Raw genomic sequence first — 72,089 nt, 5'->3', positions numbered from 1 at the left:
GATCTCAGCAAAAGGGGGTCGGGCCGGGCCGCTGATGGCCCCACACCTCCATCTCCCTCCGTTCTATCAACGTATGTGCAGATTGGATGGAGTGTGGAAAATTCCTGAGCTGTAAGCTAGCTGAACTCCTGGGCTCCCTCCCTCCCAAATTAAAGGCATGTGTGGAATCTCGAGCAGAGGCTCTGACAGCAAGGAAAGAGGGGAATGGGGAAAGGCAAAAGGGAATCAAATGATCCTCGAAAGTGTGGATGACCAAAAAAAGCGATACATAAAAAATAGGAGTTAAAAGAAGATGAGAGTGCGCAGTGTGCGATTTTCTCTAAGGATATAACATACAGACGATGAAAGAGAATAGCAGAGATGGTTTGAAGAACGAGAGAAAGGGGAGAGTGAAGGGTGGAGTCGCTCCCTGGGGATGCAGCACATGTGCTTCCTATCCAGTGCTCCAAGCGTATCTCTCCTTTGCTCATTTGTACCCCCCCCCCGCCCCACCCGCTCTCTGAGCTCCTGGAGTGGGTGGAAGAAAGGGTGTTCTTTAGCACAGATGTGAATAGCCCAAATGCCAGTTTAATAAAAAGAAAACAAACTCTGTCCTGCTTAACCTGACTCACCAGAGGGGGAATTAAAACAGGGGGTCATGCAAGATAGTCCCACCCAATCCCACCCTCTTCCTTGCCCTTCCCCCCTTAGATAAATACAGACGAGGAGAGAGATACATCTTATTTAGGCTTCTCACTGAACCTACTCTGGAGACAAATTGCTATATTAGTAAAGTACAAACCCAATTTAAAAAAAGTTGGGACACTGTACAAATTGTGAAGTAAAACAGAATGAAATGTGGAATTTTCAAATTTCAATAATTTATTCAGAAAACAACATACATGATTTTTTGTCTAATACAGGCTTCTAGTTGCTTAACTATCTTAGGTCTTCTTTGTCGCATCTTCCTCTTTATGATGCGCCAAATGTTTTCTATGGGTGAAAGATCTGGACTGCAGGCTGGCCATTTCAGTACCCGGATCCTTCTTCCACGCAGGCATAATGTTACAATTGATGCAGTATATGGTCTGGCATTTTAATGCTGAAAAATGCAAGGTCTTCCCTGAAAGAGACGAGGTCTGGATGGAAGCATATGTTGTTCTAGAACTTGGACAACCTTTCAGCTTTGATGATGCCTTTCCAGATGTGTAAGCTGCCCATGCCACACATGCTCATGCAACCCCATACCATCAGAGATACAGGCTTCTAAACTGAGCACTGATAACAACTTGGGTTGTTCTTGTCCTCTTTAGTCCGGATGACATGGCGTCCCAGTTTTCCATAAAGAAATTCAAATTTTGATTTGTTTGACCACAGGACAATTTTCCACTTTACCATAGTCAATTTTAAAGTAGCCTTGGCCCAGAGTAAATGCCTTCTGGATCATGTCTAGATATAGCTTATTTTTTGACCTATAGATTTTTAGCCAGCAGCGATGAATGACACAGTGGATTGTGTTCACCAACAATGTTTTCTGGAAGTATTCCTGAGCACATGTTGTGATTTCCATTACAGAAGCATTCCTGTATGTGATGATGTAGCATCTAAGGGCCCGAAGATAACGGGCATCCAGTATGGTTTTCCTGCCATGACCCTTAAGCACAGAGACTGTTCTAGATTTTTTAAATCTTTGGATGATATGCACTGTAGATGATGATAACTTCAAACTCTTTGCAATTTTTCTCTGAGACTCCTTTGGGACATTGCTCCACTATTGTTCGCTGCAGCATTGGGGGAATTGGTGATCCTCTGCCCATCTTGACATCTGAGAGACACTGCGACTCTGAGAGGCTCTTTTTATACCAATCATGTTGACAATTGAACTAATAAGTTGCAAATTGTTCCTCCAGCTGTTCCTTATATGCACATTTAACTTTTCCGGCCTATTGCTACTGTCCCGGCCTATTGCTACTTTTTTGGAATGTGTAGCTCTCATAAAGTCCAAAATGAGCCAATATTTGGCATGATATTTCAAAATGTCTTACTTTCAACATTTGATATGTTATCTATATGCTATTGTGAATAAAATATAAGTTTATGAGATCTGTAAATTATTGCATTCTTTTTTTATTCACAATATTTACAGTGTCACAACTTTTTTGGAATCAGGTATTGTAGTAGCAGAACTTCACAAAGGAATGTATGTATAGTAGGGGTCCAAAAGTAATGTGAAAATATTTTGCATTATTTTCTTATTAAAACATTTTATTAGGGCTGCTTGATTATGGCAAAAATTATAATCATAATTATATTGGTTAATATTGAGATCATAATTATTTAAAGGATTAGTTAACCTAAAAAATTAAATTAGATTCATTGCCCATGATTTACTCACCCTTAAGCCATCCTAGGTATATATGACATTCTTCTTTCAGACAAATACAATCAGAGTTATATTAAAAATGTCCCGGCACTTCCAAGCTTTATAATGGGAGTGATTGTTGCCTCGTTTTTAAAGTCCATAAAAGTGCATCTGTCTGTCATAAAAGGCTCTGAGGGGGTTAATAAAGTCCTTCTGAAGTGAATCATTGTGCTGTTTTTTGCTCCTCAAACTATTTGAGAATAGAAAGGTGTCAGAGGATAGAAAGGTGTCAAAATACACAGTGCATTGCAGTCTGTTGCGTATGGGGCTGCATATCAACAGATCAGTCAGGGTGCCCATGCTGACCCCTGTCCACCGCCAAAAGCGCCAACAGTGGCCACGTGAGCTTCAGAACTAGATCACAGAGACAATTCAAGGTGGCCTGGTCTGATGAATCACGTTTTCTTTTACATCACGTGGATGGCCGGGTGCGTGTGTGTCGCTTGCCTGGGGTGAACATGGCACCAGGATGCACTATGGGAAGAAGGCAAGCCGGCGGAGGCAGTGTGATGCTTTGGGCAATACTCTGCTGGGAAACCTTGGGTCCTACCATCCATGTGGATGTTACTTTGACACGTACCATCTACCAAAGCATTGTTGAGGACCATGTACACCCTTTCATGGAAACGGTATTTCCTAGTGGCTGTGGCCTCTTTTAGCAGGATAATGCATCCTGCAAAAGCAAAATTGGTTCAGGAATGGTAAGAGGAGCACAACAACGACTTTGAGGTGTTGTATTGGCTTAAAAATTCCCCAGATCTCAATACAAACTAAAAACTGTGGGATGTGCTGAACAAACAAGTCCGATCCATGGAGGCCCCACCTCGCCACTAACAGGACTTAAAGGATCTGCTGCTAACATCTTGGCACCAGTTACCACAGCACACATTTAGGGGTCTAGTGGAGTTCATGCCTCGACGACATGATATATAATACATGATACACACACACACACAAACCACTGTAAAGAAAAGGGGGTGGGTGGAATTTATAATAACAAACTAAATAAAAGCATCATTGCAAAACCAAATGTGCAGCAATATTCATTTTATCTTTATTTTGTTTTCATAATCATTAATGCCAAAATTGTGATTAACAAATAAAGTATGATTAAATGCCAGCCCCTTTTTTTCAAGTGACATTATTTTCAGTGGACATTTTAAATTAAATATTTACATGCATAAGAGTTTCTTAATATAGCATGTCCTCCTTTCACTTTAACGACAGCAGCACTCGAGCTGACATGGACTGATGATCATGTTATCCAGCATGATTTGAGAACGTTCGCATCCTGTGCTGGAAGCAACAACATCTGACCTTTGTATAGTAACAACATTGTATAGAGAAAGTCACATGGTTGACGTCACAAATTTCTTTACATTTAATTAGTAACCTATAAATAGTGCAGACTCGTATTTATTTTTAATGATTCATTTTCCACTATAATGTTTCTTTTTTAAATTAAATTAAAAACATTAAAAACATATGATATCAGATTTTTGGGCTATACTGTATAAGAGCTGTTCTAACAAATTGTGCATGCGCACATACACACACTCTTGCATGCGAGCTTCTTAATGCGCTCTGAGATGACAATTCAGTACGTTTAATGAATTATCCATGATATCCTGGCCCTGGACTGGACACCCTGAGGAACCGGACGAAAGGAGTAACACTACTAATGCTCTTTATTTGTGGCACCTTATGAACCTTTTTAAGAATCTTCTCGACAACAAGTGAGCTTTAGTCAACTATAAATGTCACTACCACAAGGCACTGAGAAGGAACACCAGTAATTAATGAGTTTAGCTCCAGGTTCACAAACAAGATGAACATCACAAGAGCCCAGAGAAATCAGAAACCTTTAAATGACAACATCATCATGCAGACTCAACGGTTCTGGCCCCATGGCTGCTTATTTATGCTATCACTGCGATTATCTCTTATCTAACAATAAAAATAGCACGCTTGCTTCAGTGGAGTTATTTCTAAGGAACTGTTAATAATTCTGTTAGTTTTGCTCCAATGAATGATAGAGGAGGAATTTAGGACACATCACTCTACGAATTTCCCTACCATTTCCTTGGACAGGTGACCTCTGTTAGAGGTGAACTAAAAACGGCCTGAGGGAAAGGACGCAGAGACCAGCTCATCACCACAAAACTAATGCCAGACGCCAGGATGCACGTGTAGAGCATGTGCCGTGTGACCTTGCACAGGTCAGCAACATAGCCTTAAAAAGGCGACCTTTGAACTTTGATCTTTAAAAGCCATAAAGTTTTGACATTAGAGTGTTTGTTTACCTAATCAGGTCACTGAACATTCTTGTAGTTGTCAAGACCTCTCAATGGACTCTTGGATTCTGAGCTCATTTCCTTTCGCTTTTTTTTTTCCTAAACTGAAAATAAAACGGGAATGAATGTGTTTTCACTTACTGCTCCTTATGTTGGTCTTTCTATTTTAGTTTTATGCTGACAGCATCAAAGATGTTACTGTCCATATGACATCAGCAGATGGGGTTTTCATTGCCGTGCCAGACATCATTACCCCATAACAACCTCTTATTAAAAATGAATTGACCCGTCTACATGCGTGCATTGGTCTGTATGTAGATTAAGGCTGAATCAGGATCTAATACTCATTCAAGGTTCATCTGAATGCTAATATAACTGGTAATTAAGCACAAAAACATAAAAACCTCCAAGCTGGACAGTATTTGTTTTTACCGAGGACAGTGTGAACTGTGATGTGCACAGAAAGGCCAAACAACCCCACGCACAAACAGTTTTTGAGCACAAAGAGAATGCTGGATCTTTACAAGGGGCTGGTGGGATAATGGGGAGAATCCCTAACAAAGGCCATTTTGACAGAGCGTGCTTTGTTTGAATCAGCCCACAAATTCATCCACTCCAAATGAACTCGGCAGAAATAATGGGACTTTAAAGAGTGCTGGCCCTTTAAAAAAACTAAGCTGTTCAGCACATGATGTTGACCTTTTGTTATTTATCCCAGACAACTTTAATCCCACCCCGTAACAAATATAAAGTTTATAATGTACTGAAATATATACTTACAAAGCTTGTGTATTATATTTAGCTTTTCATTCTAGGTTTGTTGTTGTCAATTTATAGAACATATGAAGGAGAAATGTTTATTTGTACTAAAGTACATTCCTATCTTAAATACATTTTAGATGTGTGTCGTGTTCAAATTCACATTCATGCAAACAGTCATTCAAACAATCTAATAAAGGAACATTTACAGAAAGCATTCCATTGCACTGCTTTTCCATAGTTTTTAATGTAAACACAAGATGTTCTTAAAGGGGGGGGCACTCAGTTTCAGTCAATCTCATGTCAATCTTGAGTACCTATAGAGTAGTATTGCATCCTTCAAATCTCCGAAAGGTCTTTAGTTTTATTATATTTATAAAAGACATATGGGCTGTACTGAGTCTTTCCGGAAAAAAAACGAGCGCCTGGAGGCGTATCGTGTGGGCGGAGCTAAAGAATGACGAATCCGCAAAGCGGTGACGTCCTCAAGCGTGGAGAAGCCCATCGCTATCGATCTCAGCTAATAGATATGATCCAGAATCTAATTCGGAGGCTGAAATAGAAACAGCAACAGCAGGACGTCCGTCTCTGTGGTATGTACTGTATTTAGTGGCCTGTCAACATTTGTGTGTGTTTACTCGCAGTTTATGAGGACATGATTCGGTTTATGGACTATTGTATGCAACTAAACCTTAGCAGTAGCAAGCAAAATGGTTTTGCACGTCAGACTAGTGTAACGTTATACATAGAACAGCAATGAAGTCCGTTAGCGCATTTGAATGACGAAGCACGCGATCGTGTCGTTTACTGATGTTTACTCACACGACAATAAGCAACAGCACAGACATTTGAAGCAGTTTTACTCAACGCCTGCTTCCAAAGCAGGACCGAACCTTTATCGCTGGGACCGCTCCGTCAAAAACACACTTCTTGGAGTGTGGAGATCCACTTTGCGATGTGACTGAAGCGATGTTGTGAAGCTTCCCGTCATTTCTTTGTTCTAATCCGTTCAAATGCAGCGCTGCCTTCCCAGAATGCTGTGCTGAAGCGTTGAAGTCGCTTAATGTCAAAGTGGAGGAATGAAGTGGAGCGCGGCGCGGACTATAACTGACATAAGTGTTCACGGACGACTGGATCTGCAGCCTGAGAGCAGTGTTTATGGGCGTGCATTTCCTCTCTCGCTCTAGTCGCTCGCGCGCGCGCACCCTACCGGGAGAAGAGCCCGTATGGCCCATACAAGGACCTTCCGCTCTATTAACGTCAAGCCGATCCATACTCTAAAAAAACTCTCCGAAACTTGTGAGAAACCGGAAGGACTATTTTTAACACAGAAATACTCCATCAAACGTCCAACATTAGTTTTTGAAACTTTGTCTATGTTTAGGATGGGAATCCAAGTCTTTAACAGTGTAAAAAGCTCAGTATGCATTAAACAGCATTTCACCCCCCCCCCTTTAAAAAGCAAAAAAAAAGAAAGAAAAAGAAAACAATCTATCAACCAATTACAAAGTCAGTAGTGTTTCGGCATCCGGGTTGCCAGCTCTGCTCTAGTTACCACAGCTGCAGCTACAAACGTTCCTGCTGAATCCTGCAGCCTATATGGAAACCTCAAGTCAGGGGGAGGGGGAGAGGGGATACACCACTCTACAGTCATTTGAAAGTGATTGCAGTAGCAGTTTTGGCCACAATCTTACACGCTTCCTTTAAGTGCTGTATAGCACAAAAAATGTTGCTTCAGGGGTTCTTCAGCGGTTCTTTGGGTTGTTTAAAGTGCTATATAGCACCACTGCCGTATAAAGAACCTGTTAAGCCCCTTTTAAAGGTTCTTTACCAGCCTCTTTACTAGTTCTTTACTTTAAAACACTGCTGGTTACTGTTTAGCACCATCGTTGTTGAATAAATAAAATGCGATATGGCTATGGCAAGCCATTTTTACTATAATTAAATCACAGGATATGAATTGTTGATATCAACCATTTAATTTTCGTTAGTTGAACTGTTAATTCTTCATGTCAACGATTGCAATTTCACTAGTTAATATACTAATTCTTTATATATCAACCATTGAATTTCAACTAGTAAAAAATCTAATTCTTGTTATCAGCAATTATATTTTCACTTGTGAAATGTCACCATATTGTCACATAGGCATTTCTGATATCAATAATTGAATTGTTTATATTAAGAACTTAAATCCTTTGAATGAAGAAAAGTCAAAACGACTTGGCATAATATGGCACCTCTTATGGGTTCCATTAGCCTAACGTGGTCATACTCAATTCTAGTCAGAATATGAGTCTGAAACTGCTCCATTGGGCTGTGATTATGGGGTATGTTTTAACCCAAACCAGGAAAGACGTGATTACGTTACTGTTGATCATCTGTCCGTCAAAGTCTAAAGCCCGCCCTGATGATTTCATTGGTCCGAACAGTTTCTGTTCAGGGATAATCACTCCTCTATGGAGCAAGGCCAGACCGAACTGCCCGACCTAAAAATGTTGAGGGCGGGGCTAAGTTCGGCTGGCATCCAGGCTAGGGTTCCATAACACCATTTGACAAAGGTGCAGAGAACCTTTAAAGATATGGTACTATATAGCACCAAAAGTGGTTCCCCTTTGGTTATGAGCCATTAACCACTTTAAGTGCTATATATAGCACCATTTTTTAGTTTTTAGTTTATTTTTCAAGTTTCAGTTGTTTTTAATAAAAATCTGTCTATGCTGTGTGTGTTTTCTGTTTAATGTTATAATTGAGATTGTTTTTTTTTGTGGAAGAGAAATATTCTAACAGAATTGTTTTGTTAACATTTTAAAGTATCTTAAAAGAGTCTGGTATTGTAGTAACGATTTTCACATCTGGCTGTTTTTTACATTAACTGTTTTCTAATCAGTAGTCCAGTCAGAATTAGTGTGGCGCTGGAAACCATGTACTCTACTGACCTTAACTTTTCAGTTCTGTGAGGTCATCTCATCTTCTTTCACTCCAAGCTATCCACCACTCACCTAAATCACATTAACAGAGAACCCAGTTACTGCAGTGCCAAATATAGACTAATTCAGAGTCTCTCTTAAGACTGAAATTTAATTTCAAACTGACATCAGTTCATTTACAAGCACACACAGCTACTCCTGTTCTATCTGTATGGCAGGATGTGCTTTAAAGGGTTCATGAATTGAGAAATCAAATTGTCCTTGATTTTTTGACCTGCAAGAGGTCATTATAGGCTACTATAAAACATCCTGTAAGTTTCAGAACACAAATCTTCATCGTTAGTCCAACAAAACGACTTGAATCGGGTTGTCACATGGGCCAAAGACCCAGGTGAAGGCTGAATGCTTGCGATCGGCGAGAGTAGCCGAGTGCGGGCGGAGAGGAGCTGCAAATGGAGACGAGAGGTCGGAGACACTTTCTGCTTCCCGTGGTGACGCTCGTGCTATGTTTGCAAACTTTATCACAGTTTAAGTTAAATAAATGCAATATTTCTGAAATATACAGATGTTTCAAATTACATTTTCGTTCAAAACATTATGTACTGCTTAGTAAAGTGTCTATTTGGACAAGAATATAGTTCAACATATAAACCTACACTATCAATGAAGTGTTGTCAATGGTTTTTATCAGTTTTAGTTTAATAAACATGAGAATTTAACATTGCGACTACATGAAAAGGGGTTTTACTGTTATAAATAAATGATTTGTGAGCATTAGCGTAACATAAGGTTTTAGAATAAACACGAAATGCATGTGATCACTGTCATGCTGTGACTCCGGCCAATCGTGGATCAGCTGTATCGTCATCAGAGGTCGTGCAGCCACTTGCAGCCACCCTTGAGAATCTGCACCGGCTGCATCAGCCGGCTGATCTCGAATCGCTCTCGCGGTACTTTGTTGACATACGTCAGAGTCACGTGTCGTCGGCGCTGCCTCAAGTCGGACAAAATTTCTAACCGGCATGCACTACTTCAAGTCAGCCGCCGATTGGTCTGCACATCGCTGGGTAAAGTCGAACAAGCCTCCTCTCTGCAGAGTTAGATCAACGCCTACTTCTATATCATCGCATCTTTGGCCCCTCCCACCGGTGTGTTAGTGACATGAGAAAGAGAGAAGAGAGATACAGAATCACTAGCCTGAATGCCAGCCGAATTTAGCCCCACCCACAAATTTTTTAGGTCAGGCAGTTCGGTCTGGCCTTGCTCCATAGAGGAGTGATTATCCCCGAACAGAAACTGTTCGGACCAATGAAATCATCAGGGCGGGCTTTAGACGATGATGGAAAGATGATCAACAGTAACGTAATCATGCACGTCATCAAAGGGGCTTGGATTATATTTGTTTAAATCCTTAACAGAGAGCTTGTTTGTATATGCATTCACCTTCACAATTTCTCTCAGGAATGATGATCATGTTGGGTAAGTACTCTGTGTATCATTACATTATTTTACAACACCGGCAAAGATCATGTATTCCAGCCTGATTCCAGCGCATGTGCAGACGGCCGGTTGCCAAGCTTTTACAACAAAACCCACCAACTACTAGCCCTAAACAATAGCTTCTCGGGGGGTTCTCCGGGGGGAGAATGCTGTTTGGGGGGTAAAATGTGTGTTATTTTGGCAAGGTTGCCTGCTAAAATTCGCACTCATGGGTCTATATATCACATAATAGTCGCTTCAACCCGCGGACATAGAAAACAACCCGCGGGAAAAAAAACGCGGACTTGGCAACACAGTGCAGTTGCAGTGCAGAACTCTGTTGACATTTGACAATGCGTCGCTTCGTTGCTCTGATTGGTTGTAGGTCTATCCAATTGAGGTCTTTCCTGGTTCGATTGAAACACGCCTCATAATCTCAGCCCAATGGAGCAGTTTCAGACTCATATTCTGACTAGAATTGAGTATGACCACGTCAGGCAACAGAATCACTGGATTCACTCAAATTTATTTTGAGTGACAGAATCACTAAAAATAACCTTACAAAGGATGCTAATGCTAAGATAGTGCTTATTTATTTTCAACTATGTGAATGTCTCCGTAGAGCAATATTTGTTTGTTCGATACATTTTATTTTGGATTCTTTAGTAAATCAGTCGCAATTTCGTTGCAGACTTTGTAAAAAGAATTTTACTGTAAGATATAGATAATAAAAAGTTATGCCACAACATGCAAGTAACTGTGTTGATGCTAAAGCCTAATCTTTGATTTCTGTATGTTATATAATAGTTTTGTCTAGTTAAAAGTTACACATTTATTGCCGTTTATGCGGCAGTAAATCATCTAAGTGACTAAACATACATCTTCACATTGTATCATAAATAATCTGTTATTTAAATTGATTAATAGTGATTAAATTATATATAGAAAGTGTTACATTTTTTTAACAATTGTTACTAGTGTTGTAAATCCTTTCCCTGTGTCAAAATGACCCAAAGCCCTAAATGTATACTTTGTTTTGTCCAGCTTATTTAATGTAATTTAAATATTTGTTTTCTATCTATTTTTGAAGTTTATTTTGGTTTTAAGGCTAATTTTGCCCTTCATGACAACTGTGAGGGGGGTGATTTTTTAAAATAACTTATTAGTTTACATTAGATTAAGCCTTAAAATTCCAATATCATCGAAATGCTACCAAAAATAAGCGTTATCGTGCTGGTGGTGGTTACCGTTTTCGCAGACTGGAACACCCCCTTCTTCTTCTTCGCCTCTTCGTCTGAACTGCTAGCTGTCAACATCTGGATTAATATGTTCAACATTTTCTAGTTAGTTTTTCTCAAACAGAAGCTTCAAAATCTAAAGATCTAGCATCTTGCAACGACATCATGACTTTGCATAAACATACACGCCACTTTCTAAAGCCAAGTTTTGAGCTTATTGAGCATTTTGAGCTTATCCGCGTGTATGTCCACGCGTGTGATTCCGCATGAAACAGACCATTATATGTGTGTGTGATTCCAAGTGTATGTCTACGCCGAAATGAACCATTATGTGTCTGTCCACAATGTAAATGGATTTATAAACATACTAAACTACGTTTTTTTGAAAATGTAAAAATGCAGAATGTTTCTTGAGATGGGTAGGTTTAGAGATTAGGGTTGGGTGTAGGCAATCGTTATTGTGAATGGCATGGCAAATGAAGAAGAATCGGTTGCAGGGCATTTCCGCTGAACTGGTTTGGGGGGAAAAATAACGCATATGACATCATACCCATGCGCCTTAAGAAACTCATCACGATTGGTCGATGAGACGCTACCAGGAACGCCCAATAGGCGTTCTTGTTTGATGACGGGAAAGCTGCAGCTGGACCCTTCTCTAAAATTCTGCATAATTAAGGCCGTGGCCACTTTGAGTGACAGGTGGATAGCCATTTATCCGCTGTCTGTTAGTCATTGCATCCTCTCAGCTCCACCCACATCCTGCCTCTTTGCCCATTTTCTGTTATCCGGGCGTGAAATTAGATAATGCTTTGCCGAGACGGCAACAGCCAGCTCGTCTCTACTTTACGCTTCAAAACTGCTCTGCAGAATCCTATGGGTGACGTTACGGACACTACGTCCATATTGTTTTACAGTCTATGATTCAGATACACATGTAGACATAATTATTAATTTTTGGTAAAGTTTTAGCATTTTTAGTTTGAATTTTGCATTCCTCGCATTCAAATTATCCTGCAAGGGAAGGATTTGTTACTTTTTAAAATTTCAAACACAAAACTCAAAAAAAAAAATTGTGTGTTTACGTGTGACAAAAGACCTAGTGTCTCGGACGACTCTGATGAACACTTTTCAGGTCAAAATGACCAGAGGGAAGTGTTAACCATTGGAGCTGACAGTCACACAGAGCGAGTTTATTAGTGGCTGAGTTCTGGATTCTCTCTAAAACTCCCGTTATAATCAATGACGCTGTCTACATTGCACAATGAATCTCTTATTTACATTGTGTTCGCATGATGAAAGCATTCGTGTGAGTGCAGAAAGTTGCAATGACAAGATCACTACATCATTCGTGATCACTGCAACCTTTCATGCAATGGGAGTAGAACTAAATATGCTACAATCAACACTTTATGATTAGTTAATCTTGACCGCTATAATAGTAAAAACGTAGTAAAATAATTTGGTAACATTTTATTTTTATTTTGCACTTTGAGATTCTTCGGAATGAAAAGTGCATTATAAATAAAATCTATTATTATTATTATTATTATTTTGTTTCAATTCTTGCTATTAACTAGTTGCTTATTATGCATAAATTTTGACTTTGGCTGTTTATTAGTACTTATAAAGCACATATTATTGCCTTATTCTACATCCCTTAATCCTATCCAATACCCTAAACTTAAATGCTACAAAAACTACCTTTCTAACTATTAATTATTAACTATTAATACAAACATGCCCCTTCAAACTGAGCGTTCAAATCAGAAGGCTAAAATCAGGGTAGTAAATGGCCTTTTTATTTCTAGATGACTATTTTTGATGTAAAAATCCTTAAAACATAAATTGCACATCAGGCAACATTATACAATAAAAATAACTCAAGAAATTATGTTCCAGAAATGCAGGGAAACATTCGAAAGGATTTTAATAATTCATAACCAAATCCTAAATTAAATGATTAATTACAAAGATTACTGTCAACTCTGCTCCTATTAATGCATTAAAAGGGTTTGAAGGCATAATCTTGCTAGTAATAAACTCCTACTCACACACCTAAAGAGAGGAGAGTGGGAGAAAAATGTCCCTACAATTCCCCAAGTGTGATGTGAAGATGTTTAAAAGATGAAAAGGGTCCTACTGTTGTGTTTTTCAGTAATGAAAAAGGGGAAAAAGAGAGCTGCTGCTTTTCTCTAATAGTTTTAGCAGAGACAGATCATAGAGTTTATAGTTCCAGGAATGAATGTCATTACGCATGGATTCAGCACTACTGATGGAACCCAATATTCATGGAAAGGCTCATGCTGATGCTCCAGTGTGTTTGAGGAATAAAATTCTAATTTACTCAAACTGATAGCAATCAGATGCTCATGTAATCAAACTTCAAGCATGTGTTTCTAGTTTTCGTGGTGTAATAAGACACACATACAGTGAGGAAAAACTGGTGGCTAAAAACAAACTGTCTTAGGTCTGAATAACAATACTTCAATTTCCAAATTTCTCCTTCCCCTAAGTTCCCTACCTTATATCATAGCCATAAATACAAAAAGGTCAGTAGTACTCAGAAAAACTTATGTTTATTACCCACCCTGCACAATAAAAAAACCTGTGATATCACAGCATGAGATAAATCAAAGTAAATGAAACACAGAGTGCATATGGGGTTAACCAAGCAAAGTTTTTCATGTGCAGGCAAACAAGAAATCCAGCACAACGGATTTGGTGATAGTAATACAAAATATCATACAGACAACAAACTTTTGAACACTACACACACACTATGAACAATGATAATATAAGATGAAACCCAAATCTCTAATCGCTTTATAGCTAGCAAAACCCAAATATGTGATTCCAAAGTGTGTGTGTTCATTTGTGCAAGGTCCAGTTAGCAGTTTTCACCCCTCATTAGTAACTGTTGACTGACAAGTTCTAAACAGAGACAGGTCTGTTGCAGTAAATGGAAGTCTTTCCAGACACCCATATTGTGTTAGTGCTGACTGTATTGCAGCCAGGCCCTAGGCACCAGAACAGTAGATGAGAGAGTGAAAGAGAAAGAGAGAGAAATGCCATCGACCGGCATGGCTCTATCGTTCCACTGAGGTCGAGTTTTGGTGCCAGGCTCAATTAAGCCTTGCTGAGGTAGAGAACTAAAACAATGGGAATTGTGGGTGTACACACAGAGGCCCATTCTGATAACCGAACTTCTGTGTGTGTGCGTGTGTGTGTGCTCAAGCTAGCTAAAAACAACAACAGGGCAGGACTTTCCAGCAGTTTACTGAGCTAATGCTATTGGCTGGCGCAGCGCTTCCGATGGGGAAAAGAACTGTGTCAGAAGCTTTCTCAGATTCATTTGATCCATGAGGTGCTTTGGGAAAAAGCAGCAGCAAGAGGAGGAAAGGCAATAGAACAGATTTAGAGACAGTGACCTCTCAGACAGGGAAAGATTGAGAGAGAGAAAGAGGGGACATGGGGAAGGACGACCCATGTGTTTTGGTACTACATGGCAAACGAATGGCAATGTGTGGAGTGGGAAAGGACTATAGCAACTCGGACAATGGACCCGAGAAGGAAAAGGAAGTTAGATTATGCCTGGGTGTGAATGATACCAAATGAGAAATTTAGATCATGTGATTATAGTCTGACATTAACAATTGATGCTTATCGGTTGTGGACACATTAAAGTAAAGTGTCAAATCACTGCCTGGAAAGGTGTAACATAATATCTGGAGAATTGTATAGATATCAAAAGCTTCAAAATGGTAAATTGCACAATCCGCTAAAGAGGTTGTAAATAGCACAGGTTTTGACCGAAATTCCACTAAGAAGGCAAAGCCAAGACCATTTTCATTTCATGTTGTTTTTCCTGCAAATCCCCCGTGTTTTTCAAACCCTCAAGCCACCTTTCTGTTTTTCTTTCAGGCTCAGGAGAAAAACCTAGAGCCAAGAATAAGTTGGGGGAGCAAGAGAAAGAATGAGAGTATATATTTTGTACGTACTCAAAAGCAAACATACTCTATGGGTTGTACTGAAAACAGTTGGAGAAAATGACTAAAGCACATCTCGACTGGAGCCAGGGTCATAACCATCATCATTTCAGGAAATAATCATCATATTCAAAAGGAGTTTGTTTAGTTTGGCAGCAGGGTGAAACATTTTTTTTTGTAGGGTAACCTGACAAGTATTACACCCAGCGGAAGCCTCAACCGTCTGCTGCCTCAGAGGCCGAACAAACACACTGGAGGTTAAGTTTCATGGACAAACCGAAATAATGGTTTATATTGGTTATATTTCAGTTTACAAAATTGATAGATCTGGTTATAAACATAGCATTCAAAAGTTTTAGGGTGAGTGAAACCTTTTTTTGGGTAAAGAAATACTATATACTCAGTTATTTACTATTAACTATTGCTTATTAGCATGCATGGATATTGGCTATTTATTAGCACTTATAAAGCACATAATAATGTCTTATTCTGCATGACCTTATTCTACATCCCTTAATCCTACCCAATACCTAAACTTAAATGCTACACAAACTACCTAAGTAGTAAATAAGGAGTTTATTGAGGCAAAAGTCTAGCCTAGAAATCTAGACGCACCCTAGCGGCAGCAAATCTAATCTGCCCGCGAGTGTCGTCTAGAAACTCTCAATACCCTTCTGAGCTGTAAACGCCAAGCTTTTGACGGGCCAATCACATCGTGTATAGAGTCGGTGGGCGAGGCTTAACATAATGACGACGGAGATGCGCTTGCGTGCTTCTAGTCAACAAAGATGCTGGCGAACGGCGGTCATTCGAATTATCTTTGACCGCGACTCTGGAAGACTTGGAGTTAACTTTTCTCTGAGAAAAGAACGGCACTGAAGTCATTGAAACAAACATCTTGATGTGGGTCTGGCTTGTCAGGCTAGCAAAAGTCGTAGTTAATAGTGAATATGTGTTCCCCATTCTAAAGTGTTACTGAAATTACCACTATAAATTGATCACAACTGCCACACTGTAAACCCAAATGCTCAAAATACTGGAACAAACTTAAATTAAACAAATGAGTTCAGTCAAACTTATCACCACTCCCTTTTTCTTTCAAGTTCACAGAACTGATATATTTTAAGTACATTTTACTTTCATTGTTTTGAGTTATGAAAGTATTTTAATTTAACCAAATTTACGTTTAACTGAAACTTGGCTGGAATATCTATTTCCCAGCATGTTTTGCCAAAGGAACTCGAAAGGGACAGTAAATGCTAAAGTGCTAATGTTTTTTTTTGTACAAGATTAATGTTAAGTGGGAGTTTAATGTTTATGCTAATATGTTGTTGTTTTTTGGTGAGTTCCCATCATAACGACAAGTGGTGCATGCAGCTTGATTTGAGAGAAAGTATGTTAAATGTTATGCAATATCATGCCATGCTATTGTTATCATGTTAGCAAGTAAGCATTTTATGAATTAGCTTGTTAAAGCTAGCTAAGTTAATAGTAATAAAATAATTCTCATTGAGGTAACAAACATTTTAAGTTAGATGTGTCAATAAGTGTACTCATATTTCAAGAGTAATTAAAATGTACAAAATAAATATCTGCAAGTTCTGCTTATCTCTTACTTACTCTTTTTTTAATTTAATTTTATTTTGCGTTTTGCAAACGTATTCAGGTTTAGTGACATGGTTACAAAAAATATTTCATATGAATGCTGTTCTTTATACTTTTCTATTGGTCAAAGAATCCTGAAAAAAAAACATCGTTGTGCAGTTTGTACCCACAAAATATTAAGCAACACAAAATTTTTTCACACTAATAATACGATTTTTTTCTTTAGCAATATTACAATATAAGAGTGACTGAAGGATCATGCGACACTGAAGTAATGGCTGAAAAAAATATTACAATTTAAAATAAATGTTTTACAATATTACTGTTTAACTTTTTTTGGTCACACTTTAGATTAGGGTTAGGGTCCAATTCTCGCCATTAATACAACTTTTACCTCAAGAAACTCCTAATGACTGCTTATTAATAGTTAGTAAGGTAGTTACGTTTAGTAGCCTATTGGGTAGGATTAGTACTGAAGGTCATGCAAAATAAGACATTAATATATGCTTTATAAGTAGGCTACTAATAAACAACCAATATCTTAGGAATCATGCTATAAACAACTAGTTAATAGTGAGAATTGGAGAAGTGTGACCGCAATTTTGATGAAATAAATGCATGTGAGAATAAGAGACTTCTTTCAAAAACCTTATTATTAAGACAACTACCAACCCCAAACTTTTCAAACTCTTGAAGCAAACAATTAAAATTACTGATGCCCCTACTTGGAAAAAATACATACAATACAGAACAAACAAAAGTAAATTAACTGTATTTAGATTGCACAATTAGGAACGAAGAGCATTTACTAAGAACAACTCTATAACAGAAAATCAAAATGCACATGAAAAGTTGGGAAGAGAAAATGACTAAATTGCAACACAAACAACTGGGCAAAGAACACAGTCACCAACCTCAGACTGTCATCAGGTTTAGTTCAGATGTTCTACTCAAAATCGCATTAGCAGCTCCGCATGTCGTATGCTGTCATTGTGTGTACTGTGACTGTAAGAACCCTTATGAAGTATTAAGTTAGAGATGAGTTGGTGCCACCCACATACAAGCTCATAAGGCTATAGATTACTTATTACTTCCTCTATCAATCCATCCTTCGCCTGTCTAAGAGAACCATGGCTTTCCTTGTGTTCTCATATATAGCCACTTAAGTTTAAACTCAATTCAGATGCATGGTTTAAAGTCTGTGTTGTTTTCTGGCTCTCAGTGGAAGTGGTAAGGTTAAGAGAAAGTGTTTCAAGTATACCCTTTGACCTGTGACCTCATCACGTTGAGCGGTAAAACAGTCAGGAACATTACAACTAACCAGCACTCCCATGAGACCTTACACTCTTTCATCCTCTCCCACTATTTTGCTTCCCCTAGTAGTACTTGTCCTGTAATACAGACTCAAAGCGTATTTCCTCTCTATTTGCCAACATTCTCCAACAATCTACTCACTATCTGTTTCCTGCCCTTACCAACAAAGAGCTATAGTTCTTCACCTTTCCCATGTCTTCGCACACTACCTTCCAGTTTATTATGGAAGAAATAAAGTATAGTCTCAATGACAAGCAGCAAATGTGAGACATAAGGTGACATTGGAGGCACAATTATGGGAAATTAATTCTCATCCATGAAAAATAAAGTCAGAATCAAAAGAAATAAAGCCAAAAAAGTGCAATTGTGAGATATAAGGTCACATTGACAATATAGCAAGTCTCATTGTGAGGTATAAAGTCTTAAGGAAAAGGGAAAATTGTTGCAGTTGTGAGAAATTGTCCAAATGTGAGAAAGTTAAAGTTCACATTGTAAGACATCAAGTCACTTTTTGAGATATAAAGTCACAATTCATCAATCGAGAGAAAGTACATTGCAAAAATGAGAAATAATTTAGCAAATGTCAAAGTCGCAATTGTGAGATATATAGTTATAAAGACACAATAACAACAAATTAAGTGGCATTTGTGAGATTTAAGGTCATGTCGCAAGACCAAAAATACACAATTATGAGAAATTAAGTCTCAATTCTGAGAAATAAAGCCACAAAAACTTTGTTTACCCTGTAGCGGAAACAGGATCCCAAAGTTTATGAAGCGATCACTTCATTTTTAGAAGGACGAAAAGATAAAGAAGCCCAAGAAGAAACAAACAGTAATGGTCTGATTGTAAATCCTTTGTTTTAATATCTTATAAAATATTATGTACACTAGTTGACAGTGAATGTTTATTCTTTCTGTACCTATCACAATATTGTGATATTGATGTGATGACCTTTGCTTTTACATGAAGTCATTAGATTGGTAATGCAACGCAGAGAAGATGGAGTCTGTGTGTGATCTAACAATCACAGCAGTTCCATGCAAGCTGTTTAGTGTTTAGAGGTTCTGCTCAACTTCTGTGGAAACTGTAATGATTGCTGTTATCAGATCAACACAACAACCATTAAGCTCCATTTTTCTAGGAGTCAAAGACCGCAGTGGACCTCTTCTTCCTACGTTATATCATGTTGGGATCTACAAAGTTTCTCTTTCATGTGAAATACTTTAGTGGAACGAAAATTGAGTTTATTTCTTAACATTTCTTTAAAGACTTACAGATTCTGACTGTAGAAATTTATAAACTTCACATTTGTTCCAATCTCTGGGCATGTCGTTCAGTCGCATTTGCTCCCAAGAAGGCTTTTCTCTTATTGGGTGAGAGACTTATTGAGCACATCACCTACTAGAGTTCGCACTTCCCTTCTTTGAAACTGTTTCGGCACCTTTAATCTTCAGAGAGTCTAACAGGTTCTTTATTCTTGAACTAGCTGGTTCCAGTTTTCTCTTCCTGCGACTTTTCACCCCTGCTCCAGAGGTGACTGAAGGAAGGAGAAGCGCAGTGAACCCCCACGGCAAGACAGACTCAGCCGATTCGCTAGAACTTCGGTTAAGAATATCCCCCTTCTGAAAAAGCCATGCACTTTCTTGACAGAGTTTCACGAAACGTTCTAGCTGTGTTGCATTAACGTTCTTGCTAACGTTAAGAGTGGTTTCAAATGGATTCTGGATATACAAAGCTGTTGTTTCCGGTTTGGTCTGCTCCTTTCCCTAGTGAAAGGGATATAAAGCAGAATATTGAAGTCTTCAAATATTTAAACACATACTGTGCATGCACAGATAGACAGACACATTAGTCGCATCAGCATTTTCACACAAATTGTTATGCTGATATAATATGCTACAAAAAAAGGTATTCAGGTATAACAAAAACACAAAAAGATATTTTCACTAATGGTCACAGACTTCTGGACCTTACTGTATATATCTGTGTCCACTGCAGTACCAGACACTTTCTTTGAATTGACTAAATATATATACACTGCCCTCTGGTGGGCGTTTGTGGATGGTCTGCTAAGACGTCAGCAGTGTCCTCTGGGAGTTTGCGCATGCATGCACATGTCATCGGTGGATGACTCACCTTCCTAATGTTGATCGATGCCTTGTTGAAGGGAAAATTGCCATAAAACTCGAAGAATTCCTGCAACAGTGTCGCTGTGCACGAAAAAAATTAAAACAACAGAAAAATAAACAGCATTAATTTTTTTTAATGGCATTAACTATCAGTAAAAATGAAATGCATTATTGAAGCATTACAGAAATGCACAACAGAAATTAGCCATCTGTCTAAGGGTGAAAAGGTAAAAGCTTTCATCAAGTTTGTGTAAATTATGAGAACAATCTATGCACTCACCTAATGTGTCTGTATTGTTCTGCAGTGCAATTTTGCTAAGGTCACTGACAATAGTGCAGTCATTACCCTCAATGACACACTTATCCGATGGTCCTGGAAAGTTCACACACACAAAAAATAAATATAATGTGAGTGGCCTTCAATATAGAAATGGATCATTATAGTGGCATCAGTGTTCTTGCCCCTGGAAGACAAGAAACAATAATTGTGTGTGTGTAGACAGTCGACTCAGGGGACAGCCATATAGTATGATGTATGCCAAATTTTCTGGGGTCACAGAAATGAGACAGTATCTCATAAAAAACTTTGGTCTAGGATATATATATATATTATATATATATATATATATATAGAGAGAGAGAGAGAGAGAGAGAGAGAGAGAGAGAGAGAGAGAGGAGAGAGAGAGAGAGAGAGAGAGAGAGAGAGAGAGAGAGAGAGAGAGAGAGAGAGAGAGAGAGAGAGAGAGAGAGAGAGAGAGAGAGAGAGATGAGAGAGAGAGAGAGAGAGGAGAGAGAGAGAGAGAGAGAGAGAGAGAGAGAGAGAGAGAGAGAGAGAGAGAGAGAGAGAGAGAGAGAGATACACACATACATATACAGGTCCTTCTCAAAAAATTGGCATATTGTGATAAAGTTCATTATTTTCCATAATGTAATGATAAAAATGAAACTTTCATATATTTTAGATTCATTGCACACCAACTGAAATATTTCAGGTCTTTTATTGTTTTAATACTGATGATTTTGGCATACAGCCAAACATTTCTATCTCAAAAAATTAGCATATCATGAAAAGGTTCTCTAAACGAGTTATTAACCTAATCATCTGAATCAACTTATTAACTCTAAACACCTGCAAAAGATTCCTGAGGCTTTTAAAAACTCACAGCCTGGTTCATTACTTAAAACCGCAATCATGGGTAAGACTGCCGACCTGACTGCTGTCCAGAAGGCCATCATTGACACCCTCAAAGAGAGAGGGTAAGACACAGAAAGACATTTCAAGGTGCCAGAGTCTGGAGGAAGACTGGGGAGAAGGAAATGCCAAAATGCCTGACGTCCAGTGTCAAGTACCCACAGTCAGTGATGGTCTGGGGTGCCATGTCAGCTGCTGGTGTTGGTCCACTGTGTTTTATCAAGGGCAGGGTCAATGCAGCTAGCTATCAGGAGATTTTGGAGGACTTCATGCTTCCATCTGCTGAAAAGCTTTATGGAGATGAAGATTTCGTTTTCCAGCACAACCTGGCACCTGCTCACAGTGCCAAAACCACTGTTTAATGGTTTACTGACCATGGTATTACTATGCTCAATTGGCCTGCCAACTCTCCTGACCTGAACCCCATAGAGAATCTGTGGGATATTGTGAAGAGAAAGTTGAGAGACGCAAGACCCAACACTCTGGATGAGCTTAAGGCCGCTATCGAAGCATCCTGGGCCTCCATAACACCTCAGCAGTGCCACAGGCTGATCGCCTCCATGCCACGCCGCATTGAAGCAGGCATTTCTGCAAAAGGATTCCCGACCAAGTATTGAGTGCATAACTGCATAACATAATTATTTGAAGGTTGACATTTTTTGTATTAAAAACACTTTTCTTTTATTGGTCGGATGAAATATGCTAATTTTTTTGAGATAGGAATTTTGGGTTTTCATGAGCTGTATGCTAAAATCATCAATAATAAAACAATAAAAGACCTGAAATTTTCAGTTGGTGTGCAATGAATCTAAAATATATGAAAGAATTTTGGAAGATTATGGAAAACTTTTATCACATATGCTAATTTTTTGAGAAGGACCTGTGTATATATATATATAGTGATGGCTAGCTGACGGGGTCAGAGCATCTCAAAAACTAATGGGGTGTTCCCGGTCTATAGTGGTCGGTATCTGTCAAAAGTGGTCCAAGAAAGGAACAGTGGTGAACTGGTGACAGTGTCATGGGTGGGCAAGGCTCGTTGTCTCTCGTGGGAAGTGAAGGCTGACCCGTGTGGTCTGAAGTCAATGCTGGTTCTAATAGAAAGATGTCAGAATACAATAGTTTGTTGCATATAGCGGCTGCATAGCTGCAGACCAGTCAGGGTGCCCATGCCGCTTCAGATGCTCTCTAATTATATTTCAAAATGGATATATCATAGGGACATAAACTATGATTTATAAAAAAAATGGTTGTTACACAATAAACAATTTGTCTTATATTATGCAGCGTAAGATGTTTTGCAATTGTAGAGTAAAATGTAGTAATATATTTTAAAAAACCTTACTGACCCCAAACTTTTAAAGTGTATGGTCACATGATAAAAAGTATACACAGTTTTCTAGAATAGGGGGCGTACCCACTGACACATCTTAACCCGTTCTCTATAAAGGTAAAACACCAACCGTTCTGATTGTTTCAATGTTATTTTCACACTCAGTTTTCTCTGAATCTGAGCACAGTTGAGCCAAACTCATGTGTCACAGGGCATATCATCATCTAAGAGACCCAATTTCAGTCATAACTAAATGTTGACCACATGTGTAGGTGCTGTTTTTTGCCTCTATACGGCAGTATAATACAAAACACAACAGCATGTCTGTAAAAGTACAATTGTGTATACCTGCCAGTTCCTTCAGTCGGTCCAGTGTGGGCAGTATGGGAGGACTCCTCTGCTGTAGAAAGAAGACTACCATGACCGTTAAGGAGAAGTTGGTGATCCAGGCTCCTGGAATACTGCTTGTGATGCTATGAACCCGAGCCCAGCACCGAACACTGAACACCAGATGCCGTACACGAGGATCCAGCTGCCCATAGAGAAAAAGCAGTTCTGAGCTCTTCATCGCCACCCTGAGAAAAGCAAGAAATCTAAATTTACCAATTCTTATTTTTTGTTGCAATATTTATTATTAATGATTTATTAATTACTCACATGACATCACAGTAAGGCTACACAATTAATCAAATTTGTAATCGTGTTTTCCATTGTTTCTAATTTAGTTTTAGTTAAAACCACACATTTTTTTAATTACTTTTTTTATTTAAAGAAGAAACCAAATCAATGTATATTTGACATTAGTGTTACGTTTTGGCTCCAGCAGGAAGGTACAGACAGGAACAGGTATATGTCAAAGGAAGTCTTTAATGAATAATACTTAAAAGGGCATACATGACTCAAACTCAAAGTACAACGGGAAGACTCACAGGTTGTATAGCGGTGATCAGACAAAGACAAAGGCCATGTCCACACTAATACGTTTTCATTTGAAATATACGTTTTCATTTGAAAACGTATATTTTTCTCTCCGTTTTGGCCTTCCGTCCACACTGAGACTGCGTTTTAAGTCAATGAAAACGTATCGTTTTGAAAACGCTCTCCAAAGCGGATAAATTTGAAAATGCCGTCTTCGCGTCGTAGTGTGGACTGTGAAAACTGAGGCTTTTTAATTTTTACAAAATGTCTTCATGGAACATGATCTTTACTTAATATCCTAATGATTTTTGCCATAAAGAAAAATGTATAATTTTTACCCATACAATGTATTGTTGGCTATTGCCACAAATATACATGTGACTTATGTAAGGGATAATGTACACCCAGCCGGTTGTTATCACAGAATAAACCCAGACAGAGTGGGACAGATGCGTCTTGCATCACTCTGAAGGGGTTTATTCTGCGATAACAACCGGCTGGGTGTACATTATCCCGCTTATTACACGGCTACTAGTCTAAAATAAATTAGACACAAAATATTGTCTTGAGATTAAATATTTTATTAGCTCTTACGCAAAGCTTCTGTGAAGAAAAACAGTTCCAAACTGCGTTAAGCCTTTATCTATTGCTGAAGATTTGTTTTTACTATATGCAAAATGTTGAAAATGAATGCTGAAAGGGTTAGTTCACCCAAAAATGAAACCAAGCCTATGATTAATCACCCTAAAATAATCATAGGTGTATATGACATTCTTCTTTCAGACAAATACAATCGGAGTTATATTTAAAAACTCCAGGCTAATGTTAATCCAAGCAGTAGTTTGATGTCCATAAAAAAATGCAGCTGTCCGTAAAATAACGTGCTCCACACGGCTCCGATGGGTTAATAGAGCCTTATGATTCGAAACGATGCGTTTGTGCAAGAAAAATATCCATATTTTAAACTTTATAAAGGAAACCCGCCTTTAAGTCTTCCATTGTAACCCATGGCGATTAAGTATTAAACAGCCACAAGATGGCGCCAGCGTTAAGCATAGAAGTAGTACCGGTCAAGATAACTCGTAGTACCCGGATGAGCACTGTGCAATTCAGTTTTTGCGGTTGTTATCTGGGAATAACATACCGCTGAAATGCACGATTGACCAATCAGAATCAAGTATTCCACAGAACCGTGTAATACGACTGGTTTAATATACAGATAAAAAATGTTAAAATTATTATAATTTGCAGTGCTAGGGGTGCAAACACTTCAGATTTAAATAGAAAGTAAATATTTAACAAAAATCTTTGATAATAACAACAGTGCATTTCGTGTTGACCAATTGCAAAAGATTGTTCTTTGTTCTGTGTGCATAACACCATCAATCATTCAAGGACAAATACGTTCTTGAAATAGGTTTCTCATTATGCATGTATGGGCAAACAATATACACATCAGGGAATACCCCTCTCTAACCCACAGGGAACACAGTACAACAAAAAGAGCTAAGCAGGTTTCTTTGCATTACTGGTGCATCACCTTCTAAAAGGAAGCGTCAGGGTGGTGACATTTGTTTTGGGGAAGTGTGAACAGGAGTCCGAAAATAAAGACAGCTCTTAATGCCAACATAACATGCATAATAAGCAGACAGCACATTCTATAAAAATATAGAATTACCTGTTGTTAGCAGTGAGATCACACTGAAAGCCAGAGGGTTGGTGAGAAAAGCGGACAAGAGGACATCGAGCTTGGAGAATGTTCTGGACTCCCACACATCCAGGGCCAAACTGGTCTACGCATTTCCCAATGACTGAGAGGATGCTCTGGGTCACAGCACGCTCTGAGGCCCCTCTCTTCACCTGGTACTCCAGAGACAGTCCTGAGGCCTGTATAAAACACGACGGCGGCAGAAATGAACAAAGGAAGATGTCATTGCTATTGCTTCAACACAAGCTCATAAAATGGGGTCTTTCAAATATCTTTTTGTTCCATGGAAAAAAAAAAAAAGTAAAACTTTATTTTAAGGTGACGTAGTTACACGTTACTACATGTACTTACTATAGTAATTACAGTATATTATACATAATTACAAGTTACTAACCTTAGACAAAACCTTAAATTAAATAGGATTTTTGCAGTAAAATATCCAAAAACCACCAGGCCAGTGTTATATATTTTGTTCATTTGAGTTCCAAATATGTGTAAATTGTGAGAAGTTGCTATTTTAACCAAAGAACCAGGACGTCTGAGGGAGTAGCCTGTCAATTGAGTCATATCTGTGTTATCCTGTCTTATTTGGCAGAAATGCTTTACTCTTAGCTGTGTCCAACAAGTGTCACAGCAGCTGCTGAGCAAACACACACAGTAACATCATAACATAATTTTAAACACTCTTAAATATATCTAATATGATAAACAGAGCTGCGTACTCATGACTGGAAAAGTCGAAATGGCCCCAGCGACTGTCCCCCTTCATAATAAAAGTCCCGCTGCTCGTGAGGTGTGTTTGCATAACTGTCGATCCAGCAGCCTTGCTCGGCTCCACAACAATCGGTCCTGCTCTGCTTTATTTCTACAGTAACGTTAATAATCTCATTCATGAACATGATTTCTGATGATTTCTGATTCCCGAGTCCTATCCCGATTCTTTTCCACCGGCTGTGTGGTTAAGAATCTGAAGAATCTGTCCCAAGATTCTGCTAAAATCATCTTTAAGGATTTAGCATTTTAAAGGTTTCATGATGTGGATTTGTTTTTTATTATTTTATAATGTTTCCTGAGGTGTACTTGTATTGTTAATTATTTTTACATCATAAAATGTTCTAATTTAGAAATAAAAGGCTTTTTTTTTTCATCTCGATTTTAGCCCTCTGGCTTAAATGCTCTGTTTGAAGGGGTGTGTCTGCTGTGAGACTTCATTGTAAACACCCACTGGTTTGATTAGCTGAAATCTTTGCATTTGAAATGTGTATTACATTTGGAACCCTTCTCGAACTACTTTTTTTTTTTTTACTTTTACTTGTTGAGATTAACGTATCGTTAACATTTTGATTATAGCATTATTATTTTTTTATCTTTTCTCATCACATGAAACGCTGCAGTGATCTCATCATTGCAATACTATTCCTCTCACAAAATGCTTTTACCACAACTAACAGCAAAGCCAATAATATCAATAGTAATACAGAAAGAGCTTAGTTGTGCAGCATAACAGCGTCATTCATTATAACAGGAGTTTGGGCAAGTGTAATTGCAACGCATGATTGACAGCTTCGAACATTATAAAGAGAGTGTTCTTTGATCGCTCTCTGTGATTTAATTACAATTTAAATAACATTTGTTTCATGCTACTAAGAGAAACAAAGTAAAGTAGATCGTTAGTCACTGGCTTCATTCACTGATGCATAAACAGTATTAAACGATTTAGAAAGAAAATCTGCGTCAACTTGAATAATTAGCTACACATCAAAAATCACTGATCACAGATCAGGCAATACATGAATAATATGACTTACTGTTTGTGGCGTTGCTGTCAAATTTATATCGTAAACGTCTGTTTGTAAAGCCTGTGCTTAAATTGCGACTGAAATAAATGTAAAACTAAATCCATTTTCTCTAAATTCTCTGGGCGGGCAAAGCAGAGAAGGGGGAGGTAATCTTTCCCCATATGACGACATTTAGGGAAGATTCCAGATTGGCCCATCTAAGCTTTCATTTTCTCAAAGGCAGAGCAGGATACCCAGGGCTTGTTTTACAACTATCATCATTTCCAGTCACTAGGGGACCATACACAGGCTATAGGGAACTCATATTAATGTTAAAAAACCTCATAAAGTGAAATTTTCATGTCATGGGATCTTTAAAACAAATAATTAGATACTAAATGAGTAAAAGGGCTAGTTCACCCAAAACAAATTTATGCTATCATTTACTTATCTTTGTCTTTCAAACATGTATCACATTCTTTCTCTTGCAGAACACAAAATATATTTTGAGAAAAAAATCCATGTTTTTTGTCAGTACAGTGAAAATCAAAGGTAAACTAACTGTTGGTAAACTAATTATAAAACCCTAATATATACTATTTAGTTATCAACATTCATAATATCTTCTTTTGTGTTCCCTGGAAGAAAAAGTAATATAGAGATTTTGAATGACATGAGGGTGAGTAAATAATAGCAGGATATTCAATTCTAGAGGACCTATTCTACTTCAATCGCTAGAGTCAATCTACTTAACCTACGCCCACATCACTGACCTTTTTCTGGCTTTTTGCATAGATGCCATCAAGGTCCAGAATCATGTCGACATCACAGCCCAGTTTGCCAAAGCTGTTGACAGTGGAGCCAAAAGGCCTGATGATGCATTCTGGGAAATATGCTCCAGCAATGTCTCCAAGCAGAGAACAAACGAGGAAGCGCAGACTGATGTTCTCTTCTGTGATTTGTAAGGCCTCTGTCAGACATATCAGTTGCTCATCTACCTGTGGAAGAAATGAAGAGTAGATGTGTGTTTGTCCTTCTGAAGCACAAACAAGGAAACATAACATCTCTAACACAAAACTTCTGCATCCCCCATTCCAATTTCAATCCTCTTCCATTAGCCTAATCATGTCTTGGTTAAATTTTTTTTTTAAAAAACATATATTGCCCAGGAACAACATACACTGTCCTTTTCCAAGAGCAGTTTGGTGATGTCACCAATGGATGGAGGGGATTGCTCTTGAAAATTTGGCATGGATTGGTTGTTCGACTGACTGCCTGGCCATTTTAATGACAGCAGACGAGATTTGAAAGGCACCGCAGCTTCATGTTCAACAGCTGGTATGTTAGTTTTCTCCTTCAACGAGGTGATGCTCTCTTTGCTGGAGAATTCAACAACTGCATATGCTCCCTACAGACACAGAATCAGATCATACACACAACAATTCAGTCAAATTCCGATCTTTCAAACATTACATGCCTGTCCAGATCTAGATATTAAATTGCTTAATGCAGTTTTTCCACACTTACATAGCTACTGTAGAAGAAATGCTTGTTGATTGTCCCGTGATTAGACAGGTAATCTAAAAACTTCTTTTCATTGAACCTTGGCGGACAGCTGATCAAGACCGACCTTTCAGCTCGTTCTCTTCTCTCCTCCTGGATTGCTCGAAATGTTTTGTCATTGGCTTTCTTTACTAAAACGCAAGAGAAGCAAGTGGAAAGAAGCTTTGAATTAGTGTGGTGTGATTATGCACATGTCATTTCCATCACGATTTTCACCACGAGAAGACAACGAGGTATTTCTATTTAACATAAAATGACAGATGAAAGCATTATGTTTCACAGCTGTCATCATCAATAATTCACTGAGATCATTTGATAAATGTCATGTCTAGAGATTTACAGAGAATCAACGTTACCGGCTTTCGCAGTATCTTTCCCTGCATGGGCTTTGATTGCTGGTATAGTTGAAGTGAGTCTTCTTTGAGTTTGGGATTCCAATCCAATAAAAAATCTCTCAACCCTCCTTAAACTTCTGAATCGTAACCTACACACGCCAAAGGAGGCCGCCATTGTTAATTTGAGACGGGCGCATGCGTAGACACTGGCTCTACGGTGGCTATGAATGGACATGCAGTGCTGCGTTTCGAGTTTGGAAAACCCCGAAATATCCCAGGCAGGAGATTGCAAAATTTGTAAAATACCTAATTGAAAATATTTTTTTATAGATTTTAATTTCTTATTTTTATATTCATTCCCAGTCATTCATTCTCATCCTTTCTGCAAATGTACACCTTCTGATTAGGGCTACAACTTCAGCAAAGGAAAAAAGAGATAAGAACACTGAAAATATTTGTACTTTACCATGTCACTTCAGTGTCTGAAGTATAACCTGTATAACAAAGAGGTTGTTTCAACCATGTATGAATAAGCTGAAATGTAGCTACTATGTAAAATAATACTAAAACTTTAAATGGGAAGGACGACTTCCCATTTGATTGCATTGTAAGTTATGTAAGGAATTATTAGATAGCCTACTAGAAAATAGCTAAGGCACACCTTAGGTGGTAATATGGACATGGTAATATGGATATGGACATGCAATGCGGTCAAGACCTGGAACTATCCATGTGTTTCCCTAAAAATAATAATTGCACCAGTGTTGGAGATGCTCAGTACCTCAAAATGGATATGCAAACTCATAATATTATGCAAAGCTGCAATAATTAAATTATAACTGATCCTCTGTCTCTCTAACAAAGAAAACAAATTTTGAAGGAGGAGTCAACTGTATTACTTCACACATGGTTATATCAATAAAGAGTTCATTTTCCAAACTCGTTTGCTGATTAAGTTCATTTGATGTACAAATACACGACAATGGACCCTTTTTACACAATACTTGAATAACCCCTATTTGAACAGACCTTCTCCAAATAGTTAAATAAACAAAAAACAAAAAAACAAAAAAAACAAGAAATCAATCAAAATCAGACCTTCTGCTCTACCTTGTACAGTTCATGACACTGTTACAAAATAGACTACGTTAAATGACACAAATATGCATTTAATCTCACTTTATTAACCAACGACTTTGCGGCTGACTGTTGATGATCCAATTCAACCATATATGAATAAGTAAAAATGGTGTGTAGGGTGCATAACAAACATATGAATAAGTAAAAATCATTGCACTTCTGCATTCCAGAATGGCAGCAGGTCACATGCAAGCGAGCCCAGCCCAGGTGCAAAAGAAACAAACCATAAAAAGTAATGCAGTAACTTTTTAGGAAGTAAAGCATAATGCATTACTTTTAAAAATTAACTTTCCCTAACACTGATTTGCACACTTGTCAATCAGATTTAGCCAGGGCCATGCACAGACATTTTAAGGGGGCAGTGGCCCAAACCAAAAAAGGGGGAACTATAAGGGGGTTGAATATCAATCCTTTTACAATCATATTGTAAATACAATTGTTAGGCTTTAGTGCTAATTTAATTTATATTGTTGTAATTATGCTTTCAAAAAGTTAATTCTGCACTAATTTGATCTCTTTTGTTTTTCTATTGATTTAAGATTTGAGTAGAAAATAAAATTATTGAATATATTTTGAGACAAAGGTCTTGTTTGTTTTTTGTTCAAAGTAAATAAGGCAACAGTTTTTCAATAACAGAGTATGTAAAAGAACATGATAATGAACAGCGGCTGACTTTAAAGGAAGTGTATGTAACTTAAGATTGTGGCCAAAACTGGTACTGCAGGTGTCTCCCATCTCGATCTCCCCCCTGACTTGAGGTTGCCAGATAGGCTGCAGGATCAGCAGGAACATTTGTAGCTGCAGCTGTGGAAACTAGAGCAGAGCTTTCTGATACAATTGTGTCGAAAATGGTTTATTACTCGAAGCTTCATTCAGATAGAAATTGCAGCACCATCTCCTGGTGAAGTAAATGTAATGCAACAAAGCATACCATAAAAGGCAAGCAGGCTTAAACGCCCCGTTTATTACGTGTTTACTGAGGCGATCAAAGCTGAAACAGTGTTAGTGCTGTGAAACTCATTTATGTAGGTGAATTTTAATGTGTTCACCTTCATAATAAAACATTAAGCATGATGTGTATGTGTGTGTAATCGGTAAGACCCAGTAAAAGTGCGGGGGACGAAAATACAGTTTATTAAAAGTGCATGGGACACGTGTCCCGCGTAATCTATAACCATGGAATATAGTAAAGTGTAATTTATTCATCCTGTGGTCAAAGCTGAATGTATCATCATTACTCCAGTCTCCAGTGTCACATGATCCTTCACTAATCATTCTCATATGAGGATTTGATGCTCAAGAGACAATTATGATTATTATCTGTGTTGAAAACAGTTGTGCTGCTTAAAAATGTTGTGGAACCCATGATACATTTTATTTTTCAGGATTCTTTGACGATAGAAAGTTCAATGGACAGCATTTATTAAATAAATTATTATATTTTGTAATATTAAAAATATCACTTGGGATCAATTTAATGTAGCCTATGTCTGATCAACAAAAGTATTAATTTCTCTCTTTTTTAATTTTGCCACAAATGTTTGAATGGTATGGTGGTTTCCACAAAAATTAAGCAGCACCATGAGCAGCAAAACTTTCAATACTGATAAAAATCATAAATGTTTGTTGTGCATCAAATCCTAATATGAGAATGATTAGTGACAATGAAGACTGGAGTAATGCTGATAAAATCAGCTTTGATCACAGAAATTAAGTGACACTTTACTAGGCCTATATATTCACGTAGCGAACAGATGATGTACATCCGAATAATATTTCACTGTAGGCCTATTACGTTTTTTACTGCATTTTTAATTAAATAAATGCAGTATATATATATATATATATATATATATATATAGCACAGACTCAGCAGGGAGGTGCAACCCAGAAGGCGACATGCAGCCAAGTGCAAGAGAGCTTGTGAAACACTCGTCCAAGCTAAGAGAAAAAAAAAATATTTTTCATGTCTATCAGTCTTTTTTATTTGTGTGTTATGCGAAATATATGACATTATAGCAAATACTTGAGTCACTTTTTAATCTGTTTACCAAAAGATTCGTTAAGTTATTTTTTGAACGTTTAAAAGTAGCCTACCTATGTTGATTATCATTCACGAACATCGTTCACGAACGACTCGGAATGAAAGGTAAGGAATTTTTTTTTTTTTTAACCTTACATCAAAGGGATCACACGTGGGTGTTTTTATACCATTAGTTAGTAGTACCTACGTGCCATGTTTTTCTTTGCTACAATGAGATTATTAAGGTAACTCTTGAACAAGTGAATCATGAAGATGAAAGCAAATGACATCCTTAAATTTTCCACGGAACATTCTGATAGGGGACTGTGGCAGAAGTAAGCAGATATGTGACCTCTCAATGAGAAAATACCTCGCTGAAAAGAGAAAACGAAACCGCAGTTGACGTATGCGCGGAGCGGAGGCGCTGCTGCTCATTTCTCTTATCTACGAGCGTCAGTCTGTTAGAGCCTCAGTGGGAAGTTGAACTATGGATAATCAGTGAGCATGTGCCCTGCTGTGAACACACTTACCGAAAGGTAGGCAAACGGCTACTATTTATACATATTATATCGTTTTGTTTTTCGTGTACTACATGTGAACTAGCCTATTTTGAACAGCTCTATTGTCACAATATGAAAATATACACTATCCTATTGACAGTGACCCAGTCGTTAGTTGCCTAATTTCTGATCTATATTAAAGTATTTTAATTAGTAATTCTACATGAAAGATATCTCAGGAGATGAGGCTGTCGGAATGTTTCAGCACCGTATTTTTGGGGAAATTGGGCTTGTGGGGTGTCAACTTCCAGATTTAGGTTGTTTGTGTGGAAGGGCCTTATTGCAATGTAAAAGTTTTGGTAACACTTTACTTGAAGCCTTTATGTGTAATGCATTATACAATTATTTTAGTGCATCAATTATGTCTTGTAATGCATCTTATAATGTATTGTCTCGAATAATTTTAACCACACTTATAATCCATTATAATACACCTTTAGATAGCCTACTGCATTAAAACGTGACAAATAACCAATTTCATATGTAACAAAGAATCTGCGAATATTATAATGCATTTTAACTTTGGTCACAATTATTTATGAAAAATATAAAGCATTATGATGTACATTATGAATATAATATATGAATACTTTTATAATGCATTATGACTGGCTTTAAGTAAAGGGTTACCAAAGTTTTTGCTGGCATTTGTTTTGAAAAGAAACCCCATCTTGGGGTTTCCCACCCCCTGTAAACCACGCATCATTTGCAGGCAAAATAGAGCAAGTATGCTGATCAGGAAACACCTGACCACACTGTACACATACATATGAGTGCTAACAACATGACTGCATGCATGTAATTACATCAATTAAGTTCTTGTAACGATCAAACATTCTTGTTCTAGAATTCAATCAAGGATGGAGTACAAGAATGAAAATGCTGGTATAGAACTGCTTCTTGCTCACATGAACATTGAAGACTTCATCCAAGAGGCAGAACATTTCTTCTGTGTTGACGAGGAGGTGGAATCAGGGGTCTCATTTGAGGAAAGTTTCTCGCAAGAAGACATGGACGAGAATGAGGAAACGACACACGATCTAATCACTCATGCACAAAATCCTGGAAAGGTCCGTTACGGGACAGCATCCGACCTCCTGGACTTTGTCAATATGGTCTCAAAGACATCCTCTCTTTTAGAGACGGGTGAAGAAATGGGAGTTCTGCTAAAAAAGGTAAGCTTTATCGATAGTTATTTTAATTATAGGATACCGGTCCATGACAAATACAGTTCAAGGTTACATAATTATGTAAGTGAATGTATTTAAAACGTCTTTACACTGTTCATGTTTATGTGAACTATCCCTTTAATTACTGATACTGATAGTAATAACTTTGTGTAAAGGAGTGTTTATACTTGTCATAGCCTTACTCTCATAAACGCCCTTCTTTGTTCCTGCAGACAGACATGGTCATTAAGGAGGGGCATTATCGCATTGACTTGGACGTTCTTCTGTTTCCGTGGAAACTGACCTACAAGCCCCTGGGCCCTGGACATGTTCCCAAAGGCTCATTTGGGAAGGTCCATCTGGCTCAGGACACCAAAACTCGGAAGCGAATGGCATGCAAACTAGTAAGTTGAGGAATGCAGATAATTGTTTCAGGAATGCCTTTTTTTTCTTGGCAAAAGTACTTGTTTTCACTCCATTGTCTAGGAATCTGTGTACTTTTATGACTAAAGGAAAAACATATTTTGTACTACTTGTTCAAAAAAGTACATTTTTAAAAGCACAATAAAAGAATTTCAAGCATGAAGTAAACATCATTTTCATATGGAAATCTAATACAGATAGCACATGTAATAGTGTCCTTGTGACAATCTTATGCAGCACCATGTAAGATCACAAGGATTTATGAACAATGGGGGAAAAATGACTATGAAAAGAGAAACACTCGTGGTACTGATATATTAAAATGAGGAAGAGAACATTTGGGAAATAACACAGTTTCTCTAAAATGTTCAGAGGGTCAGTCTGCAGTCTGTTCTGTTTGAACAGAAACTGAGAATGGCCCTAACGTACACAGGAAGCTTACAGGAACGCCTCCGTGGAAACACGCAGCCCACAAAGACGTGTCTAACTGTGTGGCAGAGTGCAGATGTCTAGTGGGAGAAGTTGTTTCAGACTTGTGGTCAATATAAAGTCGGCATGAAATGGAAGTAGTGATTGTATTTTCTTTCCTATTGTGACGATATGGCTTATCAAACTAGAAAAACAAAAGAATAATAGGACGGGACTTGGTTGATTTGGCCCATTTTGCTATTGCTGCAATCTCATGTGATTGAACACATCCTTCAGAGAAGAGATGCTGTTGCAAGAGGGAGGGAAAGTTATTTGGATCAAAAATCATGACATGACAAAAAAATAGTGATATGTCATGGAAAAATGATTGTCCGTTTTGATTTCAGGATTACTTTAACAGGGTGTTGCTAAATCATAAAACATTCACCCTTTTAATTTGGCCTTTAAGGTTTTGATCCAATCATTTGTAATTAATTAGTGGTGAAGGTGGCCAATGTCTGGAACAATTAAGCAATATCGCAAGAGCAAAAGTTGTTTACGCCATTATGTGGCGACTCTATGAGTCATTAAATAATTCACTCAACCAATTTGTTGATGAACCGATTCATTCAGGAAGGTCACTACTTTCTGTGATGTGTATCTGCGGACTCAGTGACAGTCGCGGACGCTGGCATATGCACAAACAAAAAAATGGCATAATTGATTTTTCAAAACATTTCAGAGATGTTTTGGAAGTACTGTTAATCAGTCAAGCGGGCATGTAAGGAATAATTGATGATGGACTGTTGAATTATTACAATGCAATGTTAATGCAGTCACGACGAGAAGATATTTCAATAATTCAACAGCAATTATTCCGCTTATACTATGGTTACCATAGCTCGAAACATTGTTCAGATGATTTATTTCAAGACATTTGTAAGGTTTTATCCTTCAAACGCTCCGTTGCTAATTCCAAAACGTAATTTTAGAGCTAGTAAGAGAGGATTGAGCCATTGATAGCAGACTAATGCAGTTATCAATGCAGATGCAGTTATGAGAGAGAGAGCAAGAGAATAAGTGAATTATGTGTCTTAAGTCTGTGCTTCTCTTTCAACAGTGTTCAGTAGCAGCGTCTACTAATGTAATGTAAGAACAGCAGATTAATTACCTCGCTAGTTGGAAATATGATGTAGCTTTTAAGTGGCTAAACTTATTTTAAGCTATTTTACCGTTAAAATCGTCAGAGCAGTGCTGACAACACATTTCTTTGCGATTGTGTGTCCTGTTTGAGTGGGAGAGCAGAGAGAGCGGGAGATAGAGAGTATTGAAACAGCTTTCGTAATAAAAGCTTTTCGCTTTTCTTGTATTAAAATGTAATTTTGTGGCAAAACGTGGAAAGATTCAAGCATTCACCAGCCACGTATATATAATACAATGACAAAACAGAAAAATATATAAGAAGCCAGGTGAATATATTAATCAGTAATATATTAATATAGTAATTCAGTACTTTCGAAATAGATGTGGAAGTGTGGTTCTTATAATTAATATTGAGTATATATGGGGAAATGTGTTGATCAGTGGTGCCCAAAACTGTTCCTGCAAAGTTCTGTTCCAACTCTGATCAAACACCATTTTAGTTGAATCTGAACTCTGTTGCTACGTAGATCTCCAGGAACAGGACCGGGCACCCCTGGTATAGATCATAGATGGGTAGACGGCAAATAAATGACAGTTTGGGTTCTACCTCTAGCCATCTGTATTTTGTCCATATAAAAAATTCTTTGCATGTATGCTTAAATCTTTTTATGCATTTTAGTATAAGTTTTGGTGAACCTCCATACGGTCTGAAATAAGTTGAGTGTACTTTCTCTCCAGATTCCCGTGGAACATTTCAAGCCTGCAGATGTGGAAATCCAAGCCCGGTTCCGACACGAGAACATAGCAGAGCTGTATGGGGCATTGCTGTGGGAGCAGACAGTGCATTTGTTCATGGAAGCGGGCGAAGGGGGCTCAGTTCTGGAGAAGCTGGAAAGCTGTGGTCCAATGAGAGAATTCGAGATCATCTGGGTCTCCCAGCAGGTTCTGCGAGGCCTGGAGTACCTGCACTCTCACAACATTATACACCACGACATCAAACGTAAGAGCTTTGGATTGCATCATAAAGGGTTTTTTCTTTTATTCTGAAATATCACTGCAGCTTCCAACCAAACCGTGTTCGATCAGCTGCTTTGAATTAAAATGGTTCAAAACATATTTCAAAAGCAGGGTCAGAATCAGTTCAGTACTTTTTCATTGCAACCACAGGCAGCAAAAAACACTGTTATTTCCCTCCTAAATGCAACAAAAGGTGCTCTGTAAGTGAGTCAGAAAATGACTATGTGGTCAGGAAAGGTATTCAGCTTATTTGACGAAACTTAAAACAAGGCCGCTGGGAGGAAACAGCAGTGTTAAATGATTGACAGGATTGGCCACAGGCAGGAGACGTTTTTTCAGTGTTTTAGTGCCCTTCAAAGATGAGGAACACGACAATTTAATATGGTGGGGTTGCAGCAGACAACATTCTGCAGCCGTTTAGTCATACTCAGAAGCCAATCAGAGCTGCAGCTCATGACTTCTCAGGCATCTGGAATTTCCAGTAAGGACAGCGAGAGGAGGAAGAAGACAGATGTGATTACTCAAATCTATTACTTTCAGGGGCTTATTCAACAGGGCATCCGTCTAACTAGTGCTTTCAAATTTCAATAAGACTGAGTGATAGAGAGAAATTCAGTGAAATGAGTGACCAATCAGAGTTGCCTGCTTTGTGGTTTTGAGGGTTGGCTTCCTTCTTGACATTTGGCTTGGAGAGGAAACATGTTATTTTAAGTAGTGTCAAATATAAAGGGAGAGCAAGAAAAGGGGGTTTTGAGACTTCTGGTGATCTGTTTTTCAATCCACCCCATGAGTAATGACCTTACTCTGTTTCTGGAAAACAACACCTTGCTACTTTTCTGGTGCAGCACATACACAAACTGAACGACCTCAATTTTGCAGAAACATTCAAAATATAGTTACAATGTAGAAATGAATTCAATTCTCTTTTTGTCCCCGCAGCCAGTAATATTGTGTTGATGTCCGCCAAAGCCGTGCTGGTGGATTTTGGTCTTACAGTGCAGATGAAAGATGATGTATATGTTCCTCGGGACCTGCGTGGCACTGAGGTGAGTGCTTTTAAGGTCACTTTGCACACTTGAATTTTTCCATATTTGGTCAGTCACTGTGCAGTGACTAAATGTTACTTTTAAGTTGAGTCTGTATTTAGAAACCATGCAGAATTTGGCAGTTCCTCATTATGCAGGTGGCGGATGTCCTTTAGAAATTCACTAAATAATTATTGTTTTATGGTATGTCAATTTTTTTAATAGTCAAAGCGCAATTCTGACAAACTGAAAGGAGATCTGAAAAACTAGATGGCACACACAAGAGATTCGCTTTCCTGCTCTAGTAGCTGAATGTTCCCTAACAAACTGGGAAAGGCCCAAAAAGACCCAAATATTTTGCCCCATGTGGAAAGTCCAGCATGCCTTGAAGATTCCCACCATAGAATAATAAATTTGTTTTCCTTCTGTGCAGATGTACATGAGTCCAGAGCTGGTTCTGTGTCGAGGACACAACACAAAGACGGACATCTACAGTCTGGGAACCACAATCATACACATGATGAGTGGCAGTCCTCCATGGGTTAGGAGATATCCCCGAACAGCTTACCCCTCGTATCTCTACATAGTGAGTGTGCTTTTTCGATTTGATTGTGGTGTTTCAGAATGCTTGCTCTCTTAATTATATTTTGTTTGTATTTATTTTATTGCACTTAGGGAGAGTCCCTGAACGTGGTGAAACCTCACCATATGAAAAAAATGACTATATGCATTAACCACAGAGCAAAACCTAGAAATGCCATCCAGGCTGATGTCATAACTTCATGACATAAAGGTCTCTGTTAGCAAAGCATATCTCATGCTAATTAATAATACTAATAATAATAATAATAATAATAATAATAATAATAATAATAATGTATAGTTTTATTAATTCAGTCTTTTTATTTTATTTTTATTCGTTTTTTGGGCTTCCCTTTTTTCCCATTTAAACCACTCTAAAGGATGCTAATTCTGTATAATTTTAATAATAATTATAATAATTTTGATTGTTATTTTTTTCTTTCTTTATTTTTTAAATTCTCTATTAGTTTTCCTTTTGTTTATTTGTTGTTCCATTTAAACTACTATTAACAAATTGTGAATAAATTCAATAATTATGTTTTCTTTTTTTAAAATTAGTTTTACTAACCTTTAGCAAATGCTAATTTTAATATAATTTTAGTAATAATTCTTTATTCATTTAGAAAAAAGTATTTTTTTCTTTATTATTTTATTTCTTCATTCGTTTTCCTGTTTTAACCATAAACCATAACTATACAAAAAAAGTATCACAAGATATAATAGTTTATAATAACTAAATTGTGATGGCAAGTGCTTTCCATTGCAAACTATTTCTAAATAACTCTTCCATTTAAAAAAAATGTCTGCAGTCTATCAGCAGTTTAAGCTTCCTCTATCTTGTGCAGATTACTTTCACAGTGGCAGTTTTGCATGTTTCACTGCTCATGTAATGGAAGCAGACTAAAAGCTGGCAACGGTCACCATTTGTGTAGCAAGTCCAACTGGTTTCAGTTCCCTTTTCACATACTATACTTCCTTTTCATGTAATTGAATGTAAATTCATGCGCAGTGTCTTTGCATGAGGTTGCTGGCAAATGCATCTGTCTCACCATTTTCATCTGGGTGGGGAGGCAAAAAATCCGGCTTCGAATCGACAGAAAATGACTTAATATCTAAATGTTTTTTGTTAATGATAATAACCTGGTACTCATTGAAATTTCAAGAGTGAAACCTGCATTCAAATGTGAGAACAAACCTTTATAATTGTTTGCGTATGGAACACAAGTATCTTCTTAAATTGTATGAACTGATGAATTAGAGTTTGGTGGTTAATTGTCATAGATTTAAGGCTGTTTACACAAAACTCATTTTTGCATAACACTGCACTATTTTTCCATTTATTATCAATGCAAATACACGGTATACGGATATGTTTGACCATTGATCTTGTGTCTTTTGCATCTCTTGAACGTTTTTTTTTTGCCCATCTTGTGTTTGTTAATGCAAAAACGAGTTCTGTGTGAATGGAAAGCAATGTTGCCATGTCCATACTTATTGTGGACATTTTTGGCGTTGTTATTTTTTCCGTATTGTTAAGAGGTGAAGTGACAACTGGAGTGGAGTTCAGCTTGAGTGTGGCCGTGGCCTTTATGCCAGTGTCATAGTTGAGCGGAGAAAATCAGCCGTTGATGCTGTCAAACTGTTTGCGCAACAGCCAAGCTTCATATCAGGGGTGGCACTGGCCACCACGTAGCTACGCCCCTGATTTTCACAATCTTTTTTTGCAGATCCACAAACAGGCCCCTCCGCTGGAGGACATACCTGAAAGCTGTAGCCCCGCGATGCACAGGCTCCTGGAGCACGCGCTCGATAGGGTCCCCGCACGGAGGAGCTCTGCAACGGAATTACTGAACGAGGAGGCCCTTCATCCGTCTCGGGAAGACCAGCCACGCTGTTGGAGTCTGGACTCTGCGCTGGAGGAGGGCACTCATCCACTGCTGCGACAGCATAGTCAACTTTCAGACAGCACTCAAGGTACGTCACACACCTACAGCATTTCATGGCAAATTCATTTAATGGCATGTTTAAGATCCTGTACTCTTGTATTCGCAGAATCTTCTTTGTACACTGAGGATTCCGGGCACTCTAAGAAGAAAGGTTCCCTCTATATAGATCTGGGCGCCTTGGCTGGATACTACAATCTGGTTAGAGGACCACCATCCAATGAATATGGCTAGTATAGTGAATTTTTCCTGAGGACCAGTTGGGTGTCTGCATTCATATACAAGCTTTCAGAAATGCATGGATACATGAGTTCGGTGGAGCCAAACTCTCCCACAAGAGGATTCCGCAAATATGGCGTCCTAAATGAGGACAGTGCGCTGTATGGACATTGAAACAGATGCTTTTTTTAAATGCAAGAGATATTCAGGACTTGTTGAAGAGAAGAAACAACTGTGCTTTTTATTGTTTGATGAAAAGTTTGTGAGGTTTTGTTAATGCATTTCCTTGTCTGTGCTTTAAGAGCATGAATATAATGACAATGTGTATAAAATACATAGTAGTGATGCACCAATATTAAATATATACACTATTTTGTTTAAAAATAAATGTATGCATCACAACATTATAACTTACAGTATAAAAATGCATCTCTAATATTGGGTGATAAACAATATGTGATTGATATGTTGTGCATGCCATATACTCTCTGCTTTATACATAAATACTGTAATTGCAAAGCTAGATGCATTGATTATGTATTCTGATCACATAAGGGCGGGCCTTAATGAGAGTAAAAGAGTAACGATTGTTATACTAGATTTTTATTATTATTATATTGACCATAGCAGTGCTATGTATGTTAAAAATGTATGTATCTCCAGTGAATAACAGGCAGGCCTGTGTTATCTTAATGTAAATGCGTTCTGACCTACATTTGTAGGGATTTGTGTGAAAAATGAATCATAATGTGTATTATTCTACTTAGACATGACTGTAATATTAAGGTCAAATATTCTTTCTTTTGCAAATCATTTCAATAATGATTTCTGTTTAATTTATGTTTTGCAATCCCCATGGAAGTGCCTCATCTTTAGCTTTTTCTGAGATCCCTGGATAATACATCCATTGTAAAAATAAGAAATGGCAACAACAACAAAAAAGAGGACACTACACCAATATTTTTCTTCCAGAAATTGTTTTCAGATGAGACTGAAAATCATCTCAGGTTTATATTCCCATGGAATGTGTTTTGTTGAGTAGTTGCAATGCAAGACAATAACCCATGCATTCAGACAAAAATGTAATAAATTGTTCAGATCCTCCCTGCAATGTTTCAAATGAATGATCGTGTTCATAAAAAAACTCAATAAATTTGAACAATAACCAATTTTTATTGTCTTATCTATATGAAAAAAAGATTGCTTGTTTTTATTTGTTCCAATCAGCATGATTTTTAGTTATTCATGTGATGATTCCTAATATGAAAATATACTATACTGGTCATATTATACGGTTGAGATGTCAGATAACCAAAAAATGTCAAAGTTTCAAGCAATAAGCAGTTCTTCAGAAGTTTCTTAGTCACTCTGGAAAGACCAGAGAGTCTGTCTGTGATAAGTATCACCTAAGAGTAGGAATTCTCTCTGTTTTTACTTGGGGGAAGTTATATAAAATATATGTACTAAAAAAGATGAATAATGTGTGATTCATCATTGAGCAAAAGGTATTACTCAGTGTTGATCTTGGCCTTGTTTCTAAGGTGCAAAAAAAAATTGCTGATAATAATAAGATATGTCATTTAGTGAGTAAGTTCAAACACTTTTTGGGTTACTGAATATTTTGTGTGCTGAAAGATCACAAAATAATCTAAACTCAATGACTTTTTGGACAGAAAATATAAAGGGGTTCTGGGGTTATCAAAATAAGCATTTGAAAATCATAAAAAGTTGTATATAATTGTACTGTATTATACTGTATATAATTCTTGTACTCGCCATCCAATAAAAAAATTGAATCAGAATTTATTATTCAAAATAGACCTATTAACTTACAAACCCGATTCCAAAAAAGTTGGGACACTGTACAAATTGTGAATAAAAACAGAATGTAATGATGTGGAAGTTTCAAATGTCACTATTTTATTCAGAATAAAACATAGATGACATATCAAAAGTTTAAACTTAGAAAATGTATAATTTTAAGGGAAAAGTAAGTTGATTTTAAATTTCATGGCATCAACACATTAAAAAAAAAGTTGGGACAAAGTCATGTTTACCACTGTGTGGCATCCACTCTTCTTTTTATAACAGTCTGCAAATGTCTGGTGACCGAGGACACAAGTTGCTCAAGTTTAGCACTAGGAATTTTGCCCCAGGCTTCTAGTTGCTAAACTGTCTTAGGTCTTCTTTGTCGCATCTTTCTCTTTATGATGCGCAAAATGTTTTCTATGGGTGAAAGATCTGGACTGCAGCCTGGCCATTTCAGTACCCGGATCCTTCTTCCACGCAGGCATAATGTTGCAATTGATGTAGTATGGAAGCATATCTTGTTCTAGAACTTGGATATACCTTTCAGCATTGATAGTACCTTTCCAGATGTGTAAGCTGCCCATGTCACACGTGCTCATGCAACCCCTTCCATCAGAGATGCAGGCTTCTAAACTTTAAAAAAAAAAACTTCAAATTTTGATTCGTTTGACCACAGAACAGTTTTCCAATTTGCCATAGTCAATTTTAAATGAGCCTTGGCCCAGAGAAAACACCTGCGGTTCTGGATCATGTCTAGATATAGCTTATTTTTTGACCTATAGAGTTTTAGCCGGCAACAGCAAATGGCACGGTGGATTGAGTTCACCAACAATGTTTTCTGGAAGTATTTCTGGAGATGTTGTGATTTCCATTACAGAAGCATTCCTGTATGTGATGCAGTGTCATCACTAAGCATTGTTAAGAGCCCAAAGATAACGGGCATGCAGTATGGTTTTGGATGCTGGCCTTGACTCTTACTCACAGAGATTGTTCCAGATTCTCTTAATCTTTGGATGATATTATGCACTGTAGATGATGATAACTTCAAACTCTTTGCAATTTTTCTCTGAGAAACTCGTGCTGATATTGTGCCACTATTTTCGCCACAGCATTGGGGGAATTGGTGATCCTCTGCCCATCTTGACATCTGAGAGACACTGCCACTCTGAGAGGCTCTTTTTATACCCAATCATGTTGACAATTGACCTAATAAGTTGCTCTTATTGCTACCTGTCCCAACTTTTTTGAAACATAGCTCTCATGAAATCCAAAATGAGCCAATACTTTCAACATTTGATATGCTATCTATATTCTATTGTGAATAAAATATAAGTTTATGAGATTTGTAAATTATTGCGTTTCTTATTTATTCACAGTTTGTACAGTGTCTCAACATTTTTGGAATCAGGTTTGTAACAAATGATATTTAAATTTGAATTATTACAGTAGTAGTTTGAGAGGTGGTGACTAGATTACATTTACATTTAATCACTTAGCGGGCACTTTTAGCCAAAAAAAGGCTCTCTATGCAAATAAGGAGAACAACAAAACAAGTTACAACAAAAGAACAACAACATAGGCTAGATAGAATAGAAAGTGTTAGTATTAATGGGTCAAGGGTTGAGTTCACCCGGTCATTCCACCATCAGGGAACAGTCAATGGATCTGTGAAAGTGATCTCTTGGGACACTTTTTTCTCAGATTATGTGGATACCCATTGCTATGGGAGTATCAGTTGCTGAGCTTCGATAAAGTTGAATTCACACTTCACTATAAGTAACGAAATCACACGTGCAAAATGATTTCCACGTAGTGACACTGAAATGAAATGTGTTTTTGCTCATGTGCCGTTTCTTGAGAAAGAGAGAAGAGCATTGTCGGCAGAGCTCAAGGGAGGAAGTGGATTTCCCCTGTCGATGGGTTTCTGCTTTTGAAATGAAAGGTAGAGGGGGTGAGAAAGACTGTATTCCCTGACCTTTCTAGTACAGTGAGAGATGTTAGTAGATTAGTACAAGAATTTCTACAATGATGTGTCACGCAACATTCACTTCCTGCCCTCAATAGCGCCAGCCGCCCACAGATACAAACATACACACATTTGCTTGTTTGTTTGTTTTTTATCATGATAGGGACAATTCATTGACTTCTAATGATTTAAACTAGACTTTTGCCTAAGTCTCAGAGACTTTGCATTTTTGATTTACATTAAACAGACTGGACTGAATCAGCCATTTACATGATCATCCATTATATTTTTGAAAAATAATGTTAAAATGTTTAAAATATGATGCATCATCAGGCTACATCTGTCATCACAATCATTATTGACTACATGGGCCCAAAAAACATACACGCAAATCATCATGCATCATAATAATGCATCATGCATCATAATAATATTATGATATATGTGATAATAATAATATCATAATTTTGAGAGGCATAAAACTGTGATATTATTGTGATAATATTGTGTTGGTCGCACTTTTGCTGCCAAGACAGCCCTGACCCATCGAAGCATAGACTCCACTAGACCCCTGAAGGTGTGCTGTGGTATCTATTAACAAGATGTTAGCAGCAGATATGGATAAGGCTTTTTTGTTCAGCACATCCCACAGATGCTTGAATGGATTGAGATCTAGGGAATTTGTAAGTCAATACAATACAACACCTCAAACTCGATGTTGTGCTCATTCCTGAACCATTTTTGCTTTGTGGCAGGGCGCATTATCCTGCTGAAAGAGGGAATACTGTTTCCATGAAAGGGTGTACATGGTCTGCAACAATGTTTAGGTAGGTGGTATGTGTCAAAATAACATCCACATGGATGGCAGCACCCAAGGCATCCCAGCAGAACATTGCCCAAAGCCTTACGCCCGTTTCACACATACTCCGTCTGCAGTGCGTGTGCGGTGCGTGTTGCGTTGCGTATGCGTTGCAGGAGCCCCACACCCTGTAGTCCTTTCACATATGCTGCGTTTGCAGTCCGCAACTGATCCGCTTTTACATACCACAAACACAGCATTTATTAATGATTTTTTTATTTAAAATCCAGAAGTTGTTACTGATCATGGCTCATCAGAATTGCAATTCTCTTTGTTTAATCTTTCTGAGTAGACAGGTTAACGTAGGCTACAAGCCTACATTTAAACAACATTTTTTTCAATTCATTAATTCATATTTATATATAAATATACTTTAGATTTAGCTCACACATAGGTTATAGCCTAAAATCATAAACATTTTAAATTAGAAACTTAGAATAGGCTATTCAAAAACAGCCGACTCTCGTCTTTTCTTTCGTTTTTAAACCCTTTGAAAAGAAATCCTGCAGGTCAAAAATAACTTTGCATTTCACCTCCAAGAAAGTACGAGTGCTATCCATTATGGCACTTTTTTTTTTAACCTAAATGCCAGATAAGGTGTCGTTTTGTTGCTTTACTTGAGAAAAAAAGCCATGTGTTGACTTTGAAACAAGAGTATATTTTAAATGATATGCATCCGTGTTGAAATTACTAGACTTTCGCGTCAGTACATGTTTATTTTAATGCGAACAATGTTCTATCACTTTAATGCAGCAACGCAACGCAGCGCAGCGCAGCGCAGCAAAAAATAGACTCGGTACCAAAACGATCCGTGCACTGCTGCAGACGCAACGCTCCTGGAACGGACTGACGGTTTGCATCCGCGTGCAGTGTGAAAGATGTCATCCGTTAACATGGGTACGGAAAAAAATACGCAACGCACACGCACTGCAGACGGAGTATGTGTGAAACGGGCGTTAGACTGCCTCTGCCTTGCCTTTTTCCCATAGTGCATCCTGATACCATGTGTTCCCCAGCAAGTGATAAACACATGCCCGGCCATCCACGTGATGTAAAAGAAAACGTGATTCAACAGACCAGGCCACCTTCTTCCATTGCTCCGTGTCCTTTTTTTTTTTTTTTTGGTGAGGCAAAGGCTTTAGGGATCATTTGTTTATTGTTTATTAAGCCAATTCCCTACTGGTCTCCACAATGTTGTCAAAACATGAATTTGGAAGAATAGATGCTGCGGATACTGTATTGTTATACAATAAAACATGTTGAGATGAATATTAAATATAGGCTACTGTCTATATGTGGCAAGCAAATCAATGAATTAATTTACTATAGCGGCTCCTTGTGGCGAGTTTTGGTACAGAAGTGTTCTTGCACCTACTGTGTGAGTATCGTAATCAGTTATTGATTTGACTGACTATTGTCGTTATTTTGTCCAGTGATATTCTAGGATCTCAGTAGTTAGGCATATATATCGGTACATATGTTGACAAAATGTTAGTAATTGAAAACTATGTAAATGTAGACTTTAGTTTGTATAGACCTCTGTCCCCTGGTTTCACAGACAGGGCTTACTCTCTCAGACTAAAATGCATGTCTAAAACGCTATATTTCCTATATTTATTATGGAATGTTTTTTAGGTTTTTCAGTCTCTTAATATGATTGTGCAAGGCTTGTGTCGTGACAGATATTTCATTATTCTTAGGCTAGCATTTAGTATGAACAACTAAAGACTACATCTGTTCATTTATATTGTTCCAATAAACACCAATACAATTTAATTATAAACAGTAGCTCATATATGTACAACCTTGATCCCCAAAACACTGCGCATTTTACCTGACAAAACCATTTCAGGTCTTGGAGTCTCTACTAACGAGCTGCTAAGTTGAAGCATGTGTGTTTTATTAAGAAGATATCCAAAACGTGTAGCCTACTGTTATATATATATATATATATATAAAAATGGATTGAAGTGGAACTGGTAGAACGGGTTTGGATTGGGAACCACTGATGTAGAACTTTGTCAAACTCAAAAAATGACAGTTTATGTCCAGAAGAGGTCAGTATAAGACTACGATTTGACGCTATGTAAGACAGATGTTCACATTTCTAGAACGATTTAATGTAGTGATTTGGACAATAAACTAAACTAAACTTACTTAAGTATCAAATCACTGGACAAAACAAACAAATAAATAAAAAGTGTGTAAAATTATCATTATTATTAGCAGTAATATAATATAATATAATATAATATAATATAATATAATATAACATAATATAACATAATATACTTGCTATTTTTAACTAAATTACATTTGAACATTTTGTAATATTTTGAGCATAAAAATGATCCGTCATTATTATTAGTAGTGGCAAGGCAAGGCGAGTTTATTTATATAGCACATTTCATACACAGTGGCAATTCAAAGTGCTTTACATAGAAATGAATTAAAATAGTGATAACATATGCAAAGAAAAAGAATACCATGTGTAAAAATAAAAATAGAAACTCTGTAAAGAGAATAAAAAAATATTGTAGTATATTTATAGTATAATATAATATAACTGCTAGTATTATTATATATCAGAATAGTATTATTTTTACCTAATTTACATTTGAATATTTTGTAATATTTTGTGCATTAAAATTATCATTGTCATTATTGTTGGTAGCATATAATATAATATAATATAATATAATATAATATAATATAATATAATATAATATAATATAATATAATATAATATAATATAATATAATATATATCAGTGTAATGTTATTTTAACTAAATTCAATTCTAATATTTTGTCCATAAAATGATCAGTATCATTATTATTAGTAGTAATATATTTAGAGTATGATATAATATAATCAGTATTTTATTATTTTAACTAAATTACATTTTTTATATTGCCTGTTGGACCCAGCTGAATAGTTTCATTTGGTGGGACAGCGGGACAGCTTGTCTCCCCTCTTCTATCAGGACTCAGACAGATAGCCTCTGGTGTGGCACCACTAATGTTAGTGTGTGCTACTGTGTACAAAGAGCCATTCTTTACAAACACAGCTATAACCAGAGAAGCTCTGTCCTCTAATCTTCCCATCTCCAGACTGTACAAACAGATGATAGTTATTACATTTCATAATTCATAGTCCTTTTCTGTTGAGACACAGTACCCTGCAGTCATGGTGTCCAGAAACATGTGCTTGTGTACAGATGCACTTTCACGCCTGTCTAACAAAATGTCGATCTGGTTACAGCAAATCTTATTACTGCATTTTTTTGTCTCTCATATTAAATTAGGTTTTCTGCTTATTTAAACATCTGCTTCTGTTTAGAAGTTATTTTATTTCTTGGAATCCATATAGCCTGGTGTGTGTGCAGTGTCCATTATATTTGTGTGTGTAATTTATGGATTAATCGTTCTTTGTGATGACACAGAGCTTGTTGGCACTGTTAGCTTGTTGATTTAGTTCTCAGTATGGACTCAGTGAGTCAGGCTATGACACATGCAATGGCACCCCTCTCCGCCTGGCAATGGCATCACTCCTGGCACTGTTCATGTTTGGACAGAGATTTGGCATGGCCAGGAGTTACTGGTTCAGTTAGTATGACCTTTTATACACACTTAACATGCGTTCAGTAATGCTGCTGACCCTCTTGACTACTTGATCTGCTTTTGGTTTACCATATTACTGACTGTTGTGCAGTAAAACACAATGGTCACTACAGGGTAATATGAAATCCGCCTAATGCACATACTGAAAGACATGAGCATCCCCAGGAAGTAAAGTTTATTATAGACTTCCTTGCAACATGACTGTGTGGTCAGTCCAAGGATGACGGAAACTCACCATTTAAACTCTTTGTCTTGCTGGTGGTCTTTGTCCTCACATCAGGAACTGTAGATGGTTTTCCATAGCCTAGAAATCTAGACGCACCCTAGTGGCAGCAAATCTATTCTGCCGCGAGTATCGTCTAGCAACTCTCAATACACTTCTGAGCTGTAAAAACCAAACTCTGGTCGGGCCAATCATATCGTGTATAAAGTTGGTGGGCGGGGCTTAACATAATGACGGCAGAGTTGCGCTTGCGTGCTTCTAGTAAACACAGAGGCTGGCGAACAGCGGTCTTTTGAATCAGCTTTGACCGCGACTCTGGAAGACATTTGGCGTTAAGCTTTTCTCTGAGAAAAGAACAAAGAACGGCACTGAAGTCATTCTTAAAAAGGGAAGATTCTGAGTTTTTCTGAGTGTTCTGAGTTTTGCCGACCGGATACAGCGACAGTTTAATCTTCACATGTTTACTATCTTAAATTAGCTCCGCTTCATGTTGCTCTGGTTGGTGTAGCGCTATCCTATCGCGTGCAGAGGGAGTTTGAAAGACAACCGTTTATCCCGCCCCTCGGACTGAGCCCTGTCAATGGTGAGTTTCCAGACCAAACATCTTGATGTGAGTCTGGCTTATCAGGCTATTTCCCACACCATTACGGACACTCTACCAGCGTCTTTGTTATTAATCAGTTAAATTGACAAATAAAATCATCTTTATGAACGTGACTCTTATTTGCCCCCTCTTAGAAATACACATTTATTTATTTATTTGTTTAATTTATTTATGTATTTGTTTGTTTGTTTATTTCTTATATTATTCTGGAAGTATTTATATGTTTTATTTTGATAATTTGATATTTTTATTTTCAATATTGTAACCGGTGGAATGTGTCATTTTCAAAATGTCTAAACATTTAATGATTTATATATATAAAAAATAATATAAGTAATAATAATTATTATGTATGTATACATGTATGTAAGTATATATGTATGCATACATAAATAGAGTATATATTTATATATACACTATGTGTGTGTGTGTGTGTGTGTACACACACACACACACACACACACACACACACACACACACACACACACACACACACACACACACACACACACACACACACACACACACACACACACACACACACACACACACACACTTAGAGGATTATTAGGGTTTACAAATTAGGGTTTACAAAGAATGGTGTGAAAAGGGAAAAACATCCAGTATGAGGCAGTCCTGTGGGCAAAAATGCCTTGTTGATGCTAGAGGTCAGAGGAGAATGGGCCGATTGATTCAAGCTGATAGAAGAGCAACTTTGACTGAAATAACCACTCGTTACAACCGAGGTATGCAGCAAAGCATTTGTGAAGCCACAACACACACAACCTTGAGGCGGATGGGCTACAACAGCAGAAGACCCCACCGGGTACCTTCACTACAAATAGGAAAAAGAGGCTACAATTTGCACAAGCTCACCAAAATTGGACAGTTGAAGACTGGAAAAATGTTGCCTGGTCTGATGAGTCTCGATTTCTGTTGAACCATTCTGATGGTCAGAATTTGGTGTAAACAGAATGAGAACATGGATCCATCATGCCTTGTTACCAGTGCAGGCTGGTGGTGGTGGTGTAATGGTGTGGGTGATGTTTTCTTGGCACACTTTAGGCCCCTTAGCGCCAATGGGGCATCGTTTAAATGCCACGGCCTACCTGAGCATACACACACATACATACAGTTGCCAGAAAAAGTATGTGAACCCCTTGCAGAATCTGTGAAAATGGGAATAACTAACTAAATAAGACAGATTATACAAAATGCATGTTATTTTTTATTTAGTACTGTCCTGAATAAGATATTTTACATAAAACATTTTTTACAGCAATGACATTATCATTTTAAGATCCATCTTGTCACACTAAGGACAATTGAGGGACTCAATTAAAAACAGGTCCAAACATTCACTGATGCTCTAGATGGAAACACAATGTATTAAGAGCCGGGGGGTGAAAACGTATTGAATTTGAAGATAAAATAGGTAAATTGTACTGAATTTGTCTTCCGTGAAACATGCAATTATCGCCTGTTGCTTCTAAAGGGTAGTCCTAAATAGAAAAAAAGATATTTAAACAAAATAAGAAAAATTTGGACGACATCATCCTATTCAAAAGTTTTTACCCTCCGGCTCTTAAAGGGATAGTTCACCCAAAATGTTTAATTTGATGTTTATCTGCTTACCCCCAGGGCATCCAAGATGTAGAATTTCTTTGTTTCTTCAGAAGAACACAAATGAAGATTTTTAACTCCAACGTTGCACTGTGACAGTCATATAATGCATGTCAATGTGGTTTAATTCTATGAGTTAAAAAAAACATGCACAAACAATAAATTAAACCCTGGGTCTTGTGACGATGCACTGATGTCTTAAGACACAAAACGATCGGTTTGTATGAGAAACCCAATAGCATTTATTAATTTTTTTTACATTAAAATACAATGTACTACAGCTGCGAGCGCGCCCATCACTTCCGCTGGATGAGGTCAAATGTACATTGGGATACAATGGGATACAAGCAGCGGAAGTGATGTCTCACGCATATCGTATGCCATATTGTGTAATTTGACCTCATCCATTTTTAAATTTTAAGCTAAAAAATACCTTTGTAAATCTGTTTAGAGGCAATATGCATTATGAAAAGTGCAATACAAGAACACACAAACAGAACTGAGGTCTATTGTGCATGTTTAAATTTCCCTTTCTTCCTCAGCTCAAACTCGAATCCCATCGTTTCACTAACACATTAGGCCTATGTTTTACGTCCCTGTAGCTTGACACGGAGCAGAGTCGTGCCACGGTGGTCTTAGAAACACAAGCTAACAGTGAACTGGGTTTCCTCCACATGTATTGACTTAAGCTTATGAGACATTACAGGACTTCAATCCATCCACTGACATAAAAACCCACCGCAGGATCCTGAGAGAAATGGGATACTCTAAACAGACGTCCATCTAACACACTGCGCTAACAGGAATCTCTCTCTCTCTTCACTCGCTCACGCTTACAGATACATACACACAGAGGTACAAAGGTCTCTTTCTGTGACAGGCCGAGGGCTGAAGTTTGATGTTTAATAACTGCGGTATTTTAATGCTGTCTGTGCTGACGGTGCAGTGGGTTCCTGAGGCAGGATAATGACTGTACTAAAACACTACCTGTGGATTCCTGAGGTATTGAGTTCTAAAGTGCCGCTCCGAGGTCCGTCGTCGTGTGTTTCTCACAGTAACACTGCAAACATCTCAGCCACCTCTGATCAGAACTACTGTAGATGTGTATCTGAACAGGATTAGACGTGGGGCTGAGGAGACGGTGGTAAAAGGGATCAATACAGTGTGTAGACCTCTGAGAAACTCTGGGCCTCATTCATACATAAACAAACTTCCCTAAGAGACTCAAACACTTGTTTTTATTATATATTTTTTCCAAGACTGGGATATTTATGTTTCCTAAGTTCAGCTAAAACCACAGAATCCATAATAATAATGATAGTCTCAATGATTACTCTGAAAGCCACTTTTTAAAATTTAGGAATAGCATTTTTTTTATTGCGTTTTTATTTTGACAGCACAGTGAAGGAACGACAGAAAATGGGTTGGGTTGGGGGGTTGGCCAGGCCTGGACTAAGAATGTAGGGCCCTGGGGCTATAACAGACCCAAGGGCCCCCATAGTAGGCAATCTTGGCGCCACAATGTTATATACCACAGAAATATTATTATAATTAAATCTTCAATTCACAGAGATACAATGAGTATATACTGTCTGAATATTCATTTTAATATTGAGTAGGCAAATATATATATACATATTCCAGGCAGCAACACATTAAAAACATAAATGGATTAATTCCAGATATGAGGTCAAAGCAAACAAGTTTCCAGAAGCAGCAACAGCTTTTGAGCATACAACTCAAAAGCGCTGGGAAGATGAATCTGTATTTAAACTGGGTCATCAATGTTGTAGAAATGTGAAATTATTTTTTAATTTGGTGCCTTCTAGACTGAGAAAAGACAGAAAATGTATTTTTGTCTCATGGGGATGAAAGACTACAATTCCCAGAATACTAATGCCCTTTGAGGCCATTCCCAAAGTCACCTACTGGATTACAGTGACTGAGTTGGAGAAGACACTACAAATAAAAACTGAACGTGTGTGTTCAATATAATGAGTGAGTCACCGCGCGAGTATCACAGCACTGAGCACTAAGTGCAGGAGTGAGATAAATGAGCTGATGAGCTCTCGTGATGAGAGCTGAGGTAATCGCAACTACACTCGCGGCATACATTCACAATGCGAGTTCAGTCTGGCACTTTTCACTTCATGCCTTTGCAAGCTTAACTTTCATAGAAATTAATTTGAGAAGGTAAAAGAGTTACATTGCTCACCATAGCTCCATTTAAATGAGTGCCTGTAGCTGCGAGCTGAGCTCTGAGTGTGATCTCCATCCCCCATGCGCGGGTTCAAAACATGTGGAAATGGCTCCCTCTGCTGGCTGTAGTCTTTAGCCTTTGGCCAAACATTCCTCCTATGATGCAAATATCGTCAATTTGCATCATACAAGGAATTTTTCCAGAAATAAAATGCATAAATCTCTTGTCTCAGGGGGATATGAGGGGGGAAAGCACAATCATTTGAATATACTCCAGGGTTTCTACTGTTACAAGGCCATATGCTAATCGCTGAAGTAACCCTTTAAAGGGTTAGTTTACCCAAAAATGTAAATTCTGTCATTAATTCCTTAATCTTATGTCATTCGACACCTGTAAGACCTTTGTTCATCTTTGGAACACAAATTAAGATATTTTTGTTGAAATCCTGACCTCAGACAGGCCTTCATTAGCAGTGATGACATTTTCTCTCTCAACACCCATAAAAGTTACTAAAAATGAGGTTACAAAGTCCATCTCACTACTGTGGCTCTACAATAATTGTATGAAGCGACGATAATAGTTTCTGTGCGCAAAACAAACACAAAAAAACGAAATAACGACTTACATAGTGATGGCCGATTTCTAAACACTGATTCGTGAAACATAGTGAATCGCCAAATTCACGTGATTTCAGCAGATTGGTGGGTTTGACATGCGATCCCAATCATGAATCAATACGCTGATTCACAATGCTCCGAAGCTTCAGGAAGCAGTGTTTTGAAAATCATATTTCAGATATTTTTAGATATCATATTTTTTTAATGGAAATAGCTTTAAACCACATGCAGATAATAAACTTGCATGATAATACAGAACTGCAATGTCACATGAGCGTGACCACAAAAGAGATGATTTATCAAACCAAACAGATGAATTAGTCTTTTGCAGAGCCTACGAAACATGAGTTGTCTGCTTCTGGAAACAGAGGTGGGGAGTAGCATTCATTTGCATTTAAAGACACATGCACAAAAAACAGAATGCTTTTCCTTTCACTCAAAAATCTGTTTAGTGGAAAATGGAGATAGATAGATAGATAGATAGATAGATAGATAGATAGATAGATAGATAGATAGATAGATAGATAGATAGATAGATAGATAGATAGATAGATAGATAGATAGATAGATAGACAGATAGATAGATAGATAGATAGATAGATAGATAGATAGATAGATAGATAGATAGATAGATAGATAGATAGATAGATAGATAGATAGATAGATATTTTAAAATGATATTTTAATTGTTTTAAAACAATTAAATGAGAGGTAAAGCAGAGGTCGTATAGTATTAAGTCTGCATCAGTAAGTGAGCATCCTGATGCTAAGTCACCTTTGACCTCTCAGTAAGGTGGTGGCTTTTTCATGCCTGTCAGACAGCGTGTGTTCACAGAGACCTGTCAGTAGGCAGCCATTGTGTCTGTGTGTCCTCTGGGCTAATCCGAGCAGCCCACCCACAGACCTCAACATATAGACTATTCTCTCCCGTCATGTCTAGCTATCTCCTACTCTGACTCCTTTATTCAACTCTTTTTACTTCTCGGCTTCTGTTTCCCTCTTATTTTGTCTCCTTATCATGATGAAAAATGTCTAAATTATAGCATCTCAACCTAATATTAGTCTCAGTGGGAACATGCCAGTCTGAATAACCAAGGGGTGAGTCTTCGCCTGTCTTCTCTGTTTAGAATTTTTAACTTAAAAAGTAAGGAAACCCGTTACTTAAAATGATTAAGTAATGCATAATTGAAACTATTATGTTATGTGAACTTGATAATTGCACATAACTGAATAGTTTCAATTATGCAAGTTTATTTACTTAATAATTTTAAGTAACGGGTTTCCTCCCTTTTTTAAGTCAAGTCAACTGATCACTTTTTACAGTGTATAATCTGGGGAAAGCTTATGTTTTTTTTTTACTAGGAAAATACTTTTTATTACATTATATATATATATATATATATATATATATATATATATATATATATATATATATATATATATATATATATAATTTTTTTTAAATTATTATTATTATGTCTAATATTTGTATTTAGTTTTCTCAACATTGTTGTCATTACCATCACACCAAAAAATTGAGTATTTTCAAAAAGTTTGGTTTAAAATGGACGTGACAGGGCAATGCATTGTGACAAAACAGCAGTAGCTATTTTTGTTTTTGTTTTTTACATCCTGATCTGAGAGTACCTTACTAAATTGGTCACACATTATACTAAGTTGATCAAAAGATTTTAGCATAGATTAAACATTTTCAAGAATTCTCTTTGAACAATATTAAAAGAATAGCTAAGAAAACAAACAAACAAAAGTATCAAGTGTAAATAACTTACAACAAAGAATAAAGGTCAAGTTTGGAAGGGAGAAGGAGGCGTACTGCCCTGGTGACTTTTCACCTCGCTCTTTTCCCCCCACTGTTTGCTTATGACTGTGTGTGAGCTTGAGGGAGAAGATGATAATAGTGATAGTAGATGATAGTGCTGTTCATCTCACTCTAACCTGCCCAATCTTTCCAGGTCTGTTTGCTCATGCTGACAGACAACACTGCCACTAATGGCTAATGATCGAATGATAAACGGGTGCATGCACGCTCCCACACACAAACACAAAAATATATGTGGAAGACTAATGTGAAAAGCCACAGTGCAAACACACACAAGCCTCTGTTTATCGTCTATTGTCCAAGGGGCTTCTGTTTTTTCACAGAAGCATGAGAAAGAAGATGGATATGTTTACATACGCGGCGACAGCTTTAAACAGTTTGTTTAAAATAACGTCTGTAGGATAATCTCCAAAAATTCACCACAGATTGTACAAGGAAATATTAAGCATCGACTACAGATTAGAGTTTCATTCATTCATTCCAGGCTATTTAGTAACTTTTTTCAACATGCACTCATTGGAGAATGCACAGTATACGTATTTGACCTTAAATTACTTTTACCATATGCATGATTTGTAAAGTTATACATTTTGAGGTTTGCATCTCCTAATCAGCTCCATATGTATATGGCTTTTCTGATTAGAGTAATCTTGCTCAGTAGCTCACCTGGTATAGCATTGCACTTCCAAGGCGGAGTGCTCTGGTGAGAGTTCTGTAAATCTGACATTTCCCAGGGAAAGTATCGCAAAATGTGCAAGAAGCAGCATAATATATTGCGGAAATGTTGCCACAAACACATTTTTTCAATAAGCCCACGTCAACTTTTTTGCTTCATTTAAAAATTGTAATATCTAAATTAACCCTTAAAGGTCCATCGAAATCAAAATTTAAGATTTTTAGCTTTTAGTATAACTGCACTGTAAAATAAAAGGCAAATTTTGAACTTTTGCAGTACAATTGACTTGGATGTTTAAGTTATTTCAACTTAAATTATGTTAAACTGACTTTAAAAAATGAGTTACCTCTTGTATAACTAATAAAACAAAGTTTAACATTGCTTAACTTATTTTGATGAGTTAAAACAATGTAAAAACATATGTTGTCATAACTTATTGAACATATACTTTTTTACAGTGTGTATTAGCCTTAAAGTTATTAATAAGCTGGTATGTTCCAAAACTATGACACAATTTGCATTTAGGAGATATAAGCATTCAAAATTTACAGTCTCCCACTTCCGTTAAAAAAACGAATCTCAGATTTTGGTGACATCATCGCAGACTTCACTTTCTCGTCAAATCTTCTGTCCAATCAAAATGCTCTCTAGAATTTAAAGCCCGCCCCCTACACTGCTGAAGCTGTGGCTGAAATTGGTCTGTTGTTAACACACATTTACTAATTTCTACATGGTGAAAGGCACATAGCACACTATATATGTGAAAGGAAATGATTCAGTGTAAATATGCTTTCATTTGAGGCGAATAAAGTCTGTTTTCACGTTAGTTTACACGCAGCAGCGGTGTGTACAAAACCACAATTTGTACCAGGCTGTAAACAGGTTTTTTTCTGCATTAAAGTTGAGAGTTTTAACATGGGGCTCAATGAGATTCTGCTCCCTTCTGGAGCCTGTCCCTAGTGGCCAGTTGTGAAATTGCAGTTTACATTACTTCCGTATTGGCTTCAAGAGAGTTCGTGGGAGGTTGCCGCTTGCTACAGACACGAGAGCACAGCGCGGATCATATCCGCAAGTCTGCGCAGAAAACAAACATATCAACCCATTTGAATTCTGCACAGAATGCTGCATTTTAAAGCGATATGGAAGAGATTATGATGGTAAACAGTGTTAGAGGAAACTGGCTTTACCAAACAGGAAGGTCCGCTCTTGCGCTCTCTAGTCTCTAGTCAAACTGTATATTAACGAAACACTATTGGCTGTTTCAAAAAAGGGGAGGAGCTGTTAACAGCTGGAGCCGTTTCAGGGGAAATTACGTCAACACATTGAATAATGCGGCGCGTTTCAAGCCACTTCAGTGGACCTTAACATTTGTAACATTTGGCTAGTGACTCGGATTTATATGTAATGTTAATGGACCTGTTGTGATAATATAAAACTCTCTTGATATTAGAGTAACAATTACAGAAGAATAAAATAAAGCATATTTTGTTTACTTTTGATCCTTGGAAGGGTTCAGTTTGAGCAGATGTTTTAGAGCATCATCGCTGTTCTCGTCAGAGCTTATTTCCCAGTACATTAAGCATTTGGCTCATATTCGCGATTTCAAACAATTTCTCAAAACTATAATTTTCAACATCTTCAACATGATGTAAGACAGCTTCTTCACAAGGTCCACCAAGAGACAGTCACACTAATAGGTCACTTGATTGCATTCGCTCTGCAGTAAATCGCTGAGCCATTTCAAGTTTTGCTGATGACACTTACTATTCTTTTGTTTTCTGCCTGCGGATATGTCACTTCATCATTGTATATCAGACATTGCCACCTTGTGGAATAAAGATGAATTGAACTTATTCAGTCATCAAAGATTCAATTAATGTTGTGCAGTTGTTGTACAATTTTTACAAAAAATGAATGGGAAAACAGGCATCATACACACACACACCAACCCAATCACATGTAAATGCAAATAAATAGTACGAGTGTGCAATGTTGTGGAATGTATACGGCAAAACTTGTGATACACTGTGATATGGCGTGCAGATGATACGCTGTTTTTCGCGTGCATATATGATACGTGAGCTGCTGTGACACTGTGAGCGGCTGACACTCAGACTGCTCCGCTCTCGGCTGGCCGTGTTCGATGAGACCGGCCAGCCTCGTGATCCCCGTAGTTCTGGACCCGCGGTCGCTGAGGTAGCTCGGCGTCGCAGATCATGGGGCTCACAGCGGGACTTGTCAGAGGGTTTTGGGACTGCTGCGGCACTTTCCCAATCCTCCTCTGACAGTTCCGAGGATCTTCCTCCCCGTGTGGAAGCCCGCTCTGCGGCATCTTCCCCCGGGGTGGAGGGTCCGATGCTCGTTCTCTCCGGTTCTGATGAGCCGGAGGGTGCGGGCATCGAGGCGGGGGATGAAGCGGGAAATTGTACGTTTCATCCGCCCGCCCATGAGGAGCTGGTTGAGGTGTTGACCCGGGCGGTGGCCAAATTAAAGATTGAGTGGCCACAAGAAATGCAGGAAATCCAGCCACCCAGCAGGCTGGACGACCGGTTTCTTTCGCATTGGGTCCAAACACCGCGCTGGGGCTTACCTTTCTTCCCAGATCTGCACACCGAGGTGGAAGAAGATGGAAGAAGATCGTGGAAGAAGCCCTATTCCTCGCGTGCTTCCAATCCCCCGGTGTTGGATTATTCCAATGTTCTGGGGGCACGCGAGGCGGGCTCTGGGGCGATGCCGCGGGTGGAGGATGCTCTCGCGAGCTATCTTTCGCCCGAATCGGCATCGTCCCTGAAAGCTCCGGTGCTGCCCACCAAACCCTGTCGTGACACCTCGGCTTTGGTGGGCAAGGCTTATATGGCGGCTGGGCGGGCTGGTAGTTCCCTGCACACTCTTTCCTTTCTGCAGGCCTACCAGGCTGACCTCTTGAAAGAGCTGGAAGAGGGAGAAGGTCCCTCTCCGGAGGACATTTTAGAGCTGCGGAAGGCCGCAGATTTGTCTCTCCGCATTACCAAGGAGACGGCCCGTGCCATCGGCCGCTCCTTAGCTGGTATGGTAACTGTGGAGAGGCATCTCTGGCTGAATTTGTCGTGGATAAAGGAGAAAGATAGATCTTTTCTCCTGGACTCCCCGATCTCGCCTTCTGGGTTGTTTGGAGACGCGGTTAACACCATGGTCTCCAGACACCAGGAGGCGAAGAAGCAGTCAGCGGCCTTCCAGCAAAACCAGGGAAGGCTGGCCCTAGTGGGCAGCCTCAGCCGTCTGCCAGCTCCTCGCATCGGCAGATGCATAAGGAGAGCGTCGCCTCTAGAGCCCCTCCTCCAGGAGCTTGGCAACAGAGGCGGCGCTCTCACCAGCAGCCATCCTCTCCTAAAGGCGATCTAAGGAACGTCCTTCAGGCGTGGAAGGCTGCCGGGAAGAATTCCTAGCCGCGGCAGGGCTTCTAAGGGCGGTCCCTCCCACGAAGAGACAACCGAGGTTGTTTTCTTCGTGGCGCCCTTGGGAAATCGATGTGGTAATCCCACCGTCCATGACGCTTCGGGCCACATCGATTTCCCCCGAACGCATGCTGCCCCGACCGGCTCTGGAAAGACCTGCGGTGGGTCAGCTCGCGCGTCCGCACATAGAAACTCGTTCCCAGCTTCTCCCTGCTGGTCAGCCGCTTCAGGGGGTTGGGGACGAGCCTCGTGTAACAACCAACGCCAGCCTCGAGAGGCTGGTTCCCTTAGTAGATTATCTCGGCGCATGGAAATGCCTTCCGAGTATTTCTACATGGGTCCTGCGTACTGTAGAGAAAGGTTAGAGACTGCAGATCGGTCACCCTCCTCCGAAATTCAGGGGGTTGAACTGGACCGCAGTGGTACCAGAGCAGGCTCGGGTAATGGAACTAGATGTAAAATCTTTACTGGCGAAGGAAGTCATAGAACAGGTTCCTCCGCTGGAAAGGGAGTCCGGGTTCTACAGCCGGTACTTTACAGTTCCCAAAAAGGATGGGGGGTTACGTCCGATTCTAGATCTTCGGCATTTTAATCGGTCTCTAAGGAGGTTCAGATTCAAAATGCTCACTATTCCCTTCATCGTGGGTCAGATCCAGTCCGAGGACTGGTTCATCACTATAGATCTGAAGGACGCATATTTCTATATCCCCATCCTTCCGTGTCACAGGAAGTTCATGAGGATCGCTTTCGGGGGCGAAGCGCACCAATATCAAGTGCTTCCCTTCGGCCTAGCCCTCTCCCCACGCACATTCACGAAGTGCATGGATGCAGCTCTAGCTCCAATGAGGCTTCTGGGCATCCGTGTACTGAATTATATCGACGACTGGCTCATATTGGCCCAGTCGTACGACATCGCAGTCCGGCATCGAGATGTCGTTCTGGCCCACATAAAGTGCTTGGGGCTGAGAATCAACACGAAGAAGAGTGTGTTGACGCCATCCCAGAGGATTACATTCCTAGGGATCGTATGGGATTCGAGACCGTACGGGCGATGGTCTCAGGAATAAGGCTAGGTCACAGCATCACTGTGAAGCACTTTCAGAGAGTGCTGGGGCACATGGCAGCAGCGTCCAACGTGATACCGTTCGGCCTGCTACACATGAGACCCCTCCAGTGGTGGCTGAAAACCAAGGGTTTTTCCCCCAGAGGGAATCCGTTCCATATGATCAGGGTAACGCGCAGATGCCTTCGTTCCCTAGTCATATGGAAGAAACCTTGGTTTCTGTCCCAGGGGCCAGTGCTGGGAGCGTCCTGTTGCCGGAAATCCGTTTCAGCAGACGCCTCCCTCACTGGTTGGGGCGCGGTCATGGACGGCCGCTTTGTGAGGGGCCCGTGGGAGGGCCGTCATTCCTCCTGGCACATAAACTGCCTGGAGATGATGGCGGCCTACAAAGCTCTCAGGAGCTTTTTTGGATGCCATGGTACAGACGTGGCCGAGGCTGCGTCTGTATGCATTCCCCCCGATTGCTCTGCTCCCGGGAGTCCTGGAGAGGGTTCGTCAACAGGGGGTCAGCCTACTTCTGGTGGCGCCCTGTTGGCCAACTCGGGTTTGGTTCTCAGACATCATAGCTCTGCTGGCAGGTCACCCGTGGCAGATTCCTCTGAGGAGGGATCTCCTGTCTCAGGCGGCGGGCTCAATATTTCACCCCCGGCCCGAGATTTGGAACCTTTGGGTCTGGCCCCTGAGGGGGCCAGGTACCTAGAGGCTGGCCTGTCGACAGAGGTGGTAGAGACCCTACTCAGCTCCAGGGCTCCGTCTACTAGGAGACTGTACAGCCTCAAGTGGAATGTCTTTTCCACTTGGTGCAGAGAACGTGAGGTGGACCCAATTAACTGCCCGGTGGCTTCAGTGCTGGAGTTCCTCCAAGATCGTTTTTCTGCGGGTCTGACCCCGTCCACACTCAAGGTGTACGTGGCTGCCATTGCGGCTTTCCACACACCTTTAGGTGATGGGCCTCTGGGTAGGCACCAGCTGGTTGTACAGTTCCTCCGTGGGGCCCCATACGGAAATGTAATATATGTACATATATGTCCCTATATCCGAGTAGTGATGTCAAATATGTTTCATATAAGGCAATACATTATTAGCGCATATATACATTCTCATGATATATGAAGATATAGGTTTATACCATGTATGAAATACCCATAGAATAATTATTATATATACATATATTAAAATTATTTATATGATGATTTTTTATATGGTACTGTATGTTAATGCCATATATGTAAACAATATATGTCGAATTTATATATGTAAGTTTATTTAAACATAATATATGCAAACATTCAGTATGCTGGTATAGGATTTTATATGGATTTATATAGTGGTGTTTGAATCCTGGCATTTCATAATTTGGTTTTGGCTCAGGCTTCTGACATTAAAAGCTCCATGTGTGTTTTTCTCCCCATTGTAAGTGTACAGTTTGAGCATTTGCTTGGTCTCGTGTGAGCATCTAGTTTTGCTTGGGCAGTATACACTCTTTTGTCCATGTGTTTAGGGTTGTTTGTTTAACATGCGGCTTGTGCTAATGGCGTGTACTTTCATGTTTTGTTCTGTGTAGCATGTAACGGTTACTCTGGTACATGGGTGACATTTTTCATCCTGTCCTCTAGAGGGCAACAGAGGGAGGAAGTGGTTTTAAGGTTACGAGTAGCATAGAGGAGAGGCATGGCAGTGGAGCATGGGTGAAAATGCCTGGAATCACATTGTATTTGAGAGTTAAGTGAATTGTACATTCTAATGCTTTACAATCGTGTTCAAATGCACATTTGTATGTACCCATAAAAATGTTAATTCATAGTGTTTGGAAGTTTGCAGAGAAGTTTGCAGAGGACTCTGTTATGGGGCTTGAGTGCACTGATACCTACTTCTGACCTGTGTTGGATTGTGCCAGTGCCTAATCTAGGATTTAGGATTGTATATCTTCATTGCCTGCTTGGACTGGGACTTCTACAACACTCATATAAGAGACTTGCATTGCAGACTGTATATCCTTTTCCCTCTACGGCATTTTGAATTGTTTGGTACTGTTTTTTGTTTGTGTATCACTAGTATTTTGGGTTTGGAATTGATTTACTGTTTATTTGTTTACTTATAGTGTTGAGCTTTGATATTCACAATGCTGTCTTGGATTTCCATCCATGTGCTAATTGTTACTATGTTATCTCATTCAGTGGTTAAATAGATACAATTTATTTTCACTCCCTCATTGAGAATCGTACAGTTAGTTTGAACACAAACTATTGGCAAAAGTGAATTCCCGTTTTTTTGAGTATTTCTTATTGTATAAAAAACTAAGACGAGCCAGTTACAAGCATGAAGGGGTTTGATTGTTTCGATTGTTTATTTTTGAAGTCTAATAAAAAGCCCATTAACCTCTGCACCCTTGAGTCGTTCATCTCTTGCTTCACCTGACAATAAGTAACATTATAAATATTTTATATTTTAAATGTCATTTGTTTTATACATAGTATAGATTTTAAGACTCTACGGCATTTGACAGTGATAATGATAATGATTTGTCACATATATAATTTAAACATATATAATATGTGGACTAAAGATATATGTCAATATATGGAATTTCTGATGCTGTGCATATATGTGCATTTATGTTTTTACTCTATATGAGCATATTAAGATATTTCATATATGAGACCTATGTGTCAATATATGTATTATACATACATTAACATATATAATATATGGGATACATTTATATGTCAATATATGGAATTGTTCCAATTTCTAATATGTTTCATATATGTTTTTACTTTATATATCACATATATCGCATATATTGATATTTCATATATAGACATATATTACATTTCCGTATGGGGCTCGGAGGATGAGGCCTGTGGCTCAGTCCAGAGTTCCTACCTGGGACCTGGCAGTGGTTCTCGGAGGGTTGGCTGAGGCCCCCTTCGAGCCACTGGAGCTGGCAGAACCGAAGCACCTGACCTTTAAGGTGGCTTTTCTCCTCGCTATTACCTCTCTTAGGAGAGTGGGAGATCTCCAGGCCTTGGCGGTAACGCCAACTTGCCTGGAGTTTGCCCCGGGTGGAGTAAAGGCCATTTTACATCCTAGGCCGGGCTACGTGCCTAAGGTCCCATCAAGGGTGGTCAGGTCTTTGGTTCTGCAGGCATTTCATCCTCCGCCTCACGTGGCGGCGGGAGAAGGGAGGCTTCACCTACTCTGCCCGGTTAGGGCACTTAGAGTCTATTTGGAGAAGTCTGCACAATGGACATCTCAGCAGCTGTTACTGTGTTTCGGTTCACCCAAGAAAGGGTTGCCTGCTTCTACTCAGACAATTAGTAATTGAATTGTCCAGGCGATAACCATGGCCTATCGGGTGCGCAGTTTGCCTTCACCCTTGGCCGTGAGGGCTCATTCCACCAGATGCATGGCCTCTTCAGTGGCCCTCCTTTCTGGGGTCCCCTTGCAGGATATCTGTGAGGCAGTTGGGTGGGCCACCCCACACACTTTTATCAGGTTTTACAGCCTGGATCTCCCTCCCCGCCGTCACTAGGGTGCTCTAGTCCTAGTTGTGCCCGGTTTCCGGCTTTACACTAGGGCAGGCGCTACCCTCGGTGTGGCCTACTGGGTACTCATCCCCATTTCGTCGTTCCGACGCAGTGGGAAGTTCCCTCGATAAGGGAACGGCTCGGGTTATGTATATAACCCTTGTTCCCTGAGAGGGAACGAACACTGCGCCACACCGCCACACCTCGGCACGCCTGGAGAGGATGCTTCAGAGCAAATAACTGCCGCCATTATGCGCCGACTCCCCTTTTATACTTCCGGGTACGCCGTCACAATGATGTCATCACGCACGCCAATAGGATTGGACTAGTTTCTATTCAGACTTCAGATTCACTGATGCTTAGTGAGCATCCCCATTTCGTCGTTCCGACGCAGTGCCCGTTCCCTCACACACACACACACACACACACACACACACACACACACACACACACACACACACACACACACACACACACACACACACACACACACACACACACACACACACACACACACACACACACACACACACACAATGGTTTTATCGCAATGGTTTTTATACCGTACAAACCTACCATCACAGGAAAAATTCTGCATTTTTGCTTTCTAAAAAAAAAATCATCCTGTATGATTTATAAGCATTTTGAAAAGTGAGAACATGGCCACATTTGTGTCCTCATATGTCACAAAAACATGCCCACACACACACACACACACACACACACACACACACACACACACACACACACACACACACACACACACACACACACACACACACACACATACATGTTGGTCTATTGGGTTTACAGGGACTCTCCATAGGCGTAATGGTTTTTATACTGTACAAACCGTATTTTCTATCCCCTTACACTGCCCCTGCTCCTAAACCTACCCATCACAGGAAACATTCTGCATTTTTACTTTCTCAAAAAAACATCATTTAGTATGTTTTTAAGGCCATTTGAATTATGAGGACATTTGATGTCCTCATAAACCACATTTATAGTGTAATACCAGTGTAGTTATACAAATTTGTGTCCTCATAAACCACATAAACAGGCTCACACACACACACACACACACACACACACACACACACACACACACACACACACACACACACACACACACACACACACACACACACACATATATATTATGATGAATTGATTGATGAATATTACTAGGTTGGATGTCAAATAATAAATAAAAATGAATGAGGAGGAGGGTAGTGAATGATGTTCTGGGTCATTAAAGCCCTGAGGTATGCATTTAAGATTTAAAGGGAAAGGGATAGGTATCCTAGTTCAAATGAAAATGCCATAATCATAGACCTTAATCAGGGTAGTGCCATTATATAATTTTGGACAGGAATGAAAATAGGCAGTGAGGGCTAAAAATGTGTTCAATGGATTTTACTGTTCTTTAACAGCATACAAACATTTTTTTTTGAACTTGAGACCTGAGAAAATGATGTGATCTAAGAACACTATAGTGCTTGCCATTGTGAACATCAACCATATAACAATACACAATGAGTAATGGTGGCAGACATTAATGAGGTAGATTTTTAAACATCCTCTGCCTAAGTAGGCCTACACATCAAAATGCCTGCACTTTAAAACTCCGAAGACATTGTACAACTTTAATCAAAGATTTCAAACATTGGTGGAGCCTTACAAACAAGAAAAGAGTGTTCCTCTTGCAGGCAGAACTAGTTGATGCACAGCTGTGTATGGAATGAAACAGTGGGCTTCTCTATGGGAAAATGAGCACAAATCCTTACTTAGTCAGGACGGCCATTTGAAGCTCCGGCCTCTCTTCATCTCACTTATCGAGCCATCGGATATAGCTGATGTTATTTTTCTCCTTTTTTTATGAAACATGAATAGAGCCTCTGTCATTTAAGGAGGAAAAGAGAGATGGAATGCATACATGTTTATGCGGAGTGTGCGTTGAGCATCGGATTGTGCGTGCGTGTGTGTTTGGGGGGAGTCTGTCAGTCTGGGTGCTAGAAGGGGTCTGGGATGTCTCTTTCCTGCTGACTTCCTTATCGCCATGGAGATCCTGAATCTATGTCTCTCTGGTGTCTGCTGCTGTTCCCAAGGCACACACAAACATTCGTTCTCACACAAATATATACACACACACTCACTCCTCAGAGACTCAGGACGGGATGCAGGAAGCTGTCCTCCACATCACTTGAAGGTAGGCCCCTGGTAAAAGAGCTTCCAGAGGGTGTGTGTGTTAAAGTTCTTTGGTGGGGCCCCAGAAGTGAGTTGATCGTTTGTTTTCAGAGCCATTACTATGACAGACTGTTTACTGAGAGGGGCAGATTACAGTTGCACTCTGCACTGCTGTTAGTCCCCCAGTATAAACAGCCACACCAGCACAACTTACTGTTATTCATGAAGAGCACCTCTTCACATTTTGCTTACCTGACTTTTTTTTTTTTTTTTTACCACACTCATAATTCATCATGCTTTTGAATTAACCGCATTCTTAAAAGACATATGCAATGGCTTGACAAGCCCAGTTGTTTTTTCCTGTGCTGGCATATTTCCTATTGAAACAGGAAGTTGGAGCAAAAATCTTAAATAAGCCGTTAGTTAAGACCATAGTCATGACATATTTTTAAATGTTTTTAAAAATCTCTAATGTTCATTAAGGCTGCATTTATTCAATCAAAACCACAGTAAAAAACAGCAATAAAATGAAATAATATTACACATTTAAATTGTAATTTCTTCCTGTAATGGTAGAATTAGTATTATTACTCCAGTCTTCGAGTGTCACATCATCCATCATCCAGGCCTATTCTGATTTGGTGCTCAAGAAACGTTTTGACTGTTGTGCTGCTTAATATTTTTGTGAGCAACACTGAAACAGAAATATTTTTTTTAAATATATATTTAATATTTCTTGATGCTTCCTTGATGAGTAAAAGTTTTCATTTCTTTCAAAAGAAACACATCCGACCCCAAACTTTGTTCCTTTAACCATGTGTAAATTTGGGTTAATCAGTCTCATGCTCTTCACTGACACTGTTGTCTCCTTGGTAAACTATCTTCAAAAAACATAGCTACCGGGGCAAAATGGTTTGTTGTGATGAAAATGACAACATTTATATTTCCTTCATTTCCTTCATACGTAAAGAAATGGCTTGGCGTCCCACGCTGTCTGACTAACATCAGCCTCTATGGCAGAGGGGTCCTTGAATTGCCTATCACAAGCCTTACCGAAGAGTACAAGTGCGCTAAAGTAAGACTTCAGATGACTTTGAAGGACTCCAAAGACCAGACCATCAGTAATGCTGTTCCATCCCTGGTAACTGGACGGAAATGGACGCCATCCAACGCGGTGCAGCAAGCTACATCAGCCCTGAGGCACAGTGACATTGTAGGGCACGTCCAGTTGGGAAGAGGAGGCTTTGGCCTTACAGCAAGTAAGCCAACTTGGCACAAGGCCTCAACATCAGAGAGGAGGAAAATGGTGGTCGAGGAGGTGCGCCGTCAAGAGGAGGTGCAAAGAAGTGCAAAGATCGTCTCTCTTGCTAAACAGGGACAATGTATAAGGTGGGAAGGCCTGGAGAGGAGAAAGCTCAGCTGGAGGGAGCTCTGGGAGATGGAGGCAAGCAATATCAGCTTCATCATCAGAGCTACCTATGATGTGCTCCCATCACCAAAAAACCTCTGCCAATGGTATGGCGAGGACCCAACCTGTCCCCTTTGCCCACTCCAGCGACTCTCAAACACATCCTGAGCGGTTGTAAGACCAGCCTCACACAAGGTCGTTACACCTGGAGACACAACCAGGTCCTGAAAAGTCTGGCAGCAGCTCTTGAGAGCAAGAGAAATACCAACAACTCCTTGCCCCTGAGAGCAGCCAATTCCATCACGGCCCAAACCTTCATCCGAGAGGGACAGAAAAAGCCCAACCATCCCCCTACCAAACCAGAAGCTGGAGAGCTAGCCATGGCCCGGGATTGGAAGATGCTAGTTGATATTGGCCAGCAACTAATCTTCCCACCTGAGATAGCAGTCACCACCCTTAGGCCAGACTTGGTACTCTGGTCCCCTTCATTGAAGTCAGTGTACATCATTGAGCTCACGGTCCCATGGGAGAACTTAGTAGAAGAGGCCTATGAGCGCAAGAAACTGCGATATATAGAACTGGCAGCAGACGTCCAACAACGAGGATGGAAAGCAAAAGTCTATCCGGTTGAAGTGGGATGCAGAGGTTTCATGGCTTCTTCCACCATTAGAATGCTGAAAGACCTTGGCATCCATGGACAGACTCTGCGGCAGACAATTAGATCAGTCTCTGAAGTGGCCGAAAGAAGCAGCCAGTGGATATGGATTAAGCGGAAAGACCCTTGCTGGGCTCAAAGAGCAACAACATGACCCACTCACTGATCCCCCCACCCTACACCCCACATGAGAACCCAGGTCACAACCCCAGGTCAGCTCTGTTTTTTTTTTTTCTTCTTTTTTTTCTTTTCTTCTTTTTTTTCTTTTGGGCAAGGGACACAAGCTCAGGTTTGATCACCCTGTTGCTGGCCACCTTTGATGAGGGTGTATAGTGTTGAATGGCTGAAACACCCCCTGATTCAAGGGTACACTACTGATGATGTGTCCCCCCCGAAAAGGAAAAAAGAAAAAAAAAGAGGAGAAGAATTAAAAAAAAACCTTTTCCCACTTTTGAGATACAACTCTCATGCCACTCTCAACATCGAGGCAAACCTCATGTGCATACTATCCATTGGCACAATGGACAGTTAAACATCACGTCCCGTGTTTTATGATTCTTCATTCTTTTGTAAAGATGATCATAATTTAAGATATAACTGTCCCAAATTGTATAGTTAATGTTCATGTTTTAAGACTGAAAGGGTCTGGGACAAGAGCAAAACTTAATATATTTATAACTCTCTGAGTGTTTGGCATGGAAATGGATATGACAATGTTGATATATTTGGTCTTGGCAGAATAGATCTGCTACACTGCTGCAGAGCAAGTACGGGACTTGCTACTGCCAATACATACATGACACGCTGCTGTGAGCAACTAAGACATGCAGTTGCTGTGCAATATATATATATATATATATATATATATATATATATATATATATATATATATATATATATATATATATATATATATATATATATATATATATATATATATATATATATATATATATATATATATATATATACACACACACACACACATGAATTACCCATAGCCAGGGTTTGAAATTAACTTTTGTACTCACCAGCCAATTTGAATCCTACATTTTTGTCCATTCAGAACTTTTACTAGCCAAAACAAAAATTATCAAAGTAACTTAGATTTAAATCTATCTATTATTTACGAATATTTATGAATTATGAATCATTGAATCACTTTCATGTACTCAATCACTGCAGATAAAATTAAAATAAAATAGAAAACAAAATAAAAATGATCCGTGACTTCTTATTTTAACAGCATTTAGTTTGTTGCAAAATATAAATACAGTCCAAAAGGAATGTTTTAAAAATGTGAGCTGTTTTCTTCACAGAAGTCAACATACTAGCCTCTCCTCTGTTGACATCCATTCAAACATCTGATAATGAAGCAAATGCCCAAAACTCCCATGTCCTTCACATCAGCATTGACAGGTGTTTCTCAAAGAAAGTCATGAGCTTACCTGCACAATATGTTAACCGGTCACACACTAGATGGAAAGTATCACCACGGACATCTCAATGGCCTATTGCACACCTATCCCATTTCTTTACATGATGCATAAACTTTATTCATGTCACAAAAACCAACTGAAAATGCACGATACACAACCTTCAAGCCTAGGTTGAAATCAATACATACATACATCTGTCACAAATGTACTTTAATGGAAAACATTGTGGCATGGCATATGACTTTAAATAGCCGAAGTCTTGTAGTGCCGATTATGTAAGTAGTCATTGTTTGAATTTTAAAGACATGGCTCTGCATGTTGGAGGGTCCTTTTAGGGGATATCGGAACTCTGATAGAGATGGCATGCAAAGCGATGATTTAGATCATTTATGAATCATAACTTACCAAATGAGCTAGTGAGCTGATGCTTTACAGTCAATTTCACCCGTATTTGGTGGGTTGGCGGGTATTAAAGGGGTACTTCAGCGCTGGGAAGATGAATCTGTATTTAAACTGGTTCATTAATGTTGTAGAAATGTGAAATTATTTTTGATTTCGGTGCCTTCTAGACTGAGCAAAGACAGAACATGTATTTTTGTCTAATGGGGATGAAAGTTCAAATACAGTTGAAATATCAATAGTATACTTCAGGGCCTCAAACACATGAGTATGCTGTGTGTGAGTGTAATCTCCATCCCCCATGCGAGGGTTAAAAACATGCGGAAATAGCTCCCTCTGCTGGCTGTAGTCTTTAGCCTTTGGCCAAAAATTCCTCAGATGACGCAAATATCGTAACGCAAATTTGTGTCATCGGAGGAATTTTTCCAGAAATAAAATGCATAAATCTCTTGTCTCAGGGGGATATGAGGGGGGAAGCACGATCATTTGAATATACTCCAGGGTTTCTACTGATACAAAGCCATATGTTAATCGCTGAAGTAACCCTTTAATTTCAGTCCCTACCCATAGCAGATCTATACAGGTGGAGCTGGGGAAGGTGGAGGGTTTCTGGAAGTGCACTGCAGCTGCTAAAGCAAATGCTCATCAAATATGTAAAGGTTTAACAGTGAGTTCATTGGCTACTGATATAGCAGGAACCAATTAGCTGTGCTCATTGAAGAATGTGATTACAAGCAGGTTGAGTTAAGGACCTATTAGCCTGTGCCATCTACAGTTTTATGAAATAATTTTGTATGTATAAATGTCATTAGAAAAGTTCCCAAAATAAAGTGAAGGCATGAAAGTTTTAATGTGACATTAATATAAAAATAGCTGTTGTGCCATATATCAGAGCGTTGCCCAAGCCTATAGCTTGGAAAAAAAGTGTTCACTTCAACAAAAATCATCCCCTGGGGCACAAAAGTGTCAACAATTTAAGAAACACCCATAGACAGGTGCACATACTCATGTGTTTGAGGCATATACTGTTGATATTTCAACTGATTCAGGTATTGATTATGATCACTCTATGATTCACAGGGTTAAAAAGACACTATAGCATCCTGCTATTTGGATACAAGGAGGAAAAAAAGAGGGAGAGGACACGGGAGAAAGCTCTGGAAAGCCAGTGTGGTAGTTTGGTGCCAGACCGGATAGCGTTCCGGATGCCACTCCACCTGGGAAAGTGACTGAAGTGGAGCAACTCTGGAAAAATAAGGGGGGTAAATTAGAACGATAATTAAAACAGAGTGCTGACAGAAGGAGAGAAGTTCAG

The 72,089-nt window shown here is 38.8% G+C and overlaps 2 protein-coding genes across 2 annotated transcripts; one reads left to right on the top strand and one right to left on the bottom strand.

The window, feature by feature from the left end:
- Positions 1-16,884: 16,884 nt before the first annotated feature.
- Positions 16,885-29,200, bottom strand: mtpap (mitochondrial poly(A) polymerase). Its single transcript, XM_067429384.1, has 9 exons — positions 28,987-29,200; positions 28,595-28,761; positions 28,248-28,475; positions 27,841-28,065; positions 25,260-25,468; positions 23,012-23,238; positions 20,419-20,511; positions 20,146-20,219; positions 16,885-19,775 (listed from the first exon to the last, which is right to left on the bottom strand). Exons 1-9 carry the CDS (start codon positions 29,198-29,200, stop codon positions 19,404-19,406), a joined length of 1,809 nt encoding a protein of 602 aa, XP_067285485.1. The 3' UTR covers positions 16,885-19,403.
- Positions 29,201-32,514: 3,314 nt separating this feature from the next.
- map3k8 (mitogen-activated protein kinase kinase kinase 8) lies at positions 32,515-41,786 on the top strand. The gene is made up of 8 exons (XM_067429321.1): positions 32,515-32,664; positions 33,536-33,863; positions 34,091-34,261; positions 36,570-36,831; positions 37,788-37,894; positions 38,307-38,459; positions 40,183-40,429; positions 40,508-41,786. Exons 1-8 carry the CDS (start codon positions 32,633-32,635, stop codon positions 40,630-40,632), a joined length of 1,425 nt encoding a protein of 474 aa, XP_067285422.1. The 5' UTR covers positions 32,515-32,632; the 3' UTR covers positions 40,633-41,786.
- The last annotated feature ends 30,303 nt before the right edge of the window (positions 41,787-72,089 follow it).

This window comes from Pseudorasbora parva, chromosome 21 (genome assembly GCF_024679245.1).
Source record: "Pseudorasbora parva isolate DD20220531a chromosome 21, ASM2467924v1, whole genome shotgun sequence".
In the NCBI taxonomy this organism is placed as follows: domain Eukaryota; kingdom Metazoa; phylum Chordata; class Actinopteri; order Cypriniformes; family Gobionidae; genus Pseudorasbora; species Pseudorasbora parva.
Note: the sequence above shows the minus strand (reverse complement) of the source record. Positions and strands in the feature narration are given on the sequence as shown.

Coding starts and splice junctions, on each gene's coding strand:
- mtpap (XM_067429384.1), bottom strand. CDS start 29,200: ATGTCCATTCATAGCCACCGTAGAGCCAGTGTCTACGCATGCGCCCGT. Junction 25,469..27,840: donor ATGCAAAAAGCCAGAAAAAG/GTCAGTGATGTG, acceptor TGTTTTATACAG/GCCTCAGGACTGTCTCTGGA. Junction 20,220..20,418: donor GAACAATACAGACACATTAG/GTGAGTGCATAG, acceptor TTTCGTGCACAG/CGACACTGTTGCAGGAATTC.
- map3k8 (XM_067429321.1), top strand. CDS start 32,633: ATGTGCCCTGCTGTGAACACACTTACCGAAAG. Junction 36,832..37,787: donor TATACACCACGACATCAAAC/GTAAGAGCTTTG, acceptor TTGTCCCCGCAG/CCAGTAATATTGTGTTGATG. Junction 37,895..38,306: donor GGGACCTGCGTGGCACTGAG/GTGAGTGCTTTT, acceptor CCTTCTGTGCAG/ATGTACATGAGTCCAGAGCT.